General features: G+C 42.5%; 1 long non-coding RNA gene across 1 annotated transcript; it reads right to left on the reverse strand.

Annotated features, from left to right (window-relative positions):
• Positions 1-12566: 12566 nt before the first annotated feature.
• On the reverse strand, positions 12567-35388 carry LOC140693973 (uncharacterized). Its single transcript, XR_012069696.1, has 4 exons — positions 35255-35388; positions 16090-16149; positions 14116-14188; positions 12567-12739 (listed from the first exon to the last, which is right to left on the reverse strand). It is a non-coding gene; the product is annotated as an uncharacterized lncRNA (long non-coding RNA).
• Between the last annotated feature and the right edge of the window lie 36701 nt (positions 35389-72089).

Consider the following 72089-nt stretch of genomic DNA (forward strand, 5'->3'; position numbering starts at 1 on the left):
GGGGGCACATTTATTCCATGGTTGTGGGTTTTAGTTTAAAATCCCACATCCCATGGATAGGCTCTCGCTAATACTTGGTTTAGAGCCCAACCCCCACTTTCCCCCACTCTCCAGCCTAGGCATGCCATCAGGGAAGACAAGCTAAGGGATACTTTTAGAACCCAGGCGCTGCTGTCATTTGGAGGAGCCTCCCCACAATCAGGATACCTGAGCACGTCTCCGTGTGTGTGCTGGAGGTGGGGAAACAGATTCCACGCATCTTTATGGGGCACAGGTGTTCCAAGGTTGGGGAAGTAGTTTAAAACCCTCCACTACCCACAGAGATGCACTCGCTAATACTTGGCTTTAGAGCCCATCCCCCACCATCGCTTACTGCTAGGCCTAGGAAAACACTTAGGGAAGCCAAGCTCAGGGATTCTATTAAAACCCAGGTGCTGCTGTCTGTTGGAGGAACCTCCCCACACTCAGAACCCCAGAACATTTCTTCCTCTGTGTGCTGGACGTGGGGAAAGAACACACGCATTTCTCAGGGGTCACAGTAATTCCCAAGTTGTGGGTTGTAGTTTAAACATGTCCACTACCCATGGAGAGGCACAAGCTAATACTTAGTTTTAGATCCCAAATCCCACTTTCAACCACACACTGGCCTAGGCAAACCATCAGGGAAGACAAGCAAAGGGATTCTATTAAAACCAAGACGCTGATGTCAGTTGGAAGAATTACCCCACCCTCAGGATACTGGAACACAACCTTGTGTGGTGGGGAGATTTGAATCCCAAAACCACGCAGATGAATGGGTGCTCAGGTGTTTCCCTTTATGGAGAATTCATCTAAATACTTCCTCAGTCCATCGGGGACACTCGCTACTATTTGGCCTCAAAGCCAAACCCCCAAGTTTCTCTCAGAGTCAGTCCTATGGAAACACTCAGGGATTACAAGCTAAGGGATTCTATTAGAACCCAGCCGCTTCTGTCACCTGAAATTGCCAGCCCACACTCAGGATAGCAGAAAACTTCTTCATGTGTGTTCTGGTGGTGGGGATACAGAGTCCATGCTTTTTTCAAGGAGCACAGGTATTCCCATGTTGTGGGGTTTTGGTTAATAACCTCCAAATCCCATGGAGAAGCACTCGCTAATACTTGGATTTAGAGCCCAACCCACCCTTTCTCCAGCACTCCGTATCAGGCAACCAAACAGTGTAGACAAGTTAAGCGATTTTATATGAACCAAGGCCCTGCTCTCAGTTGGAGGAGGCTGCCCACTCACAGCATAACTGTGCAAGTGTTCGTGTGTGTGCTGGAGGTGTGGAAACAGACTCCACGGATCTTTATGGGGGCACAGGTGTTCCCAGGTTAGGGATGTAGTTTAAACACCTCCAGAAACCATAGAGATGTCATCGCAAATACTTGGTTTCGGAGCCCAAACCACACTGTCCCCCGCACTCCCGCCTAGGCTTTCCATCAGGGAAGACAAGCAAAGGGATTCAATTAGAACCCAGGCGCTGCTGTCAGTTGGAGGAACTTCCCTGCACTCAGAATTCCAGAACACATTCTTAGGTGTGGGAGAGATGTGCAGCCCCACTCCACCCAGATGAATGGAGGAAAAGGTGTTCCGTTTAGGGAGAAGTCCTCTAAGTACTTCCTCAGTGGATCAGGGGACACTCACTGCTACTTGGCCTCCAAGCCCAACCCCCAGCTTTCCCTCATGGCCTGGCCTAAAGGAACACTCAGGGAACAGAAGCTAAGGGATACTAATAGAATCCAGGTGCTGCTGTCTGTTTGAGGAACCTCCCCACACTCAGAATACCAGAACACTTCTTCGCGTGTGTGCTGGATGTAGGGATACAGTCAAAGCATCTTTCAGGGGGCACATTTATTCCATGGTTGTGGGTTGTAGGTTAAAAACCCACATCCCATGGATAGGCTCTCGCTAATACTTGGTTTAGAGCCCAACCCCCACTTTCCCCCACTCTCCAGCCTAGGCATGCCATCAGGGATGTCAAGCTAAGGGATTCTTTAAGATCCCAGTCGCTGCTGTCACTTGAAGGAGCCTCCCCACAATCAGGATACCTGAGCACGTCTCCGTGTGTGTGCTGGAGGTGGGGAAACAGATTCCACGCATCTTTATGGGGCACAGGTGTTCCAAGGTTGGGGAAGTAGTTTAAAACCCTCCACTACCCACAGAGATGCACTCGCTAATACTTGGCTTTAGAGCCCATCCCCCACCATCGCTTTCTACTAGGCCTAGGAAAACACTTAGGGAAGTCAAGCTAAGGGATTCTATTAAAACCCAGGTTCTGCTGTCTGTTGGAGGAACCTCCCCACACTCAGAACCCCAGAACACTTCTTCCTGTGTGTGCTGGACGTGGGGAAACATAGCACACGCATTTCTCAGGGGTCACAGTAATTCCCAAGTTGTGGGTTGTAGTTTAAACATGTCCACTACCCATGGAGAGGCACACGCTAATACTTAGTTTTAGAACCCAAATCCCACTTTCAACCACACACTGGCCTAGGCAAACCATCAGGGAAGGCAAGCAAAGGGATTCTATTAAAACCAAGACGCTGATGTCAGTTGGAAAAATTACCCCACCCTCAGGATACTGGAACACATCCTTGTGTGGTGGGGAGATTTGAAGCCCCACACCACGCAGATGAATGGGTGCTCAGGTGTTTCCCTTTATGGAGAATTCATCTAAATACTTCCTCAGTCCATCGGGGACACTCGCTACTATTTGGCCTCAAAGCCCAACCCCCAGGTTTCTCTCAGATTCAGTCCTAGGGAAACACTCAGGGATTACAAGCTAAGGGATTCTATTAGAACCCAGCCGCTTCTGTCACCTGAAATTGCCAGCCCACACTCAGGATAGCAGAAAACTTCTTCATGTGTGTTCTGGTGGTGGGGATACTGAGTCCATGCTTTTTTCAAGGAGCACAGGTATTCCCATGCTGTGGGGTTTTAGTTAATAACCTCCAAATCCCATGGAGAAGCACTCGCTAATACTTGGATTTAGAGCCCAACCCACCCTTTCTCCAGCACTCCGTATCAGGCAACCAAACAGTGTAGACAAGTTAATCGATTTTATAAGAACCAAAGCCCTGCTCTCAGTTGGAGGAAGCTGCCCACTCACAGGATAACTGTGCAAGTGTTCGTGTGTGTGCTGGAGGTGGGGAAACATAGCACACGCATTTTTCAGGGGGCACAGTTATTCCATGGTTGTGGGTTTATGTCAGACACCCACATCCCATGGATAGGCTCTCGCTAATACTTGGTTTAGAGCCAATTCCCAACTTTCCTCTGCACACCGGCCTTTTCAATCCATCATGGAAGACAAGTTAAGGTATTGTATTAGAACCCAGGCGCTGCTGTTAGTGGGAAGAACCTCCCCACACTCAAGACATCTGAACCAAATTCCGTGTGTGTGCTGGAGGAGGGAAACAGAGTCCACGCATCTTTCTGGGGGCACAAGTGGTCCCAGGTTGGGGATGTAGTTAAACACTTCCACTGCTCATAGAGAGGCACTCGCTAATACTTTGGTTTAGTGTCCAACCACACCTTCGCTCACAGCCCGGCCTATGGAAACACTCAAGGAAGTCAAGCCAAGTGATTCTATGAGATCCCAGGGGCTGCTGGCAGTTGGAGGAGCCTCCCCACACTCAGGATACCAGAGAAGTTCTTCATGTGTGTCCTGGAGGTGGGGAAACAAAGTCCACGTTTATTTATTGGATCACAGTTGTTCCCAGGTTGGGGATGTAGGTAAACACTTCCACTGCTCATAGAGAGGCACTCGCTATTACTTTGGTTTAGTGCCCAACCCCACCTTAACTCACATCGTGGCCAAAGGAAACAATCAGGGATGTCAATCCAAGAGATTCTATTAGATCCCAGGTGATGCCGTTAGTTTGAGGAGCCTCCCCACACTTAGGATAGCCGAAGAGTTCTTCGTGTGTGTGCTGGAGGTGGGGAAACAGAACTACACATCTTGCAAGGGGCACAGGTATTCACAGGTTGTGGATTGCAGTTTAAAGACCTCCACATCCCGTGGAGAGGCACTCGATTGTACTTGTTTGTCGAGGCTGAACCCCACATTCTCCCGCACTCTGGCATAGACAAGTCATCAGGGAAGGCAAACTTAGGGATTGTATTAGAACCCAGTCGCTGTTGTCAGTTGGAGAATCTTCCCCACACTCAGGATCCGGAATCCAGCCTTTAGTTTGGGGGATGTGTGGAGACCCACCCCACGCAGAAGAATGGGGGCACAGGTGTTCCACGTTAGGGAGAATTCCTCAAAATATTTCCTCAGTCCATTGGAGGCACTCGATGCTACTTGGCCTCCAATCCCAACCCCCAGCTTTCCCTCGCAGTCCGGCGTAGGGAAACACACAGGAAATACAAGCTAAGGGGTTTTATTGGAACCCAGGCACTGCTGTCATTTGGAAGATCTTCCCCACTCTCAGGATACCTGAACACATTTTCGTGTGTGTGCTGGAGGTGGTGAAAGAGTGTCCACGCATCTTCATGAGGGCACAGGTGTTCCCAGGTTTGGATGTAGTTTAAACACCTCCACTGAATATAGAGACGCACACGCTAATACTTGGCTTTAGAGCCCAACCCCCACCTAGGCTCAGAGCCCGGCCTAGGGAAACACTGAATGATGCCAAACGTAGGGATTATATTAGATCCCAGGTGCTTCTGTCAGTTGGAGGAGTCTCCCCACACTCAGGATACCAGAACACCACATCGTGTGTGTGCTGAAGGTGGGGAATATGTGTGCTTGCAACTTTCAGGGGGCACAGGTATTCCCAAATATTTGGTTGTAGGTTAAACCACTTCAAATCCCTTTGAGAGGCACTCAATAATACTTGGTTTTACAGCCCAACCCTCACATTCCCCCGCACTCCCGCCTAGGCTAGCCATCAGTGAAGACAAGTTAATGGATTGTATTAGAACCCAGGCCCTGCTGTCAGTTGTAGGTGCCTCCCCACACTCAGGAAACCTCAACCCGTCTTCGTGTGTGTGCTGGAGGTGGGGAAAGAGAGTCGACGCATTTTTGGGGGGGCACAGTTGTTCCAAGTTTGGGGATGTATTTTAAACACCTCCACTGCCCAGAGAGAGTCACTCGCTATTTCTAGTCATTAGTGCCCAGCACCCAACTTTGCTCACAGCCTGGCCAATGGATACACTCAGGGAAAGCAAGCCAAATGATATTATAAGTTCCCAGTTGCTGCTGTCATTTGGAGGTGCCTACCCACACTCAGTATACCACAACTATTCTTCGTGGGTGTGCTGGAGGTGGGGAAAGAGAGACCACGCATTTATATGGGGGGCAGTTGTTTAAAGGTTAGGGATGTAGTTTTAAAAACCTCCATGCCCATAGAGAGGCACTCGCTAAAACCTAGCTATAGAGACCAAACCCCACATTACATCAAAGCCTGGCCTATGTAAACACTCAGGGAGCACAAGCTAAGGGATTCTAATAGAACCCAGGTGCTGCTGTCATTTGGAGTAGCCTCCCCATTCTCAGGATTCCAGAAAACTTCTTCGTGTGTGTGCTGTTGGTGGAGAAACAGTGTCCATGCATATTCCAGGGGGCAAAGGTATTCCCTTGTTGGGGGTTGTTGGTTAAACACCTCAACTTCCCATGGAGAGGCACTCACTAATACTTGGATTTAGAGCCCAAATCCCACTTTGAACCGCACTCCAGCTTATGCAATCCATCAGGGAAGAGAAGCTTAAGGATTCTACTAGAACACTGGCACTGCTCTCAGTTGGAGGAACTTTCCCACTCTCAGAATTCCGGAAGCCAACCTTGTGTGGTGGGGAGATGTGGAGCCACAATCCAAGTAGATGAATGGGGTCACACTTGTTTCCCATTATGAAGAAGTCCTCTAAATAATTCCATATTCCATCGGGGGGCAGTTGCTGCTACTTGGCCTCCAAGCCAAACTCCCAGATTTCCCTCTCAGCCCGGCATAGGGAAACACTCAAGGAATTCAAGCTAAGGGAATCTATTAGAACCCAGGCGCTGCTGTCAGTTGGAAGATACTCCCCACACTCAGGATACCTGAACAAGTCTTTGTGTGTGTGCTGGAATTTGGGAAACATTGTCAACGCATATTTCAAGGAGCACAGGTATTCCCAGGTTGTGGGATTTTGGTTAATAATTTCCTCTTCCAATGGAGAAGCACTCGCTAATACTTGGATTTACAGCCCAATCCCCAAATTCCCCCGCACTCCACCCTTGGCAAGCCATCATTGAAGACAAGTAAATGCATTGTATTAGAACCCAGGCGCTGCTCTCAGTTGGAAAATCTTCCCCACCCTCAGGATATCGGAACCCCGTCTTGTGAGGGGGAATGTGTGGAGCCCCACTCATCGGATATGAATGGGGGCACAGGTATTCCCACTTAGGGTGAGGTCCTCTAAGTACTTCCTCATTGCATCGGGGAGCACTCGATGCTACTTGGCCACCAAGCCGAAACCCCAGCTTTCCCTCAAAGCCCGGCCTCGGAAACACTCAGGGAATACAAGCTAAGGGATTCTATTAGAACCCAGGCTCTGCTGTCTGTTGGAGGAGCCTCCCCACTCTCTGCATAACTGAACAAGACATATTTTCTGTGCTGGAGGTGTGGAAAATTGTCCAAGCATCTTTATGAGGGCACAGGTGTTCCCAGTTTGGGTATGTAGTTTAAATAGCTCCACTGCCCATAGAGAGGCACTCGCTAACACTTGGACTTAGAGCACAACCCCAACATTCGCTAACCCTGCGGCCTAGGAAAACACACAGGGAAATCAACCTAAGAGATACAGTTAGATCCCTGGTCTTGGTGTCATTTGGAGGAGCCTCAACAAAATCAGGACACCAGAACACTTCTTCGTGTGTTTACAGAAGACAGGGAAACAAATCCCACAAATCTTTAGCGGGATACAGGTATTCCCAGGATGAGGGTTGTAGGTTAAACACCTCCACTTCGCATGGAGAGGCTCTCGCTAGTACTTGGATTTAGAGCCCACAGTCCACTTTTCCTCGCACTTCGGTCTAGGCAAACCATCAGGGAAGAAAAGCTAAGGGATTCTATTAAAACCCAGGGCCTGCTCTCAGTTGGAGGGGCCTCCAAAAATTATGATACTTGAACACGTCTTCGTGTGTGTGCTGGAGGTGGGGAAACAGAGTCCACGCATCTTTATGTGGGCACAGGTGTTCCCAGCTTGGGGAAATACTTTAAACACCTCCACTGCCAAAAGATAGGAACTCACTAATACTTGGTTTTAGAGCACAACCGCCAACTTCGCTCACAACCCGGCCAAGGAAAATACTCAGGGAAGTCAATCTAATGGATCCAATTAGATCCCAGGTGCTACTGTCGGTTACAGGAGCCTCCCCACACTCAGGATACCAGAAAACTTCGTGTGTGTGCTGGAGGTGGGGAAACAAAGCACACGCATTTTTCAGGGGGCACAGTAATTCCCAGGTTGTGGGTTGTAGTTTAAACATCTCCACTTCCCATGGAGAGGCACACGCTGATACTTGGATTTAGAGCCAAAATCCCACTTTCAACCATACTCTGGCCTAGGCAAACCATCAGGGAAGACAAGCAAAGAGATTCTATTAAAACCAAGAAGCTGATGTCACTTGGAGTTACTACCCCACCCTCAGGATTCTGGAACCCAACCTTGTGTGGTGGGGAGTTGTGGAGCCCCACTCCACGCAGATGAATGGGTGCTCAGGTGTTTCCCTTTAGGGAGAATTCCTCTAAGAACTTCCTCAGGACATCGGGGGGTACACGCTGCTACTTGGCCTCCAAGCCCAAACCCCAGCTTTCCCTCATGGCCCGGCCTAAGGAAACACTCAGGGAACACAAGCTCAGGGATTCTAATAGAACCCAGGTGCTGCTGTCATTGGAGTAGCCTCCCCATGCTCAGGATTCCAGAAAACTTCTTCGTGTGTGTGCTGTTGGTGGAGAAACAGAGTCCACGCATATTTCAGGGGGCACAGGTAGTCCCTTGTTGGGGGTTGTTGGTTAAACGCCTCCAATTCCCATGGAGAGGCACTCACTAATACTTGGATTTAGAGCCCAAATCCCACTTTGAACCGCACTCCAGCTTATGCAATCCATCAGGGAAGAGAAGCTTAAGGATTCTACTAGAACACTGGCACTGTTGTCAGTTGGAGGAACTTTCCCACACTCAGGATTCCGGAAGCCAGGCTTGTGGGAGGAGGGGTTTTGTGTATACCCACCCCACGTAGTTTGATGTGGGCACAGGTGTTCCCCTTTAGGGAGAATTCATCTAAATACTTCCTCAGTCCATCGAGGGGCACTCGCTACTATTTGGCCTCAAAGCCCAATCCCCATCTTTCCCTCAGAGCCAGGCCTCGGGAAACACTCAGGGACTACAAGCTAAGGGATTCTATTAGAACCCAGGCGCTGCTGTCACATGAAAGTGCCGGCCCACACTCAGGATACCTGAGCACGTCTTCGTGTGTGTGTTGGAAGTGGGGAAACAGAGTCCATGCATCTTTATGGGGGCACAGTTTTTCCCAGGTAGATGATGTAGTTTAAACACCTTCACTGCCCATAGAGAGGCACTGGCTATTACTTGGATTTAGAGACCAACCCCCACCTTTGCTCAAAGCCCGGCCTAGGAGAACACTCAAGGAAGTCAAGCTAAGGAATTCTATTAAATCCCTGGTGCTGCTGTTAGTTGGAGGAGCCTCCCCACACTCAGGAAAGCAGAACACTTCTTCGCACGTGTGCTGGAGGTGTGGAAACAGAGTCCACGCATTTTCCTTGGGGCACAGATATTCCTAGGTTAGAGGATGTAGGTTAAACACCTCCACATCCCATGGATAGGCACTCGCTAATTCTTCGCTTTAGAGCCCAGCCTCCAATTTCCCCCGCACTCCTGGCAGGGCAAGCCATCAGGGAAGACAAACTAAGGGATTCTATTGAACCCAGGTGCTGCTGTCACTTGGAGGAACTTCCCAACACTCAGGACTCCGGAGACAGTCTTGTGTGTGGGGGAGGTGTGCAGCTCCAATCCACGCAGATGAATGGTGACACAGGTGTTCCCCGGTAGGGGTGTTCTCTAAATACTATCTCAGTCAAACTGTTGGCACAAGCTGCTACTTGGCCTCCAAGCCCAAACCCCAGATTTCGCTCGCAGCCCGGCCTAGGGAAACACTCAGGGAATACAAGCTGAGTTATTCTATTAGAACGAAGGCGCTGCTGTCAGTTGGAGGAACATCCACACACTCAGGATTGCGGAGTCCAGCCTTGTGTGTGGGGGAGTTGTGGAGACCCAGTCCACGCAGATGAATGGGGGCACAAGTGTTCCACTTTAGGAGTAAATCCTCTAAGATCTTCCTCAGTAAATCGGGGGCACTCGTTGCTACTTGGACTTCAAGCCCAACCCCCACTTTCCCCCACTCTCCAGCCTAGGCATGCTATCACGGAAGACAAGCTAAGGGATTCTATTAGAACCCAGGCGCTGCTGTCAGTTGGAGAAGTCTCCCCACACTCAGGATACCTGAACAATTCTTTGTGTGTGTGATGGTGTTGGGGATACACAGTCCATGCAAGTTTATGGGGGCACAGGTGTTCCCAAGGAGGGAATGTACTTTACAAACCTCCACTGCCCATAGAGAGTCACTGGCTATTACTTGGCTTTAGAGCCCAACCCCCACCTTCGCTCCCAGCCTGTCCTTGGAAAACACTCAGGGAAGTCAACCTAAGGGATCCTATTAGATCCCAGATGCTGCTGTCAGTGGGAGGTGCCTCCCCACACTCAGGATACCAGAACACTTCTTCATGTGTGTGCTGGAAGTGGGGAAACAGAGTCCACACATCTTTAAAGGAGCACAGGTATTCCCAGGTTGTGGGTTTTTGGTTAATAACCTCCACTTCCCATGGAGAAGCACTCGCTAATACTTGGTTTTAGAGCCCAACCCCAACCTCCTCCCGCACACCGTATCAGTCAACCAAACAGGGAAGACAAGGTAAGCGATTTTATTAGAACCCAGGCCCTGCTGTCAGTTGGAGGAGGCTGCCCACTGTCAGGATAACTGTGCAACTGTTCGTGTGTGTGCTGGAGGTCTGGAAACAGACTCCACGGATCTTTATGGGGACACAGGTGTTCCCAGGTTAGGGATGTAGTTTAAACACCTCCACTAAACATAGGGAGGTACTCGCAAATACTTGGTTTTGGAGCCCAAATCACACTTTCCCCCGCACTCCCGCCTAGGCATACCATCAGGGAGGACAAGCAAAGGGATTCAGTTAGAACCCAGGCGCTGCTGTCAGTTGGAGGAACTTCCCTGCACTCAGGATTCCGGAACCCATTCTTGTGTGTGGGGGGGAGTTGTGCACCCCACTCCACCCAGATGAATGGGAACAAAGTTGTTCCCTTTAGGGAGAAGTCCTCTAAGTACTTCCTCAATCAATCAGGGGGGATTCACTGCTACTTGACCTCAAAGCCCAACCTCCAGCTTTCCCTCACATCCCGGATCAGGGAAACACTCATATTACAAGCTAAAGTATTCTATTATAACCCAGGCGCTGCTGTCAGTTGGAGGAGGCTGCCAACTCTCAGGATAACTGTGCAAGTGTTAATGTGTGTGCTGGAGGTATTGAAACAGACTCCACGGATCTTTATGGGGGCACAGGTGTTCCCAGGTTAGGGATGTATTTAAAACACCTCCACTAACCACAGAGAGGTACTCACAAATACTTGGTTTTGAAGCCCAAACCACATGTTCCCCTGCACTCCCGCCTAGGAATACCATCAGGGAAGACAAGCAAAGGGATTCAATTAGATCCCAGGCTCTGATGTCAGTTGCAGGATCTTCCCTGCACTCAGGATTCCAGAACACATTCTTCTGTGTGTGGGAGTTGTACAGCCCCACTCCACCCAGATGAATGGCGGCAAATGTGTTCCCTTATGGGAGAACTCCTCTAAGTACTTCCTCAATTGATCAGGTGGCACCCACTGCTACTTGGACTCGAAGCACAACCCCACGAATTCCGTCACATCCCGGACCACGGAAACACTCTTATTACAAACTAAGGGATTCTATTAGAACCCAGGCACTGCTGTCATTTGGAGGAGCCTCCCCACAATTATGATGCCTGAACACGTCTCCGTGTGTGTGCTTGAGGTGGGGAAACATATTCCACAAATCTTTATGGTGGCACAGGTGCACCAAGATTGGAGAAGCAGTTTGAAACACTCCACTGCCCACAGAGATGCACGCGCTAATGCTTGTCAAACCCTAACCCGAACCCGAACCCTACCTGAACACTAACCCTAACCCTAAACCTAACCGAAAACCGAACCCGAACCCTGACCGTAACCCTAACCCGAAGCCTAAACCGTAACCTAAACACTAACCCTAACCCTATCCCGAACCTGAACACTAACCATAACCCTAACCCTAAAACTAAACCATAACCCTAACACTTAAACTAACCCAAAAACTATCACAAACTCCTAAACCTAACCGTAAACCTAACACTTATTCTAACACTAAACCCTAACCCAAACCCTAATCCTAACCCTAAAGTTAAACACTAAGCCTAACCCCAACCCTAACCTTAACCCTAACTCAAATTCCGATTTGGAGTCAATGGATTCCTAGTCTGTGATATAGACTTGCAAGTTTTCCAACAGGATGAATGAATGCCATATTCTACCCTACGTCAAAGAGAAATGGCATAAGACTATAACAAAATGTAGCTCTGTAAAAGTGTACTAAGAGCAAAAGAGACAGAATGTAAAGTGCACATTGGGGTTGGTTTCATTTCTAGGAATTTCAGCCCCCATGAAACCAATGGATCCATGTCCTGAGAGTGCGGGTGTTTCAGCAGAAATCAGGCGACGCATATGTATTCCGGGTGTACGGATATTATAGGAACATAAGTCTCCTTTAGTGGGTCTCTGTGTACTGTGAACTGTTAGAAAGTTGAAAGACGTGTGAAACCATCAACTGAAAATGGACACACTTCCCTCCGTTGGTACTGTGCATACAGATCTGAAGAAAAGGAAAGAGGGAAGAACAAAGGCACATGGGACACTAGTGTGTAGAATCACATTTAGCTCAGGAACCTCTCGTCGGATGCAGCCCCTCCCCCAACACTGACAAGATGCGGCAGCCATTGAGGATGGCAGTTACCGGTTGGATTCCAGGTGGAATGTTGGTGTGTAACGCGAGGCTTGTTGTGGCCGGTGGATCCTAGGTAACCGGGCAGAGTTCAGTGGGTGGATCAGTGTGATGGAGGGGCTGCCGCCCTCTGTGGAGCTTGGCTTAGGTGTTTGGTCCGGGAAGCTGTGTAAGTTCGAGATACTGCTGCTGCCCAAAGACCTGAGTTCACGGGTCAGTTTCCAGAAGCTGAAAGGGCAGACAGTGAAAGATCTGCCTGTCATCAGCTTACTGGTGAGACTCCGAGGTAATTTCAGACTTGCCCAGTCCTGTTGAATTCGACTTTATGGGAGACACGAAGAGAAGCTGGCCGAAAAGCTGGCTGCATGGATTGAGGAGAGATGCGAACACATTGATGAGAGATGTTCTGCTACAAAGGAGAATACTGGCCTGGAGACAGCTGTAGAGTATACCAGGCTCAAAAGACATTCATGAGACATATTGAACCTCGCTGATACTGGCAGAAACATACGGAGTGCCAACGTGGACTTGAGGAAGTTCCTCAATTCCCTGCTCCAAGAATGGGTCCAAGATCCCTGACGTCTAAAAGAGAAGAGATGGCAGAGGTGATCAAAATGCTCATGTTCTTGGAAGAGTTCTTGAGAATCCACACGTCCCAAGGGGCATATCCAAGCCATTCAGACCAAAGTGCACCAAGCCCAGGTAAGCCTTTTCCCTGGTATGCGCCAAGCTATCAAGTAAGGCTCTTCCCTCACCTCCACTCAGGCATCCATTTTGAAGGATCAGTACCTGAGCTGCAATGAAGCCAGTACGAGAAGGGCATGCCCCTCCTCGAATCAGAGTTCCCCCAGCTTCACACTCTGTGAACAACAGTGAACTCTTTAAAGTTCAAATAGTCTCGACTGAAATAGATAGGAATTGAATACTTAGCTCACACAAAGAAACGATGGACTTCCGCTAGATTCAGCAAATGCTGGGTTTGTGTCTTCTCTGGGGTGAAGGGAGTGTGGTAAGTGAGGGGAATCTTTGACTGAACTTGAATATGTATCAGGCCTCAGTCTTTCAAGACAGTATAGGTAAATACTATAAGTCAGATAGTGAACTGAACTGTAAAAGTCGCCAATGACATTAAAGACACAGCTTATGTGGACCGTCTTTCACTTGAGTCAAGCCCCCGGGGGCACTATATCATGGGGGTGCAGACTCGGCTGCGTTAAATTGCTTTACCCAACATGATCGGATGATTAAGCGTTCTCATCACTGATAGAAGAACACCTGGTTCTCAATAGCCTAGCATAGTTGCAGCAGGGTTCTCAAAGCTATAATGCCTCTAGGTGCTTTTGGATTCAAGCCTAAATGTATATATTTGGTTTGTTTTCTCTTGTATTTTCCTAGAGAGGGATGTTACCCCTTGAAATGCCAACATTGGCCAGTAGGTGTCATTGGGAGTAAAGGGCACCACATGCACAAGTGAATCCAAGGTTGGGGGTTATTTCATGTTTCCAATAGATATTTCATGATTCCTGTTGGTTTCGGAGGCTTCAACAGGAAAGAGTTGACATGACCCCTTTTACAGTTTGGACTGCTACTTTGCATTCTATCTGTCTATGTTTTCCTTAGAGCTGACAAAATGTTACCGAAATTGACAAGTCTGGCTTCTAGGTCGATTTAGTATGTTTCAAAAACTAACTTCATTTTCGTATAGCTCCCAAAACATGGAAATCAATTCTATTAAACTTTTTAAAGACTGCAAATGAGATATCAACACAATGTCAAAACTGGAGTCTTTGGACAATCCCTCCCACCACGGCTGTATAGAAACCAAGAGGTAAACAAAAATCACATATCTGGGAAGTGTATCTGGAAAGTGTTGATTCATCGATGCCCAGTTGGCAGAGAAGCAGTGCAAACTGCGCTCACTCGCTCCCATGTACACAGCAATGGAAACATCCACTCACCCAGCCCTTGGCATAGGACACTTGCCGAAGAGAGGTCTGTTACTTCCAAAGACAGGATGAGGCCTCAGAACACCTGGAAGCAGGAGAAGGCAAAGCAGGGAATGGAAACCAGTGCAGGGTCTGGCCCCTGGTGATGGAGCAGCAAAGTTGAAACTCTGTTGAACTTGGACGCACACTCTCAAGCAGACAGGAGACATGGGATTGAAGGTGATGCGCTGAGTGTTAGAAGAGTGCACAGCAGATGCTTGGCTGACAGAACTCAAAGAAACCAGCGCAAAATATCCCCACACTTGATTCTGAGACCAAGATCTGAGCTTCCAAATTTGAGGTAGCAGAGTCAGCGGTCAGGGAGGGATAGGGCTACGGATGATGGCACACGCTGTGTCTCAGGGACCTGGAGTGCGTTGTGGGATGTGGTGGGTCCTATCAAGAGAGCAAACCGACCTGTGACCCCAATGAGAAAGCAACCACACTGGCGCGCGAGGTTGAGATTATCGATATGTCCCATGGCCACACCCAGTGCATCTGCAAGACCAGGGAACAATTTGGCATTTTGCCAATAGAGCACGTGTGGGGCTGAATCAGAGATATCGTGCATTTGGTCTGAAGGATCCAGGGGGCCTTGGTTTTGATATCAGAATGAAAAGCCTTAGGATCTGCTACATTCATAACCTGGGCTGGGATTATGGTTTGGTTTGAGGCACAGGATGCACAACAGCTCTGTGGTTGTCTTCGTGCACCTGTGCCACAAGAATGAGAGGACAAGGAAGAGTGGTCCAAGTCCACAGCATGAGAAGTTGAAGCATTTCCTTCAGCATTATCTCCAGAATGAAGCTGCTACATTTTGGATGGCACGGTACGGCACCGAGGATACCAAGGTCGGTCTGCGGGATCATTCCAGCAGGCCCTGATGTGTGACATCCATGGATGTGCTTCCACTGGTGTTTCAGTAGACAGAGAAGTTCTGGGAAGCACTGGTTTCATTGGGACATTCCCGTGGCACTGCAAAGCACAAGCGCACTCTCAGTTTGCTGTTTAGGAAACACTCCAAAGTGACATAGAGAAGAATGCAGAGCTGAGAACTTTTTGAAGCTTCATTTCCACAAGAGAAAGTGTCCTGCGCACATTCAGAATTGTGAGATAAGCGTAATCAAAATGAGGTTATGCTAATCGAAATAGTACGGGTTGTTCATCACAGCAAAGGCAACACCAGCAATTGGAGATATACCAGACAACACACACAGGAACAGGACATGGCATCAGTGTCTAGGAGAAATTGTCCTCACAGTAATCCCATGGAATTGCATAGAGCCAAGGGTCTAAACTTTTCACTTAACAAAGCCCTTGAAGTCTACATTAGATGCCTGATATTACTTGACCAGTTGAAATGTAGAAGTACAGTAAAAGAAACAGGAAGTACCATTTTCAGTTCCATAGGGATTGAAGGCCCAAAAGATAAGCTTTCAAACAACTAGACTGCAAAATGCTACCAGGGCTAGTATTGAAAACGGAGATGAGGGAAACACTGAAGCACAACCGTGTCTCAGAATCACAAAATCAGAATACCAGAAATGTGGAAGATAAAGTCTAAAGACGAGCCAAATTATATCAGAAATCTCAATGGATGGGATAATATCAGGGTTAAATTCAGTCCTAAGTTGACTAGATAATGCAGAGGGACACGTGAATGAATGTGAATACAGGGGAACAGAAATCCCTAAGTCAGAAGCAGACATAGATAAGCAAGTTGAATACAATGAAAACATTGCTGTTGAGTCCTGGGTTAAGTAAAGCATGTAAGACTAGGATTCATAAGAGTCCCAGATGGAAAAGCAAGAGGTAAAAAAAAAAATTCAGAAAAAATATATCTGTAGATAAATTTGACTGAACCTTCCTGAAAACCAAGATAGAATCATGTATATGAATTCAGGAAGTACACAGCATCCAACGGAATTGAAATCCCAATAGACTTACCAGCAGCCAGATGATTCTAATCAACAAAGTTCATGAGCATCCATGTGATTTAAAATGCACCTGGAGGAAAAAAAATGAAAAAAATGCACTTTGAGGAAAGCAACATAATCACAAGGGAACCTCCAGAGCGCTTTCAGCTTGTATCTCAGCAGTAATATTTCAGGAAAGGGAGAAGTGCCAGGATTTAGACCATATCCTGAATGGGAAAATGCTGCCATCTAGGGTAGCCTATGCCACATGACCGCCATTTTTAATAACGGCAAAGCTAGAGAATTCCACAGACCGGCACATCTTAAAAGAATTCAGCAGTTCAAAACTTATCCTAAAAGAATGATTGAGAATTCTTCGCTGATTAGAAAAGCAGCAAGATGAAATGGAAAGAAGAAGACTATTATTGGAAATGCAAGAGGAGCATGAGTTGCAGAGAATAAACAAGAAGAAAGCAAGAGGACATCAAAACCCTATATATGGGAGAGTGAAGCAGGAAATCATAGATGATTGTAAGCACTATCTTAAGTGAATCTGCTTATATGACTCTCTTAAGTGAACGGAGTGATGCATGGCCTAATGTGTTTGCAAAACAAACAAGAAGCAAACAAACAAACAATCAAACAAACAAACAAGCACCAAAAGGGCACGGTTGGCTGACATAAAACAATGGAACCATGAATATTCTCAAGAAAGTACTCAAGGTGATGTCAAGAATCATTCAGCACTCATCGACCCAATATCACAGCTTGCATGTACTCAACACACTTGTATTCAGAAAACAGATGCGTGCATTAATATTCATAAATATTGATTCATAAGAGCATATCGTGACCTAATTCAAATGCCTATTTGGAATAAAATGGATTTATAGTCCGTGATATAAATTTGCAAGTCTCCCAACAGATTGAATGTATGCCATATTATACCCTACGTAGAGAAGAAATGGCATAAGCCTATAACAAAGACAAGTAGCTCTGCAAAAGTGTTCTAAGGGCAAAAGAGACAGACAGTAAATTGCACATTGGGATTGGTTTCATTTGTAGGAATTTCAGCCCCCATGAAATAAATGGATCCATGTCCTGAGAGTGCGGGTGTTTCAGCAGAAATCAGGCGACGCATATGTATTCCGGGTGTACGGATATTATAGGAACATAAGTCTCCTTTAGTGGGTCTCTGTGTACTGTGAACTGTTAGAAAGTTTATAGACGTGTGAAATCATCAACTATAATTGGACACACTTCCCTCCGTTTGTACTGTGCGTACAGATCTGAATAAAAGGAAAGAGGGAAGAGAAAAGCCCATGGGACGCTAGTGGATAGAATCACATTTACCTTTAGAACCTCTTGTCTCATACAGCCCCTCCCCCAACACTGACAAGTTGCAGCCACCTTTGGGGATGGCAGTTGCCGGTTTAATTCCAGGTGGAGTGTTCGTTTGTTCCATGAGGTTTGTTGTGGCCTGTGGATCCATGGAAACTGGGCAGAGCCCTGTGGGTGGATCAGTGTGATGGATGGGCTGTCACCCTCTTTGGAGCTTGGCTTAGGTCTCTTTTTTGGGAAGCTGTGTAAGTTCGAGATCCTGCTGCTGCCCAATGGCCTGTGTTCACGGGTCAGTTTCCAGAACCTTAAAGAGCAGACAGTGGAAGAAATGCGTGTCATCAGCTCACTGGTTAGTCTCGGAGGTACTTTCAGATTTGCCCAATCATTTAGAATTTGACTTTATAGGAGACACGAAGAGAATCTGTCAGAAAAGCTGGCTGCATGGATTGAGGAGAGATGCGAACACATTGATGAGAGTTGTTCTGCTACAATGAAGAATACTGGCATGGAGACAGCTGTAGAGAATACCAAGCTTGGAAGACATTCATCGACATATTGAGCCTCGTTGATACTGTCAATTACATGTGGAATCTGAACGTGCACTTGAGGAAGTTACTGAATTCTCTGCTCCAAGTACGGGTCCAAGATTTCTTCCGTCCAAAACAGAAGAGAAGGTAGAAATGATAGAAGCTCTCATGTTCTTGGAAGATGTCTTGAAATTCCAAACTTCCCACGGGGCATTTATAAACCACTCAGACGACCAAGCACCAAGCCCTGGTAAGCCTTTTCCCAGGGTTGGGCCTTGCTCTGAAGCACTTGCTTTTCCCTCCCCTTCACTCAGTTATCCATTTCAGAGAATCAGCCCTTGAACTGCATTGAAGCCAGTAGGAGCACAGGAAGACCCTCCTAGATTCAGAGTTCCTCCACCTTCACATTCTGTGCACAACAGTGAACTCCTCCATGGTCAACTACTCTGGACTAAAATAGGTTGGTTTGAATTCTTAGTTCACACTGTGAAATGATGACCTTCCCCCAGATTCAGATCATGCTGGGGTTATATCTACTTTGGTGTGAAGGGTGTTTTGTAAGAGAGTGGATTCTTTGCCTGAATTTGAATATTTATTTATCCTCAGTTTTTCAAAACAGTATTTGTAACTATTATAATTCTGTTATTGAAATGAAGTGTAATTGTTGGCATAGATATGTAGTGACACATTTTTTGTGGACCATCTTTTCCCTTCAGTCAAGTACCGGCTGCAGGATATAATGTGGTTGCCATATTTGTCGGGTTTGTGTTTCTCAACATAATTGGATGATTAAACATTCTCATCTTTCATAGAAGAGCACATGATTCTCAATAGCCTAGCAAAACTGCAGCAGTGTTCTCATATCTATAACGTCTCTAAGTGCTATTGAAACCAAGCCTATATAAAAATACATTGTTTGGGTTTCTTTGTGCTTTCCTAAATATTAATGTTGCCCCTTGTATCGCCAACATTGACCAGTATGTGCCATTATTAGGAAAGGGCACCACATGAACAATGGAAACCCATGGTTGTGGTTGTTAATGATTCTAAGAATTATTTCATTGTTTTTCTTAGTGTTGGAAGCACCAAGAAAAGTGTTTACCTGCCTCCTTCATGACTTTTGGCTGCTAATTTATATTTTCTGTGTATTTTTCTTATTTGGGTATTTCAAGCTGATACCTAAATATGGCAACTCTGTCTTGTACTTAGATTTAGTATATTTCTAAAACTATCTTTATTTTGATACATTTCCCATAGTATGTAATTCAATTCTGTTAACTATTTGAAAGTCTGCAATGGAGGTATGTACACATTGTCAGACTTGGAATCTTCGAAAACATCCTTCCACAATTGATATAGAGAAAAATATCTAAACAAGGATCAAGTGTCTGTGAGTTATGTCTAAATTGTGTTAATTTATCTATGCCAAACTGGCAGAGTACCAGTGCAAACTTCGCTCACTCTCTCCCATATATACAGCAAGATAAACATCCACTCTCCCGGCCCTTGGCTCAGGATCCCTGCTGAATAATGGCCAAACATCTCTTACTTCAAAAGTCAGAAAGAATTCTCACATAACCTGGAAAGAGTAGAAGGCAAAGTAGAGAATGAAAATCAGTGCAGGACCTGACCTTTGGTGAAGGAGCAGTAAAGGGGAAACTGTTTTACTGGGATGCACACTCTAAAGTGGACAGGTCATTTAAGATGGAAGACGATGCGCTGAGGGTTAAAAGAGTGCATAGTGGACGTTTGATTGATATAACTGAAAGCAATAATCACAAAATTTCTCTGCAATTGATTCCCAGACCAAGACTGCATCTGCCAATTTTGAGCTAGGAGTGCCTGTGGAATCTGTGTGTTAGGGGTGTGGCTGATGGCACAAATTTATTCCCAGGGGTTTCGAGATTGTTTTGGGCTGTGGTTGGTACTATCTAGAGAACAGATCTGCCTGGGTCCTCTCTTAATATTAAATCTGCTGGCATATGTGTTGTGGATTAGCTTAGTAACCCAGGGCCTTAGTCACAGCCTTTTCACATCCACAGTATAATTGCTCATTTTCTCCATAAAGGAGAAATGGTCTCAATCAGAGCCATCTTTATCTGGTTTCTAGAATCCAGGGCAATTTCGTGTTGAAATAAGATTCTATAGCCAAAAGATCTGCAACTATCATAGGCAGGATTGAAATTTCTTATTGTCCAAAGCAGAGGTTTTTGAAATGCTCCATGCTTGCCTTTGAGTTCCCATGCCTTATTGACAAGAGTTCTTGGAGCAGAGATCTGCTGAAAAATAGGAGAATTTGAAGCTTTTCCATCAACCTTGCCTACCACATGCTAATGCAACTAAAGTTGTGGTGCTGACCCAGTACTACACTTAGGACCCAATTGTGGCACTGCAGGATTGTTTCAGCAGTTTCTAATGTGTGACATCATTAGATTTGTTTCCACTTTTGTCTTTGTTTGCAGAGAACCTGAGGGAGCCCATTATAAAATTTTGACTTTTCCGTGGCAACAGTAAGGATGAATGCACTTTCATGAGTGTATATTGGAACAACTCCCTTTCCACATATCCAGCCTGCAGCCCAGAAATCATTTGGAAACCTCTATTCCAGCAAAAATTAGTAGTCCCAGCACTGTCAGAGCTATGATAAATATTTAACCAAAATGACACTCTGCTAACTTTACTAGAATAGGTTATATTCACCACAACAAAAACCACGGTAGCAATCATAGATATAACAGGCAACGGACACAGAAGGAATGCATGGCATCATTACATACCAAAAACAATCCTCACAGCATTAAAACTAAATGTGCACAGAAATGATTTCACTTACAAAAGCCGTTCAAGTCTATAATAGATAACTGATAATCCTTAACCCATAGCGATAGAGAGATATAATAAAGTTAAAAGAACTATTCCAAATTTTCAAAAGACAGGAGTCTCCTGAAAGAACATCCAATGTATTAGACCCCCAAAATTTACTAGAACATGACTTGAAAAGGGAGGACATAAAAACACTGAAGGAAATCTTGAGTCTATGAATACAAATGCAGGCTAGTATAAATGGAAAGAGAAACACTTTAGATGAGCCAAATATAATCAGAAAACTCAATGGTGAGAATAGCTAAGCTAAAGACAGTCCAAATCGGACTAGATAATGCACAGGAACAAATAAATGACTTAGAAAACAGGATAACCGCAATCACTCAGTCAGAACACGACATAGAAAAGCAAGTGAAAACCAATGCAAGCAATGCAACTGAAACCTGGGATAAGAGAAAACATACCAGTGTATGACTCATAGGGATCCCACATGGAAAAGAATAAAGACAAATGGTTTGAAAAGGTATTTGAAGAAATCAGACTGAAATTTTCTTAAACCAAAGATAGAACCGGCTATCTCAACACAGCAAGCACAGAGCATCCAAGCATAATGAACCCCAGTAGGCCTACGACAATATATATTCTAATTTAAATGGCAAAAATTGATAATAAGGAAATGATTCTAAATGCACCAAAATAGAAACAAGTGCATTGCAAGAGAACTTTTTAATGTCTTCAGCTGATTTCTCAACAGATAGATTGGTAATTTTTTCTTCCCTCTTTCCTTTTGTGTTGATCTCTATTCCAAGAACTGATGAAAGGCAGAGTCCTTCAGTCTAAACAAGATGAGTTGGCAGAGATTCTAAAAGTGTTCAAGTTCTTGGAAGAGGTCATCAGAATCAACACATCTCAAGGGGCTTTTTCAGACAATACAAGAGACAATGCACTACGCCCTGTTTATCCTTTTCCCAGGAGTGGGCCAATGTATTAAGACTTGCTGTTCCTTCACACTCAACCAGCCATGCAGGTATACCCTCAGTCTGCTACTGCAGGAGAATTAGAGCCAGGTCCAATTTTACCAATACTGTAGGGAGAACCTGAACCTGCTACTGCAGGAGACACAGCACTGTGTCCCATTTCACCAATCTTTCAAGGAGACCCTAAGCCTACTCCTGCAGGAGACTCAGAGCCGAATCACATTCCACCAGCTTTGTAGGAAGACCATCATGCCTTCACTTGCAATGGATCCAGGAATGTGTCCAATTACACTAGCCTTGTAGGGAGACCTTGAGCCTGTTCCTTCAGGAGAAACAGATCTCTGTCATATTCCACCATCCCTCCAGGAAGATGCAGGGCCTCCTCCTGCAGGAGACTCAGGAATTGGTCCAATTTCACCAGTCCTGCAGGAAGACTCTGAGCCAATTCCTGCAGAAGACCCAGGAATGGGTCCCATTCCATCAATCATGCACTAAGACCTTGAATTGGGTCCAATTCCACTAGCCTTGCTGGGTGACCCACAAGCCTGATCCTGCAGGAAAATTAGAGATACGTCATATTCCAGAAGCCCTGCAGGAAGACTGAAAGCCTGCTTCTGCAGGAGACCCAGGAATAGGTCCAAATACGCCAGCCTTGCCGGGAGAGCACAAACCTGATCCTGCAGGTGATACACAGTGAGGTACAATTCCAACAGCCCTGCAGGGATATCCTGAGGCCACTTTGGCAGGAAACACATGACTGGGTCACATTCCAATACCCCAGAAGGGAGACCGTGAGCCTGCTACTCCAGGAAACCCAGAACTTCGTCCCATTCCACCAAACCTGCAGTCCAACACTAAGACTGCATCTGCAGAAAGCACAGTGCGGGTCACATAACACCAGCCCTGTAGTGAGACTACAAACCTACTCCTGGGGGAGACCAAGCCATTCACAGAGAATATGAGCCAGCTCCTGCAGAAGAACAAGAGTTGTGTGACATTCTACCAGCTCTGCAGGTAATCCATAGGCTTGCTCCTGCAGGAGACAGACATCCCAGTCCAATTCCATCAGCCTCTCCAGGGAGAACCCCAGCCTCCTCCTGCAGGAGAGCCAGAACTAGATCCCATTCCACCAACCCTGCATGGAAACACTGAGCTTGCTCCTGCAGCATACCCACAGCCAAGTCATATTCAACAAACCCTCCAGGGAGACACTGGGCCTGCAATTGTAAGAGACCCAGGACCGGGACCAATTCCAACAGCTCTCCAGGGAATCCCTCACCTGCTCCCATAGGAGACTAAGAGCCATCAGTTCTGGTGGGGTCCCTGAGCCTGCATCTGCAAAAGAACCACAGGGTGGAGTCACATTCCACCAGCCCTGCAAAGAGAACAGAACCTGCTACTGCAGGAGACACAGGACTATGTCCCATCCCACCAACATTGCAGGGATACCCTGAGCCTTGGACCAAGGAATGGGACAAATTCTGCTAACCTTCTAGGGAGACCATGAGCTTCTCCTGCAAGAGAACCAGAGATGGGTCATATTACAGTATTCTTCCAGGAAGAACCAAGGCCTGCTCCTGCAGGAGATGCAAGAACAGGCCCAATTCCACCAGCCTGAAGGCAGAGTCCAAATCTGTTCTGGCAGGTGACCTAGAGAAGGGGCCCATTCCACCAGCCCTGCAGGGAGACTCTGAGCCTACTACTACAGGAGACCCAGGAATGGGTCCCACTAAACCAACCCTGAAGGGAGACACAGAATCTACACTTGCAGGAACCACAGAGCCAGGACAAATTTCATCAGCCCTGTAGTGACCCCTGAGCTGGGTCCAATTACACTATCCTTGCAAGGAGACTCTGTGCCTACTCCTGAAGCAGAACCAGTGATGGGTCATGTTCCAACAGCCCTGTAGGAAGACCTGGAGCTACTTCTGCAGAAGACTCAGGACAGGGTCTGATTCCACCATCCCAGCAGTGAGAAAACTAGCCTGCTCCTGCAAGTGACCAAGGTCTGAGTCATATTCAACTAGCCATGCAGGAAGAACATAAGCCTGCTGTTGCAGGAAACTCAGAACCATGTGCCATTCCAGCAACACTGCAAGGAGACTCTGAGCCTGCCCCTGCAGGAAACAGAAACCCAGTCACATTCCACAAGCCCTGCAGGGATACCAGAGCCTGCACATGCAGGAGACCCAGGCCTGGGCCAATTCTACCAACCCTGTGGAAAGACCCTGAATCAGCTCTAGCATTAGACAAAGAGCCATGTCACATTCCACCAGCCCTACAGGTAATTTATCAGCCTGCAACCTACACCTTCAAAAGACCCAAGAATTGGACCAATTCCAATGGCACTGCAGGGAGACCATGAGCCATGTCCAATTCCACTAGCCCTGCAGGAAGGCCCCGAGCCTACTCCTGCAGGAGAACCTGAGATTGGTCATGTTGCAAGATGAGCCTGCTCCTGCAGGAGACCCAGCACTATGTCCCATCCACCAGCCCTGCAGGGAAACCCTGAGACTGTCCCTTCAGGAGAACCACAACAGAGTCACATTTCACTAGCAATGCAGGGAGACTTAGAGCCTACACCTTCAAGACACCCAAGAATTGGAACAACTCCAGCAGCACTGCAGGGACACCATTAGCCAGGTCCAATTCCTCTAGCCCTGCATGTAGACCCTGAGCATGCTCCTGTAGGAGACCCAGCACTGGGTCTCATTCCACAAGGCTTGCAGGGAGAAACTCTGCCTGTTTCTGCAAGAGACAAACAGCTGAGTCACATTTCACCAGCCCTGAAGGGAGACCCCAGTCCTGCACCTGCAAAGGACCTAAGACTGGAACAAAATCGACTAGCCCTGTAGGGGGACCCTGAGCCTGCTTCTGAAAGAGAATCAGAGATGGGTCATATTCCAACAACCCAGCAGGGACAGTCCAAGCCTGCTCCTGCAGGAGATATAGAGCAGGGTGAAATTGAAAAACCTTGCAGGGACACCCTGAATCTGCTGCTGCAGGAGAAAAATGATGGGGTCTCATTCCACAAGCCTTACAAGGATACCCTGAGCCTGGTCTTGCATGAGATCCTGATCTGGCTCCTGCAGGAGACCCAGGACTGGGTCCCATTCCAACAACCCTGCTGGGGAACCCGAGCCTGCACCTGCAAAACACACAGAACCGTGTCACACCCCACCAGCTCTGCAGACTGTAAGACTAGCCCTACAGGAGACCTAGAGCCAAGTTACATTACCAGTCCTGCAGGGAGACGCTGAGCCTGATCTTGTAGCTCCCCCTGAACCTACACACATACTTCTATGAGACCCAGAGCCATTTCAGGCATCACCACCCTTACGGGCTGAGATGTCTCTGCAACCACCAACACAGTCATCTAATTCTAAGAATCAACCCACTCCCAGACCCGAACTTTACTTCCCTTCTCCTGGCATCATTTTTGTTTGTTTTTTCTGTCATTTCCTTGTTTTCTTTCATGTCATTTAGAGTACCATCTATTTTTATGTTTTAAGTTTACCATAATAAAATTTAGATGTTTTTCCATTTTAAATTGTGCAATTCAGGAGCATTAAGTGCATTCACAATGCTGTGTAACCATCGTCACTGTCTAGTTTCAGACTGTTTCTTTCCTCAAAATAAAACCCCGTATCCAAAGCACACATTCTCTTTTATCCCTCCCCCGACCCCTGACAAGCCCTAATCCTCTTTCTCTCTGTGTGTCTTTCCCTACACTGGATGTTCCCTATCAATGAAATCATACAAAAGGTGGCTGTTTGTGTCTGCTCTCATATTTTAACAAGGGATTGGTGTTTTTTTTTTTTACTTGAAGTAGCATTATGGTTATTTCAAAGGGAAATCCAGGTGGATTAAATATGAGATATACAAAATGAATATTTTTAGTAACTATGTGCATAATCTCGAGATAGGCACTGCTATTCTATGTGTGAAACCAGAGCCAGGAGGGAGATGCTTAGCTCTTCCTGTGGCAAAACATAACCTAACAAAATAAAAAAATAATAATAATCAAAATCCATGAAAGACAAACCATAACATGGAAAAATCATTTTTCATAACCTAAAGTCAGAGAAAGGTTTCACATCCCTGTGGTCCAAAAATATCTTGAAACACTGTGTTCTAAACAGAAACAGAACAAACACATGCAATTCCAACAAGTGGCAATGCAGGTGGCCAGTGTATATTAGAGATGCTCGACCTCTCAAGTGAGGATGCACGAAGATGTCCACACTTCGGAGACAGCATTGGTCAACATCACACTGGCAGGCCTTTAGCCTGGAGACAACCAGCTCTAGTGACAACATGAGGAGGCAGAGGCCACAGTAGATCCCCTGGAGGGAAGAGTGAGCAGACTCTCCTCTCTGGGAGAACAGTATGCAGAATGCATCACAGCTCCACAAGTGCACCACTTTCCGAGCAGTACTGATGCTTAGTGTTGATCATACTAAAATTCTTGCACAATTTTTCAAAGATGTCTTTTCAAGGATGTTCATCACAATCCTGGTTAAACTACTAGGGAAATGGAAGCAACACTAATGTTCATGGAGAGGGGGTGGGATTCATCAGTTCTGATTCACATGGAGGAATGATTGTTGTGCAGCTGGAAAAATGAGTGCTTGGTCTTTACCTGATGTCAAGGAAGCCCTCAGTTTGGATGCCTGTTAATCCATCATCTACATTCCAGATGCCATCTCTATAACCACATATGTGTCAAATCATCATAGATGTAAATGAATCTTGTGGTGTGTGAGACACAGAGGCAGAGAGAATGAGAGAGATAGAGACTGAGAGATGTTCACCAAACCATTAATGACGGTCACTTCTGGGAGTGGGATTTGCAAATCTCTGCACTTTTCCTTTAGGCAACATTTCAAGCATTTATAATGTATCTATATTGCTTTACTAATTCTAAGGTATTAAAAGCAGATGTTACTTGAGATTCATTCATATTTCATCTATAGAATAAAGTTTATTATTTTTATTTTAAAATATATGTTACAAGTACTATCAGCATTTATGAGAGTAAAATGATAAATTCTAAAGAATTAAGAATCAGATAAAGAACAAAACCTTTTGGTGATTCAGACACAGGCCAGCTAGTTGGCAGTAAATGGCAGGGTGGGACAGGTTTCTCTAGAAGGTTGTGTATGTTCTGAATCAGCATCCAATAGAGGCAAGGAAAAATTACAAGACATGTATGCTGAAAACTACAACAGCTTGTTGAGAGTAATTAAGAAAGAACTAGCCCTATTTTAAAATTTGAAGGAGCCAAAATGGCAGAGTAGACAGACTCACAGCTTGACCTCTCCCACAAATACTCAAAGAATTACATCTACAAAAACATTGATTTGCACAGAAACCTCCTGAACTCTGGTAGAGTGTCTCTTATTTTGAAATACAGGAAGATTCTCACAAAATATGGTAAGGAATAAAAAGAGAAAAGAAAAATTAAGTGCAGGACTGATCCTGCAGGGAAAGAGTAGCATAGGAATAAAGGCACCCTCACACTGGGACACAACCTCTCTATCTGGGTGATCAGCTAGGAAAGAAGCAGAGCTTCCAAGGTTTGGAGGAGACAGTGGCAACTGCATGGCAGGCAGAACTGGGGAAAACTGACACAGAGGGTCCCTGTGATGACCAGCCCTATACATGAGCTAGAAGGGATGAGCCAGAACAGGCTACTGGAGTCAGTGAAGAGCCCAGGCAGAGGGCTGGGTCACACTGCAGAGAGGCAGCCTCAGGAAACTAGAGGGCAGTGTGAGCTCTGGCTGTGTGTGTGTGTGTGGAACAGAAAAGACTGAAACTCTCATAAAAAAGCACAAATTTTGATATAATGGGGGAGGAATGAAACACAGTTGTGCCAAAGTCACTTACTCCACTTGGCTCCATTGCTGGTGTGTTCTCGTGAGAAGAGAAATGGGGCTTGGTGAGAGCCAACACTGCTGAACAAAGGCAGAGCTGAATGTTGACTCCATACCCTGTGCCATTGCAACTTCACAGGCGGGACTGAGATTTGTTTACAGCCCCAGGCAGAGAGGGTGGATTTGCTGTATCTGGTCACTTTGTGGATCCACACCTCTGAGACTTACAGGTAGTGAGTGGAGTTCTTACTCAAGAAGGGTGGCCAGTGAGGGTATTTACAACAGGGTGGTGTATGGTTCCATATGTGAGTGTGGGATTGGGGTTTGAGCTGAACCTGTAGTGGACCACAAATTCATATGTGTGACTGCACACTTGCTAAGGCAGGTCCAAGGGACTGACACTGCTGGATCTGCACTGATGTTTCCTGGGGCTCAGAACCTGAGTGGCACCAGAGTAGGTGGCTGACATTCCCATAGCTAAGGCAGGGATAAAGCCAAAATCAACAAATAGGACTTTGTAAGTCTGCATAACAAGTGACAGGCAACACCACAGAGAGAACTCCCCAGTGAACATCTTCTGCCTATTTTTCTTCACAACTGAAGTGCTCCAACCCTGCCTACTACATGTAAAAGCTCAGAAACGGGTCTAGAAGAAATACATAGAGCCAGAGAAATATAAGTAAAATAAAGAAGCCGAGGAACCACTTTCAATTAAAAGAACAAGACAAATCCCCTGAAAGAACAAGCAGTAAAATAGACTTTGATAGTCTACTAGACTTGAAAAAGGGAATGATCAACTCACTGAAAGAACTAAAAGAGACTATCAATAGAGACAGAAAACTTTAAAATAAAATTTAAACTATAAAGAAGAGCTAGTTAAAAATAGAAAATTCAAATACAGGCAATCAAAAGAAGACTAGATAATGCAGAGGAATGAATAAATGACTTAGGAGACAAGATAAAAGAAATAACCCAAAAAGAACAGCAGACAGAAAAGTCAATAAAAACCAATTAAAGCAAGATAATATAATGTGTGCCAGCCTATGCATAATGGTGAGTCCCAGAAGGAGAAGAAAGAGAAAGGGGGATTGAAAAGTTAGTTAAAGAAATCATGACTGAAAACTTTCCAAACCTTAAGAAGGAAAGAACTATCCAAGTACAGGAGGCACAGAGGGTCCCAAACAAGGAGAAACCAAACAGACCTACACCAAGACATATTATAGTTAAAATGGTTAAAGTTAAATAAAATATTCTAAAGGCAGTGAGAGAAAAACAAAGTGTTTGTTACAAGGGAGTCCCATAAGCATTCAGCAGATTTCACTACCTAAAAACTTCTGGCCAGAAGGGAGTGGCAAGATATATTCAAAGTCCTGAATAAGAAAAGGCTGCAAACTAGGATATTCTATCTAGAAAGACTATCCTTTAGAACAGAAAGAGAGAAAGAATTTCACAGACAAGCAAAAACTAAATGAATTCAGCAGTACTAAATCTATGCTAAAAAAAATTTGAAAGTTTTAATCTAAATAAAAAATAAACAGGAAGCTATAGAAATTAAGAAACCATAATTGGAAATGCGATAAATACAGTGAGTTGCAAGGGAAAACATGAGGATATAAATAAGTCAGTAAGTCAATAAAGAAAACAAGAAAGCAAACAAGAAAGAGAGAATAGCAAAATCATAAAAGGTGGAAGAGGAGAGCAAGAGAATATATATTTTTTCTCTTTTTTTTTCTTTTTTCTCTTTGTCTTCTTTCTTTTTAGGATGCACTTGAGCCCACATGACTATCAACTAAAACCAAACAGATGAAGTAAGGGGTTACCATACTTGAATGACAAGATAACCACAAATCAGAAGTATATAATAGAGTCATAAAACCCAAAAAGAAACCAAGCTAATAGAAAAGGAATTTATCAAACCACAAAAATAAAAATAATTAAAAGAAAGAAACAAATAAATACCAAAATCAACTGGAAAACAAATTTCAAAATGGCAATAAACCCACATCTATAAAATAACTACTATAAATGTCAATGGACTAAATGTTCCAATCAAAAGAAAAAGAGTGAAGGAGGAGGAAAGATGGTGGAGTAAAAAAGATGCTCAGAGCTCACCCTCTCCCACAAATTCACCAAGAGTGACATCCACAGATACACCCACCACCCAGAACACCTGCTGAACTTTGACAGAATATTGGCTTCTTCAAAAGATAAAATTTTCCACAAATCTGTTGGGAGAACAGAAGAAAAGAAGAAAAAGGAAAATAGTTCTGGACCATTCCAATGGGGAGGGAGCTGCAAAGGAGGAATAGCATTAATACACTGGGTCTCCCCAACTCCAATGGCGAGTTCAGCAGGATGGAGATGGAACATCAGAGGTTCAGATCTGTATAGAATAGACTTTGACTGACAGAACTAAGTTAATTGGGCACAAAGGGTCCCAACGATCCCCAGCCCTAGACACGAACCAGCAGGGGTGGGATGGGACAGGCTGCCTGAGTTGAGCAGAGGACTCGGGCTGACTCTACAAAGGAAACCTTGGGGGACTGCAATGTTCTGTGTGCCATGGCTGGGAGAGTATACAGAATAGCCTGGGTCCCCCATAAAATACAAAAAAAAAAGGCAGAAAACACTGCTGGTGTGCCCTGGGGGGAAGGGTAGCCATAGCCTTTGTGTCCGCAGACCCACAGTACCATTATTGGAGACTTCTTGGGAGAAGAGAGTCAAGGCTCAGCCATAGCCACTATATTTTCTGGTGCATGGTTCCCAGGTAGAGGAGGGGTCAAAACCCAAATCCCTACCTAGGGGCTCCACAACCTCATAGGTGGGAATGAGATTTGTTTACAGTCCCAAGAAGAAGGGACCATTACACACCGATGCCTCTCTGAGTTGGCTCTTCTAAGACAAATGCACAAGAAGCAGTGTTCTGGAACAGAGCAGGGGTGAGGGCTAGTGCAGCTGTTTCCTCTGAGTCCACCTACAAAGCATGGACCTAATGCGGCAGGGGAGCTACCTGCCAACTACCTTGCACAAGTGTGGTCCTGGGACCAGGCATCTGGTGGGGGGTGCAGACCACCCATTTACAGATGCTGGGACACAGACCAGGGGCACGACTAGATGGCCTCTGGAACCAGCAAGTGGAGTTTTCACAGCAGGATATGGGCAGGAGTGTGATAACCACAGGAAAAAAAGGAGCTCCTGCTCAATAGCCAGGGCAGATTCAGGCCACCAGAACACCAGCCACACCACCAACAAAGGGGATAACAGGCAAAAGGCGTGGAAGGAAGACTTGGCAACCACCCATAGTTAAAAATAACCTTATGACAAAATTATTAAGAGTGTATATTCTTGGAGAAGGGCCAAGATAGTGGAGTAGAAGGATGCTTGTATCTTATCCTCTCCAATAAATACACCAAGACTGACATTCACAGACACACCCATCCACTCAGGACATCTGCTGAACTTTGATAAAACATTGCCATCTTCAAAAGACAAAATGTGCCACCAATCTGCTAGGAGAAAAGGAAAAAAGAAGGAAGAAAATGCAAAATGGCTTGGGGTTGGTCCTTTGAAGAGGGAGCAGCAAAGGAGGGATAGTGCTGGTTGACTGGGTCTCCCTCTTTCCAACGGAGAGGTCAGCAGGATGGACAGGGAACCTCTGAGGCTCAGATGTGTACAGAACCACCCTTGACTGACAGAATTAAGTTAAATGGGCACAAAGTGTGTCAACAACCCCCAAACCTAGAAGTGAATCAGGGATGGGAAGGGACAGGCTGCTGGATCCAGGCAGACTCTGGTTGACTGTACATAGGTAACCCTGGGGGACTGCAGTGTGCTGTGGACAACTGCTTAGATTGTATACAGATCAGAACAGCCTGGGCCTCCCATAAAATAAGAAAAAAATAAAGCAAAGCAATATTGCTGGCTTGCCTGGGGGAAGGGGTGTTTTGTCCTTTGTTTCTGCTGACTCACGGCAACATAACTGGTGATTTTTCAGAATAAGAGAGATGAGGCTCAGCCACAGCCATCATACCCACCCAGGCAGACATGGGGTTGAAACCTGAATATGTACCTGGCAGTTCTGCAACCTCATAGGTGGGACTGAGACTTGTTTACATCCCCAGACATATAGGACGTTTCTGTCCTGGTGCCTCTATGAACTCACACCTCTAAGACAAATGAACAAGGAGCAAAGTTCTGGCAAAGAGCAGGGATTAGGGCTGGTGTGGCCATTTGCCTCAAGCCCACCCACAGAGTGTGGAACAGATGTGGTGTGGGGAGTAGCACTGAATATGGGAGCAACCGACCCAACTACTGTGGAGGACTGCTGCACCTGGACACGGCATTGGGAAGGGACACAACCTGTCCACCTACCATGCAGGAGTGCAGCACCAAGATGCAGCACTGGGAGGAGAAGTGACATGTCTACCTACAGGCACTGGGAGCAGCACAGACCAAGGGTGTGACCAGAGGGTCTCTGGAAACAACGAGCTGAGTTCATGAAGCAAGGCAAGGGCAGGAGCTTTGACAACAACAAAACAAAGAGGAGTCCCCATTCAATAGCCAGGGTAGGCTCTGGTTAACAGGTTAATGGCCACATCATTAACCAAAGGGATAACAGACAAAAGGCACAGAAGTAAGACTTGGTAACCACACATGTTTAAGAAGGACCTCTTGATAAAATTACTAAGGGCACACAATCTCCAAGGGAACATACTCTTTTCTTTTTCTGTTCCATTTTCTTTTACTTTTTAAATGTTACTTCTTAAATAATTTTTATATTTCTATTTTTAATCCCTTTTAAAATTTTCTTTTAAAATACTTTTATTATTATCTTACAATTTGTCCAATTTCAGTTTTATCCTTGTTTTGTTCTTCTGTTGTGATTATACTCTGTTCTCAAATATTTTTTCTTCCTTTAATATTTTAAAAATTCATCCCAACTCAATTGTTATCTTGTTTCAATATGTTCTTCTGTTATTGATTATACTGCTTTTAAAACTAATTTCTTTGTGCTTAGTTTTATTTCTGCATCCACTTTATATAAATAAATAAACTCTTAAAAGACCACAGTAGATAATTGATACTCCATAAGCCATAGTGCCAGAGAGATATAAGCAAGATAAAAAAGCAGAGCAACCTGTCTCAATTAAAAGAACAAGATAAACCCCCTGAAAGAACAATCAATGAAATAGACATTGATAGTCTACTAGATGATTTCAAAAAAGGAGTGATCAAAGTACTGAAGAAACTAAAAGAGATTGTGTATAGAGACAGAGAATATGTCAAATAACGAAACTGAAACTCTAAAGAGGAGCCAGTGAAAATTGGAAAACTCATTTGCTGAGAGGAGAGTTGAGGTAAAGGTTATAAAATGTAGGCTGGATAATTGAGAGGAATGAATATGTGACTTAGAAGACAGGACAACAAAACAGCTGAAAGACAACAAATAAAAACCAATGAAAGCAATATACGGGACCTTTGGAATAACATAAAGCATGCCAACCTACTCATAATGGGGGTCCCAGAAGGAGAAGAAAGAACAAAGGAGATTGAAGAGATATTTGAAGAAATCATGACTGAAAACTTCCCAAACCTAAAGAAGGAATCAGATATCCAAGTACAGGAAACACAGAGCGTCCCAAACAAGGAGGACCCAAACAGACCCACACCAAGACATATTACAATCAGGATGACCAGGGTTGAGAATGGGAAATGATTCTAAAGGGAGAAAGAGAAAAACAAAGAATGAGATACAAGGGAACCCCCATAAGATTTTCAGCTGATTTCTCTACAAAAACAGTACAGGCCAGAAGGGAGAAGCAAGGTGTATTCAAAGTCCTGAATGAAAAAATGATGCAGCCTAGGATACTTTATCCAGCAAGGGTATCCTTTAGAATAGAAGGAGAGATAAAGAACTTCACAGAGAAGCAAAAACTAAAAGAAGTTAGCAACACTAAACCTATGCTAAAATAAATATTGAAAGACTTACTCTAAATAGAAAAGAAGCAGGATGCTACAAAAAGGAGAAAACCATAATTGGAAAGGTGATTGCTACAATGAATTACAACAGAATAAACATGAAATCATAAAAGAGGGCATCTAAATCATTAAGCGTGGGAGAGGCGAGCAAGAAAATATGCAGGTTTCTCTCTCTCTTTCTCTCTGTCTCTCTCTCTTTTTTGTTCTTGGTAGGATGGGTTTGAGCTTATATTATTATCTGTTTAAAACAAACAGATATAGTAATGGGATAATATATGTACAAAGTAGGGTAGCCACAAGCCAAAAAGTTACAATAGAGTCACAAAACTAAAAAGACACCAAGATAATAAAAAGGAAAATTATCAAACCACAAAAAGAAAAAGTAAGGAACAAAGAGGAAATACAAAATGAACTGCAAAACAAAGTTCAAATTGTGATAAACACATTTCTATTAATAATTACTATAAATGTCAATGGACTAAATGCTTTAATCAAAGGACATAGAGTGCAGAGTGGATAATAAAGCAAGTATCTACAATACGCTGTATACAAGTGACCCACGTTAGGGAGAAGGAAACACATAGATTGAAAGTGAGAGGATTGAAAAAGATATTCCACACAAATGGAAATCACAAGAAAGCAGGAATATCAACAGTGATTTCAAATAAAATAGACTTTAAAACAAAGATTATAAAGAAAGATTAAGAAGGCCATTTTATAATGATTAAAGGAGTCATAGATGAAGATATTACACTCATTAACATATATGAACACAACATAGGAGCACCTAAATATATAACAGACAAAAAGAGAATAATAACAGATAAAAAGGGAAAATTTGATTGGAATACAATCATGGTAGAAGACTTAAACAATCCATTAACATCACTGGACAGATCTTCCATACATAAAATTAATAAGACAACATAGAAATTAAATGATACAATAGAACAATTTGTTTTGGGTAATATTTTCAGAACTTTATATTTCCCTAAAATAGAACATACATTCTTCTCAAGTGCACATACCACATTTTCTAGGATAGGTCATATACTTTGGCACAAAAGAAGCATTAACAATTTGAAGAAGATAGAAAATATTTGAAGCAACTTTTTCTGACCACAATACCATGAAACTAGAAATTAACTACAGAAAAATAAAGGAGAAATAAATGACAGTATGGAGGTTAAACAACATACTACTTTAAAAAAAATGGGTGGATGATGAAATCAAAGAAGCAATAAAAAACACATTGGGACAAATGATGATGAAAACACAATCACACAGAACCTATGGGATCCAGAAAAGGCAGTGCTTAGAGGGAAGTTTATAGCGAGAGAATCAGGTCTATCTCAAAAACGAGGAACAACTGCAATAAACAATCAAACTTACCACCTAAAAGAATTAGAAAAAGAAGAGCAAAAATAACAAAAGTAAGCAGAAGGAAGGAAATAATAAAGATCAGGGAGGAAAAAAATAAAATAGAGATATAAGGAACATTTGAAAAAAATCAAGCCAAGAGATGGTTTCTTGAAAGAGTAAACACAATTGACAAAATTATGTTCTATGCTGGAAATTGACACAACAATGCAAACTGACTATAACTCAATAAAATAAAAATTAAAAAATAAATATATTAACAAAAGAAAAAAGAAAAGGTAGTTTCTACTCACCAGACTGGAGGAGGGGACTGCAACCTATGCGGGGTCACACCACATGGGAAAGCCTGGGGTCAGGATCGGAGGAGCAGGGTGCTGTGGACATGATCTGTCACAGGGTTTCTGCAGGAGGGGAGTGTGAGGCATGTGAGCAGGCTGAGGACTGGCCATTTGAGTAAGTTCATGGGCTCTGGAGTGGAGGGGCTCCCCCAAGTGTCTGGACTTGACTCTGGGTGAGTTGGGCAGGTGGACAGTGGCTCAGTGTGAGTCCAAGTCCAGTGGAGGAGGTAGTGAGTTAGATCTAGAAGGACTCCTTCTGGGGTGGGAGGGCCCAAAAGGCAGGCAGGAGGCCAAGTCCAGGTGACTGAGAACAGGGTGTGTCCTGCATAGGGCTGCAGGGCAGATGAAAGCATCCAGTCTACAGAAGGTGGAAACACGGTCCATACAAGGGCTCAGCTCAGATGTCACCTCCTCAGAGGAGCCTTCTCTGCCTGCACAGTCTACAGGGACAGCCTCCTCCACGCACATCTCCCCAGCAGACACCTGTTCCATTTCCTGCATAGCACTCAGGAACTGGGCCCCTGCTCCGTACCCAGCCATGGTTCCGCTGCCCTGAGGAAAAGCTCTCACAGGAGCCATAAAGCCCTGCACGACCTGGGCCCCACCTCTCTGTCTCCTCTGGCACCACTGTCTCCACCTGGCCCTCTTCTCCTCCACTCCTGCACTCCTGACTTCCCCCAGCCCTGTGTGGTCTCCAGAGCACATGTCCCTCCTAACATGCTGTGTGTGCTCACTGTGTCTAATCCACTGCATGCCTCCCACCCAGGTCAGTATCCAGCACACAGTAGGGCTCAGTAAGTAGAGAATGAATGACTCTTACCATGACTGCTGGGAAGAGTTTTGTCTGTGGCCTACAGTGATCACACACCCGTCACACAATTTCTGAGGTCCTACTGTGTGTTGGGTGGGTTCCAGATACCGGGCACAGCAGGTAGTGAAGCAGTCAGTTCTCCATCCTCATGCAGCAGACAGCCTGGTGTGGGACACAGAGAAAATTAAGTAAAATATACACAATGTCCGGAGGTGATATGTTCCATGGAGAAAAATAAGGTCAGGGAGGACATTTGAGCAGATTCCTGGAGGTGTTTAAGAAGCAGGCGGAGAGAGATCCTGGCTGGAAGAGCAGCCATCGCAAAGGCCCTAAGGGCAAAGTGGGATGTATGTGGAGGGTCTTAGTTATCCGTGTGAGTTCTTAGTCCTGCCTTGAGTATGTATGTTGCTTTTATTTGTAAACCTTGATTTCAGCTTTATAGCAAATTAACCTGCATCATCAATCTGCATAATTTAGCCAACTCTGTTTCAGGTGTTGTGGGCACAATGGCAGGCTAATTACTTGGGTTGGTAAAGAAATACCAGCGTCTGAGAAGGGTTTAGGAAAGTTCAATAGGGACACTGCTATAGACAACATCAGGCCACACAGGTAAGAGGTGCCTACACGAGCGCAAAGGTTGAGTGTGTGGGGTCTGTTATTGGGGGGGTGCTGTGCACACAAGGAGGAGGGGGCTGCATGATCAATTCATGCACAGGTACCTGGTTGGTTATGAGATCTGACAGGGGCTTCTCTGAACAAAAGGCTTTACCACTTTAATAAGGGAAGGATGTGAGGCCTCTCTTCCTGGGGCAATGAGGTTTCATAGGGTAAACACACAGCAAGAGAAGATGTTTTATAGCTTGTGGAAATGCAGGTGTGCAAAGGGTCCTGCAGTGGGGAGTGGGAGGTAAGGGGCCACTGGGCTCTAGGCACACAGAGAGCCCAGGGGTGAGGGTGTATGACTCTGAAGAGTGCCTGCTGGCTTCACACCAGGGACTTTATGTGGAAAGAGGAGAATCTAGGTTATCGGCACGTGTCTACTCAGTGACCTCCCTAAGCCTAACTCTGTCAGGCACCAGGTGGCTGTGAAATGAACATGAAGGTCCCCACCCTGAGGACCCCAATGAATGAACATCTTGATATCCTCAAGCCCCTTCCCCTGCACCACCGCCCCACCTCATCTGGGTCTCAGGATTTGACCCTGACATCAGTGGCATCTTCGTTCCCTACATCCAGCTCCTCTGGACGTCTCTGTGATGAGCTGTTCCATGTCAGCAAGCCCCAAACTGAGCTCTGCCTTTTCCCCATGATTGCTTCCTCCCTGTGAAGCCCCTCGTGAAGGAGCCACCACTAGCAGGATCCTACAGCTCTGAGGCTCTGCCTTCCCCACCCCTCCGATGACTCCCAGCCCATGATCCCCTCTGGAGGTCCCTATTATCCTCTCCCTCCCAATTCAGTCTTGGGCTGCACACCAAATCCCTCTTCAAAATCTCCCACAAGACAGGTCCAGGTCCACTTGGGGACACTGAGGTGACACAGGCGGGTGTTCCTCGGAATGAAGAGCAGGATACTGAAGCAGAGGAGAGAAAAGGGCTCCCAATCCACCAGAACACACGCTAAAGTGGTGGCAAGACACCCATAAAGGGTGAGGCAGGCATCACACTGCAGCCACGCCCTCTGCTCCCCCAGGGCGCCCTGTGTTTCCTGCTTTGGCCTAGGGGACTCCCCCCTCACTCTCTGTCAGAGGGGTGCCCATTCATTCATTCACACCCTCATTAACCATGTACATGGGTCCTGCTCAGTGTCAGGCCTCAGCTAGATGACAGCTCATCCTTGGGGACACAGCTCAGATCTCACCTCCTCTATGAAGCAGTTCTGGATTCCCACCGCCCCCGAAGCTCCTCTGGCCTCAATTGGGACCACTAGGGCTGTGACCACACTCTGATTACATCCCAAGTCTGTGATCTCTGTGAAAGCCCTGGGCCCAATGTAGAAAGAGACTCAGAAAAATGGGGCCAAAACGGGTTAAGAGAAATGTTACTATTCTCTATTACAGAGAATGGCACTGAGCAGAGGGAGGGCAGTGTCCAACCAAAGCCACAGAGGAGGGTCTCAGTGAGCCCTCCCATGGCCCTGTTACTAGTTCTCTGATACAGATGAGGACACTGAGCCACAGAGAGGGAGCAGAGCCCTGTTATAGCCTTGGCCCCACGGCCTGTGTCCTTTATGACTAGCTCCATGCTGCCAGCGGGGATGTAGGCCTGGAATGGACGTTGAAAGCAGCCTGACCCCCAGGCCCCCTTCATACACAAAGTCAGTCTCAGGAAACACCCCTCAAGACCTACCTTATACCCCTGGGATTGGGACCTGATTGCTGTTCCTGGAAGCTGGCTGGGCTTCCCTGTGAATTGCCCCAGGAGATGCTTGGGACAGCCACAGGGCCCCTGAGGCTTCCTGTCCCCAGCTGAGCATCTCTGGTCCCCGTGACTGTCCCTGGCCCAGGCCTGATTACACGGGGTTTTGGCCGGGTAGCCAGCTGTGGAGATGAGGAAATGGGGGCAACATGCAGGTACATGCAGAGGTTCAGGTATTCACTCAACAATCACTGATTCAGGCTTTGCAGTGTGGCTGGCCTGGGCCCAGGCCTGGGTGTCCAGTAGTGAATACAGTCAACCCCTTGAGCCTTCTGGGAAAGCAGTCCTCAGAGAAACGGGCCCTCAGTGCACCCATCCTGCTCCCCATGAACAATCACACTGAGATGAGGCTGCGGCCATGGGTCCCAGTGGTGGATGAAGGGAGGAGGAAAACCCAGAGTGGGCACTGACCATGAGCCTGGACACTGGAACCAGATGACCTGGGCTCTGTAATCTGGGGTGGTCACCTCAGCTGTTCTCTCTGTGCCTCAGTTACTTCTGCAGAAATGGGTGATAATGCCTGTCCCTGCCCCACAGATTTTCGTGAGGAGTCAGTGAGCTTCTCTAAGGCGTGTAGGACAGTTCCTGGCTATGGGTCAGGATCCTGCTCACCTCACAAGAGTCTGTCCCACTTTAAAGATGATAAAACCAAAGCTAAGGGGGTTATGAGACCAGCCTGGGCTAGCCCCCTTCTCGTGGTCTGCTGTCCAGGTCTCCTGCTTTTACATCATACCTCTGCCCCCACATCCACCCAGCAAAGTAGGTGCTGAGAATCTGAGCAAATCAGAGTATGAATGGAGGCACACCCTCTCCCCATCTTGGGCACTTGGGGTGGTGGGCAGGTTGGGGATATCGGGCTCCTCCAGACTGTCCAGGAGGCCCAGCATGTCGGTCACCTCATTTCCACTCAACACGGAGTAGGTGTGTGGCCAAGGGCCAGAGGGCGCTGGAGTAACCCAGGGTGGGTGGATGCTAGGTAGGTGTGGGAGGCACAGAGTGGCCCCTGGAAGACAGTGTCTAGGCAGCCAAGGTGCGATGAATGAGGGTCCCCAAAAGGGGCAGAGGACAGAGTCCAGCCTGGACACCACCCCCTGCTGGACCCTGATCTGGGGTGAGAATTGGGACAAGCCAGGGCCCCGCTGGGACTCTACATCCAGCAAAGAGGTGAGGAAAAGTTAAGGAGACCGTGCTCCCTGTGTGAGAGTGCTGCTTCCAGGATCCTGGAGGTTCCTTAGACCCTTGTGAAGTGGCTGCTGTTTCCAGCCCCATGTGGGCAGAAGAACTGAGGCAGTGAGGACAGAGTGACTCAGGACAGAGCTAGGATTCATCCAAGAGTGTGTGCTGAGCCTCTTGCTAAGAGCAGCCTCTGGGCATCATGGACTCAGGAAGTGCCTTGTTGTCCCTCTTAAGGCTCCTTGCATGTTAGGCAGGAAAGGTCCCAGTGCCCATACCTGGGCCTCTCTGGGTGATTCTGACATGTGGGATCATGATGGTCCTGGGAAAGGAGAGAGAATGTGGGCTGGGCGTCAGGTCTGCATCAGACCCTAATGATGCGCCTAATGTTGTGTGACCTGGAAACTCCCTGACCTCTCTGTGCCTGGCTTTCCAGCCCTGACTCAGAGGACTGCTGTGCTTGGCACACAGTAGGACCTCAATCAAAGGAAAAAGCCAGCCCTTCCCCAGTAACCTCTCCTCTTACATTCCCAAAGCTAAGCCCATGTTCCACAAATCACCAGAGCTGAAACTTGACACACAGGGCAAGTGAAATCCAGCAACTCCTCCCTCCTGCCTGAGGCCCTTCGCTCCTCAGTGACAGTGGCTCAGAGCAGGTCTCTGCACCCCAGAAGTCTGAACTGAGCCTTGTGACCTGGAGGATTCCCTGTTCCACACAACTTTGTTTCCAGGTCCTTCCAACAAGACACAAGAGCACCTGGTCTGTGTCTTAGCTGCAAGGTCCTCCCTTTGCAAATTGCCCCATCACATCCGGGCTAGTTGGTGTGAGTTCCAGAGCACATGACCATCCAAATGATGACTTCTGGGAAACATCCCTGCCCACACGGCACTCTTCAGAGCCCACCTTCTAAAATAAGGGGTAGTGACCCACGGTTGTGCACACTTTTATCAGAACACAGCCCTCACCCAACCAACATTGGAAACACGTGAGAAGCAGAGATTCCTAAGTGCCTGGACCCCTGTCATCCAGAAAGCAGAGGGTAGGGTAACAGACAGAAGGGGAGAAAGTACTTTCAGTCTATATATCTGATAAGGGGTTAACACTCAAAACATATAAAGAACTCTTACAATTCAACAGCAAAAAAAAAAAGCAATGTGATTTAAAAAGTGGGCAGAGGAACTGAATAGACATTTTTCCAAAGAAGGCACACAGATGTCTAACAGGTACATGAAAAGGTGCTCAACATCACTCACCATCAGGGAAATGCAAATCAAAACCACAATGAGATACCCCCTCTCACCTGTCAGGGTGGGTGTCATCAAAATATAAGAGACAACAAGTGATGGTGGTGGTGTGAAGAAAAGGGAAACTTGTGCAATGTTGGTGGGAATGTAAATTGGTGCCATCACTCGGGAAAAGAGTATGAAGGCTCCCCCAAAATTTAAAATTAGAACTTCCATATGATCCAGCAAGTCCACTGCAGGGAATATATCCAAAGGAAATGAAATCACTATGTCAATGAGACAACTGCACCCTCATGTTCACTGTATCATTATTTACAATAACCAAGATATGTAAACAACCTAAGTGTCCATCAGCAGATGAATGGGTACAGAAAACGTGATGCATATATATGTATATAAAATGGAATCTTATTCAGACATTAAAAAAGTGAAATCCTGCCATTTGTGACAACTTGGGAGGACCTTCAGGGTATTATGCTAAGTGAAATAAATAAGACAGAAAGACAAATACCTATGATCTCATTTATATGTGGAATCTACAAAATAAACCGAAACACATAGAAACAGAGATCAGGTTGGTGGTTGCCAGAGGTGAGTCAGGGGGTGATTGAAATTCGGGAAGATAATCAAAATGTACAAACTTCCAGTTAGAAGATAAACAAGTCCTGGGGACATAATGTACTGCAAGGTGACTGTAGTTAACAGCACTGCGTTGTGCATTTGTTAGTTAAGAGAGTACCTCTTAAAATTTCTCATCACAAGGAAAATAGTGTGTCACTATGGGTGATGACAGACGTCAAGTAAAGTTAATGAACTGATCATTTCACAATATGCACATGTAACAAGTCATTATGCTGCACACCTAAAGCCAACAAAGTTATGTGAAAATTGTATCTCAGGAATACTTATGTCAGGAAGCGGGGGTGCGAGCCTGGACTACCTACTGCAGGAGCTGCCTTTGCCCTCCAACAGCAGAGGGTGGTAGTTGTGACAGGGACTGTAGGTCCCTCAAAGCCTAGAATGTTTACTTTCTGGACCTTCACAGGGAGAGAGTGCAGACCCTGCCCTGGAAGACAGTGGTCATGGCAGCAACAACGGCCTGCCTGTATGCAGGCTCAGCCCAGACAGCTCCTGTGCTCTGCTGTCACCGCATTTACTTCCCTCCACACCCTCAGAGGGAGAGGCTTCAAAGTTCTCATTTTACACATGAGAAAACTGAGGCTCATTTGCTTTGAATTATTGACTAAGTGGTGGGGGAAGCTTTGAACTCCAGTGTTCTGACTTCAGAGCCACATCTCAGTCCTGATTTTTAGAAGGTGGAGGTCCAGGCACTGGGGACCCTCCACCTTCCTCACTTGTAGTCGTACTCCAGGGCTGCCACCCCCAAGGCGTCTGGGTGAACACAGTTAATCCACTTATTCTGCACCAGCTGAGCCCTTGGCTGCCAGTCTGTTGTCACTGCCTGAAACCAGCTGAGGTTTTGCAAGTGAACCATCACCCCCTACCAGCCCACCTGCCCTGCCATGTGGGGCAGACCCCTCCTAGCCTGGACATTCTAAACCCTTAGCTCACACATTTGCACAACTGCATCAAAAGGGCCCTACTCCCTGAGTGGAGATATCAACAAGGGGAAGGGAGGGGAGTTTGGGGTGGCCGCTTACTGTGAAGGTGACACATGAAAGGGACATGTTCATGTCCATAATGACACTCAATTTGAAGTTAAGAACATGGTCACAGCGAGGGGTAAAAGCTGAGTGGCTACAAGACTGCCTAGAAAGGGGCTTGACTATTGAATTGTAAATGTGTAATTTAATTTAAAAATTAGCCCCCTGGGTGATAAGAATTTGCCCCTAAGGCCAGAATTGGCCACCTGACCCCTGGGAACCCCTCAATTCCAGGATGTAATCATCTGAGCAAGGAGGGGCTTAAATTGGAGTGTTGTCCTCTCAGTCATGGTGCACCTGCCCACGTGTGCACCCATGATCTGCAGTGCTCACACATCAAGGAGGTCCAGGTCATAAGGAAGGGATGACAGACTGTGAGGTCACACGTGTGCCCCTGCAGGGGTGAATGTTGTATAGAGAAGAGCCCCCCACTCTCACCTCCAGGAGGGGTGCTGGAGGAAGCAGGACTCCTGAGCCCCTAGGCTTAGCAAGCATCCTGGCTGAGGGTGGGGAGGCTGTCCACTCTGAAGTCATAGGTCAGAAGGTAGATTGGGGTCCCACCCCCACATCTCACCAGTGAGACCGTCTAGTCTGTTTTCTCTGTAAACTGGAACCCAGTCACCCTCACCCTCAGAACTGGGGGCAGCCTGTGTAAATTACTACACAAAGCCCTGGGCTGTTTCAGGTGCCCGGGGGTGTCCAGCCCCCCTAGGCCCGGCAGGTGGGAGAGGAGAGGTGTGGGTTAGCAGGTGTGACAGCAGAGCTGAGACTTGGCTGAGTGCATGCACTCTAATATCCAGGAACTGGGAGCTACCAGTAGCAAATCTGTTCACTGAGGCCATGTGTACTCTCCCTTGTCATTTACAATCCCCTGTTTGAACAGACGCCTCTCGACTCTATTAGCCACATTGTTGCCTGTCACCTCACTGTTGCAGTTCCAGGGTCTCCATTTAGCCAGCTTGAAGGAATAGTCAAACTTTTTCTTAAAACCAGTGACAGAAAACCAAAGTGGCTTAATGAAGCAAACAGGGCAGGAGAGAATGACTAACTGAGACGTCCACAGGGAGATAGCTTCAGGCAGGTCTGTACCTGGTGCTCAGTGACATCAACAGAAGTCATCCTTCCCCACCTCTGGGCTCTGCCACTGGTGTCATCTTCACATGGCTCTGCCTTTATGTAAGCAAGATGGTCACCAACTGCCACAGGCTGACATCACCACCCCTCAACTCCCAACTGAAATAGAACTTCTCTGCTCCCAGGATTCCAGCAACTAGGCCTGACCTCCGTGGAGCCTGATTGGGCTGGTGCCCAGCCCTGAGCCAATCACAGTGGCCAGGGAGGATGGAAAATGCTGATCGGCCAGATCAAGGCCATGTGACCATCCTCTCCAGGAAACCTGTGAGCTGTTCACCTGTTTCCAGCTTGGGAGAGTGTGATGTCTCCCAGAGGATCCTGCTTCTAGCACAACCTGCTGGTGGCACAATGAGCTGGAATGAGCCTGTCTGCTTGGTGACAAGTGACACGTCACTTAGTGGTTCCTTGCTCCAGGGAGGGAGGCATGTCCACACAGTATTGGGGCTTCAGAGCCAGAATGTAGTAGAAAAGCCTCCTGGTCTCCCAAAAGGTGGGAAAGTGAGCAGTGACACTGGAAAGGCACTCCTCTCTGTGGCCCTTGGCTTTCTCCTTGTTACAGTGGAGAGTGCAGTGCTGCCCCTGACAGCCCACTTCCCTGCTTGGAGGCCTTTGCAACAGGTGGAGAGTGCTTGGAAAAGCCCATTTATTCTGAGGAACTGTTATTGCTCCTGGTGGGATTATTATTTTCATGTCACTTGTGAAGTGGGCCCTGAGGGGTCCCTGATCTGGGGGCACAGACACCCACAGAAACTTGGCCCAGTATTGCTGTTCATTCAACAATGTCTTACCAAGCACCTACTGTGTGCCAGATTCCCAGGGTAGAGCAGTGATGTTGACAGCACAGGTCCCTGCCTCACCTCATCTCTGCATCCCAGGTGGGGTCACCAGAGTGGGAGTTCAGGAAGCAGAGGATGTGGCCGAAGCCTTGTGGGAACCCCTGGGTTTTTCTCTGTGCTGAGGACCCAAGCAGCACACCGATTGTGGGACTCAGTACCCGCAGGACCCAGCATTGATGGGTAAAGGAGAGGGGCATTTCTACAAGCCCATCCTCACTAACCCCAGGCTCTGGAGGGCAGCTCCAGTCTGCTCAAACCCAGGGGGCATCTTCCTCCATCCTGATCACCCTCTGGTATTACTCCCCGCTCAGATGCAATTTTCCCTGTGGTAGCTACACTCAGAATATGTGTTTGTTTCTCTCCCATGTGGTTAAGTGGACTTCAGATGCATGATAGCGATGGAGTGGCTAAGCCTCTGGGCAGATTGCTGGGTGACCCGTGGAACTTGCTGCACATGGTGAGCTCCCTTCTGTCAACCAATGGGCCAGGCCCCACCACTGTTCTGTCTGTTCTACCTCACTTAATCTGCACAGACACTCTGTGCGGGACATCCTGTTATCCCCCATCTCTGCTAACCGTGGGTGGACAAAGCTTGGGTTTGAGAAAGTTGCCCAGGTCACATGGTTGACAAGTGCGGAGCTGGGGATTTGCACCCTGGTCCCAGGAGTCTGGATCATGGAAAGGGCTGGGTGGGGCAGCTTATTGCAAAGGGAAGTCCTGCCCAAGCCCCTCCCATGAGAGCCCACCCAACAGCACATCTCGGAGAGTCAGCATTTCCTGGACCAGATGGACAGAACCTCAAAACTTCTTTGCAGATAGTTTCCATGTTCTTTTGCAAGCACAGAAAGGCCGCAGACCAGGGAAGGATAAGGCCAAGAGTGTTTTCACTGGGGAGAGTGAAGGACAAGTGTGAAGACACACAGCACTCCCAGCAGCCCTCTCGGCAGAGAATGCCACTGGGTGAGCAGCTACCGTGACTACCTACCATAACCCTGTGAGGTTCATGCCTGTACAACTCTGCCTGTGAGAAGAGCAAAGTGAAGCTCAGAGAGGTGTGGGGACATTCCAAAAACAAACAGATAAGGTGGGATCATCACCACCATGCCATGCTGGGACAGACAGTCACCTGTCACACTGCTCAGGCATGGCCTGCTGGGAGTAGTGAAGGCCTGATAGGAGCAAAGGAACACTGTGGTGAAGGTGACGTTTCTACCTGGGACAGCTGGTACCGGGGACTCTAGCTGGTTCTTCATTGTGCCTGCTTTGAGTGTCAGCATGTTGCAGCCTCATGTAGGGGAAGGGCTGTCTCCTTTCCACACCGGTGCAAAAGGAAGAGCATGTACACAATGGCATCACCATAGACCACCGGCAGGATCAGGATCTGGAGCTCAGAGCAGAAACTGCCAACACCTCAGGAACTGGTGCAAGAGGAGGACCTGAGTGCCCCCTGAAACATTTCTAGATTTAAAAACATATTTCATTAGGGGGAAGTGATAAACTGTTGATCCCTTCAAAATATTCTGTTATCCAAGGAACAATAGCACATCAGCATTGTAAAAGGATTAACTCAGTCGTCAATAACCATCACTATAGGTATGAGAAAACAGAGTGTTAGGAGTTACAAAAGGGTCTCAAGATCATGCAGGTCAGAACTGAGAACCATTCAAAGCATGTGCTGCATGATAGCCTCTCTAAGCTACCTGAGGCTTGGTCTGCTCCTGACACAGGGCAGATGGTTCTGAGAAAACCACACTCCTCAGGGGACCCCAGGGAGTTGACAGAGTTGAGTTTGGGTTCCTGGTCATCTTCTAAGTCTGGAATTTTGAGATTCTTCTGCACCTGTCCTTCCTCCAGAACAGAATCTGATTCAGGCAGGATTCCAAGGACTGAGGCATGTGCCAGGCAAGAGAGCAGGCATAGCTGGATGAGAGCATCACTAGTGCCATTAAAAAAGAGGCCAGGGCACTGAGATTTCCAGTGATTTAGCATCATGGCTGGGAGGGGTCATGTGTTCTACAATGAGTTCCGAGTATCCTGCACCGTCCTCGAGGACCTGCAGGGGGTGCACGAAGCCAGCGTGTCTTAGGTGGCGGTGCGCATGCGCAGTCCGCGTCAGCAGCCAGCGTCTTCCCTGGGGGCGGAGCTTGCTTTCCTCAGGGCTGAGAGGGCGGCGCCAAGGAGGCTCCGGGACAGCGCTGCCTGCGTGTCTGCGGGAGGATGCTCCCCGCTCTCTGTCTGAAGTTACGCTGGTTTCCCACGGCCTAAGCCCGCTTCCCGCCGGGGTGTGTGTGGACCTGACCGAGCTGGGGCCCCGGCCAGCAGGGCAGGAGGAGACGGGTGCGCTGGCGGGCCCGCTTCGACTATTCTCCTCGCCCGCCGGGAGCAGGTGAGTGTCCGTGTCCATCGGGGCCGCTGGGGTGTCCGCGCCCCTGGTCCTCACAGCCCGGGTCCCCCCTTCCTCCGTGTGAAGGGAGGTGTGTACACCAAGGGTCAGGAGCGGGGACGCGGGTGTAATGGGAAAGGGGCTGAGAAATTACTGAGAGTTAAAGAGAAGTGTGTAAAATTACATTATGTTAATTTTTATATTTTAAGTGTGTCAAAGTCAGAGTTTATCATGCTTTTACTTTCTTGTCTTTAAAGGAGTGCTATCATTTAGTTTATACTTAAAATATGCTTCTCAGCTTATCTCATTTTCAAGTCAAAATACTGCCACGGTTGACATTTTCTCATAATACAGTGACAATCTTAAACATTTGTGAATATAAACTCATTGAAAAAATCTTGCAGTATTCCATGATGAGTTGTCTTGTTAAAAATAATATCCAGGCCATTACTAAATTATTACAAAAATATAAATTTTTTGAAGCACTTTTAGAAGTTCCACACACAGTGGTATTTTTAAAACACCAACCACTGCATAGTGCTTAAGATCATTTAAGATGAAATATATTCAAACCTAAAACTTTAGAATACTCAAAAGGCAGGGTAATGGCTGCTTTTTCATTGCAAATACATTTTTTTCTTCATAAGTGCAAAATACGAAGGTATTCAGCTAAATTTTGTATATCTTTATTCAAAAGGTGAAATTAGAATATAATCTCCTTATTTTTGATTTTAAGGCTATTTCCCATAAAAATTAGTATTTGTATCTGTAGGACCTTAATTGTCTATTCATTTGTTTTTTTCTTTTCATTTATTTTCTTTAACAGAGAGTGCATTCTTGTGTCTTGTTAGAGTTTTTAATTCTCCTAACTTATTCCAAGACTTTCTGACACTGATAGTAAATAATGGGAGAGGCCTTATAGTAACTGTGCATCTTTTCATGTAGTCAGGATTTTTTTTTTTTTTGGATAACTATTTTTTTTTACAATTTCCACTTGGTTCACAATATTATCCCATTATGACAACTCAATAAAAAATTGTAATCTGTTTACACCAAGACACTTATGTCAGCAAAGTGCTTTTGCTGATATGATTTTACGTTAGATTATAATATTTGATTTGATTTACATATAGACTAATACCTATTTTATATATTTAAACACATATATGAATATCTGCTAAATGCCATTAATTTGCATGGGGTGGTAGCTGATAACATGTGATCTGTCTGACCATTGGCTATTCTTATGTGTGTCTAACGTACTTCTTAAAGCAGATACTAGAACATCACACCTCTCATTATACAGTATTTTAAAGGTTATATTTTATTTTACTTATTTTTAAACATTTTTTATTGAGTAATAGTCATTTTACAATGTTATGACAAATTCCAGTGTAGAGCACAATTTTTCAGTTATACATGAACGTACATATATTCATTGTCACTTTTTTTTTTTTGCTGTGAGTTACCACAAGATCTTGCATATATTTAAGATTCCACACATGAGTGATCTCACATGTGTGGTGTGATCTCTTTCTGTTCTGCTCCATGTGTGGAGTGATCTCTTTCTGTTCTGCTCCACCTAGAATAACATTCTTCAGGAGCATCCATATCTCTGCAAATGGCGTTATGTAGTCAGTTTTTGTGGCTGAATAGTATCCCATCATATAAATATCCCACATCTTTATCCAGTCATCTGTTGATGGACATTTTAGGCTGTTTCCATGTCTTAGCTGTTGTAAATAGTGTAGAAAAATCAGCTGAAAACCTTATGGGGGTTCCCTTGTAACTCACTCTTTGTTTTTCTCTTGCTACCTTTAGGATCATTTCTTTATCCTTGAATCTGGCTATCTTGATTAGGATATGCCTTGGTGTGGGTCTGTTTCGGTTCTTCCTGCTTGGGACCCTCTGAGCCTCCTGTGCTTGGATATGATTCCTTCTTTAGGTTTGGGAAGTTTTCAGTCATGAGTCCTTCCCATACCTTTTCAACCCGCTTTGTTCTTTTTCCCCTTCTGGAACTCCTATTATGCATACATTGGCACAGTTTATATTACCCCATAGGTCCCATATATTGTTTTGTTTTTCATTTGTTTTTCTCTCAGCTGTTCTGATTGGGTGCTTTCTGTTGTCCTGTCTTCTAGGTCACTTATTTATTCTTCTGTATTTTCTTGTCTGCTTTGCACAGCCTTTAGGTCAGCTCTCATCTCAGCCAATGAGTTTACTAATTCTACCTAGTTCTTCTTTATAGTTTCTATTTCATTTTTGATACATTTTATATACCTAAACACTATTTCTTTTAGTTCCTTCAGTACTTTGATCACTCTTTTTTAAAATCTTGATCTAATAGACCATCAATGTCTATTTCTTTGTTCATGCTTTCAGGGGATTTCTCTTGAATTTTTCATTGGGAGTGGTTTCTCTTCTTCACATTGCTCATATCTCTCTGGCACCGTGGCTTAAGGAGTAGCAGTTACCTACTTATCCTGGAGATGGTGTGCCCTTAATTATTTTATCGAGAGGTCTTTGTGTCTTTGCCCTGCTTCACGAACTCAGCTTGCTGTTTCATAGGCCTTCTGTTGGCACCCTCATCTGTGCTGCTCTCAGTGGCTGTTGGCCAGCAGATTGTGTCCCCTCCTAACACTAGGTCAGGAACTGAGCTCTTATCCAGTGGGTGGGCAGGTCACTCCCCCTCCTGATGCCACAGTCAGATGCTGTGCTTGGGGGAAAGCAGGTGGGCAGATCACACCCCGCCCCAGCACCGTGGTCAGGTGCTGTGTTCCTGCCAGGAAGGTGGGTGGCTGCCCACCTGCCCTCTCCTGGTGCTGGTCGCTCTGCTGCTCTGTGCAGCAGCCTGCTCTGCCTCGGGTAGGCGGTCTGTAGGTGGGCTCAGGGAAGACCACGGAACAGCCCCGCCTACGCTCTGTGCCAAATCTGAGCTCCTTGTTTCCCTTGGCAGCACAAGTTCTCTGAGGTGTCAGGGTAGAAAAATCCTCTCTGCCTCAGGCTATAAACAAGTCTCAGTCCTGCCTAAAAGGTTGTGGAGCCCCCATGTGCAGATTCAGGTCTCAGCCCTGCCCCCACCCGGGCACTATGCACAGGAGGAGATGGTAGCTGTGGCTGAGCCCTGCCTCTCTTCTTGCGAGATGTGCCAGTAATGGCACAGGTCTGAGGAGACAAAGGCTTCAGCACCCCTCCCCCCAGGGCACATGCCTGTTTATAGTTTTGTTTACCTTCTGAGTTAAAATTTACCTGACAATGAAATGTATAAATTAGGCTTTTGAGGTTCATCCTTGTATCAGTAGTTGATTCTTTTTTATTGTTGAATTGTATTCCATTGTTTGAATATACTATCATTTGTTTTATCCATTCTCCTACTGATAAATACTTAGGCTTTGGATATCTTTTTTTGCAAGCATACATTTTTTTTAAATGCAAATATAATATACATGCTTACATGTGAACATATCTTAAGTATACAGCTCAGTGATTTTTCACAAAGTAAACACATCTATGTAACCTTCATCCAGTCAAGAAACAGAACATTGCTGTTCCACTTTGGGTTTCTTCCCAGATACTATGGCACCCCTTTGATGGATTCACCATCCTAAATTCAGCCACCATGGATTTTTTTTTTGCTTTTGAAAGTTTTAGTCCCTTACATTCCACTCAACATTATGTAAGATTCATCCACTAGTGTTTTCTGTAAACTGGTATATTTATTTATATTGCTTTAAAGTATACAATTTGTATGCATGTGCCACCACTTATGGTTATGTATTTATTGTTGACAGGTGTTTGGGTCATTTTCTATTTGGGGCTATAACAAATAGTGATTATGAGAATTTTCTGGATGTCCTTTTGTGCTCTGATGTAGAAGCTTCTGAAGGGTACACAGGGAGTGTGTGTGTGTGTATGTATGTATGTGTGTGTGTGTGTACATATATACACACACACATATACATATATAACTTTCATTCAAAAAGCCTACTTTCAAAGTATTTGAAAGAATTTATATTCCCACTGGCCATGTGTAAGAGTCCCCATTGCATGTTACCCTCACCAATGCTTCATATCACTTAACAACTAACTATTCTAGTGGATGTCTAATGGTGTTCCAAGTGTGGTTTTAGTACGTATTTTTATTATTACTAAAGAGGTCAGCCACTTTTCATAGCTTATTTGGATTTTTCTTTTTGTGTGTGAAGCACTTGTTCAATTTTTTTGCACATTTTAATATTGAGGTTTTGCCTTTTTCTCCACTGGTTTTTGTTCTCTATATGCCCTAGATACAAGTCTTTTGTTGGATATAGGTATAGCAAATATATTTTCCCACTGTGTGGCTTTTCACTTTCTTAATGGTATCTCTTGATAAAAATAATTCTTAATTTTACTGAAGTCTAACTTAAAACTCTTCTTTTATGTTTAGTGCTGTCTCCTGTTTAAGAACTCTTTGCCACTTCAAAGTCATTAAAATATCTCCTACACTATTTCCTAGATGCTTTATTTTGGTGGGGGATTAGGTTATTTATTTTAATGGAGGTACTGGGAGTTGAACCCAAGACCTTATGCATGCTAAGCACACATTCCACCTGAGCTTTACTCTCCCCCAGATGCTTTGCTTTTTGTTTCAAATTTATTAGATTTATAATCTATCTAAAATTACTGTTCATGTATGGTACAGGGTTTAATTCAATACTGTTCCATTGGTCTATATGTCTAACTTTAGGTAGTTATCACATAGAGTTAATATTGTTTTATAATAAGTTCTTTAACATTGTTCTTTAATATCATCTTGGCTATTGTTGGCTCTTCAAGCTTCTCTATGTATTTAGAATCAGCTTGTCAATTTCTACAAATAAACAGTAACAACAATTAAGTTTTGGGGATTTTGATGTGCACATATAAATCTTTGAATCAGTTGAAGGGGAACTGACATCTTTAAAATGTTGAGCCCTCCAATCCATAAATTTGGATTACCTCCCCTATATTTATTTTTATCACTGCTGTAACAAATTATCACAAATTTTGCAGCTTAAAGCAACACAAACTTATTATTTTATGGTTCTGTAGGTCAAGTGAGGAACAGGTATCACTTGGCTAAAAATCAAGATGTCAGTAGAGCTGTATGCCCTTCTGTAAGTCAAAGGAAGAATATATTTCCTTGTCTTTTCCGGCTTCTAGTGTTCACCCACATTTCTTTACCCATGGCCCTTCCTCTATCTTCAAAGCTAACAGCTTTACAGCTTTCTAATCCTTCTTCCAAAGTCATATCTTTCTGACCACATCTGGGAAAGATTTTCAATTTTTAAGGACTCCTGTTGTTAGACTAGGCCCATGTAGATAATCCAGGCTAATCTCCCTGTCTCAGAGTTCTTAACCTGATACATCTGCAAAATCCCCTTTGCCATGTAAAATAACATATTCACAGATTTCAGGATTAGAACATGGATATAGGTAGGGGTCAGTGTGGTGAACTATTCTGTTTATCAAACTGTTTAACATTTCACGCTTTCTGACAAACGTACAAGACAGAAGATCCTGATCATGTTTAGAATACTTCCTCTGCAAAATATTGGGCACTGAGTTTATTTGAAAGGACTGAAAATAATATTACCACAGGAATGGTTTCCTAATTCTACTGACATTTACTTACTTTATACTTAAATACCCAAAATGGTCAGCCAGGAGTGGGATCTTGGCAAATAAAATAAAAGAATAATTCAAGCTTTTATCACTGAATTTATTAGCTAATTCTATTTTAGAAACAGACAGAAAATAAAACAATTTAGAGTAAGTCTGCTTACTTATATATTAAGTGAACATAAAGTTTTAAAAGCATGTCTGAATATGGGATAAAGTGAGCATCATAAAATGTAATGTTAATATTTAGTACCTCCAAATCTCAAACTCCCAAGTCATAAACAAGTTCATACTGTATAGCACAGGGAACTATATCCAATACTGTTTTGTAGTAACTTATGGTGAAAAAGAGTATGAAAATGAATATATGTATGTTCATGTATGACTGAAGCATTGTGCTGCACACCAGAAATTGACACAACATTGTAAACTGACTACATATATATATATATATATTTGAAAGGACTGAAAGGAGTATATATACAAAGAAACAAATGAGATTGGTAACCAACAAGAAATCTGTCAGTAATATAATGCTAGAAACCCTGAGACACAAAAGAAAATTTCAGGCATACATCTGTTTATAGAGTCATAGAAAAAATAGTGCCTATGCAAGTCCCTGATAAGCATGAGAAAATAGGAAAGGCAATATAAAAGTTCAAAATGCTTTGCTATGTAAGAGCTGCCAGATGACTCAGACACAAACTTAAGTGGTCAAAATATCTATATAATTAATGATAACAAAGTAATTGAGGGCATCGTTTTAAATGAGATAAAAATGGCTGCTCAATTTTCATATTACTAAGCAAGTCATTCCTGTTTATAGTAGGTTTATATTAGTTTTACATGTATTTATATTCTATAAAGACATCAACTTAGATCCTGGCAGATAACTGACAGTGGAGCAACTGATTGATTTAAATGGGCATCACAGGCTTATCAGATTTCATATGCTTTAAATATACATTAGTTATTAGCTGTCAGGAAGAGTTCAATTTTCATTTATTCTAACATAGCTGTGCCACAGGCAGGTTACTCTGTATTCACAATGGAGGATCATGATAGATATGAAGATATCAAGCCTTATTGATCTTCATAGGGGTGCTTTTATAAGAAAAGGAGAATAAAATAAGAAAAATGTAAAATACTACTTTTTTTATAGTGTTCTAACAGTCTTATCTTTTATTTTTTAACTGAGTTATAGTCCATTTACAATGTTGTGTCAATTTCTGGTGTACAGCACAATTTTTCAGTCCTTTATGAATATACGTATATTTGTTTTCATATTTTTTCACCATGAGCTACTACAAATTCTTGAATATATTTCCCTGTGCTATGCAGTATAAGCTTGTTTATCTATTCTATATATACCTGTCAGTATTTACAAATCTTGAACTTCCAGTCTGTCCCTACTCACAGCCCTCCCCCCTGTAAAATACTATTAAATCAACATATATTTTTGAAGAATTATGAAAAATGGGAAACTATAAGTTGTTTCTTTAAATTGGAGCAAAGAGAACTACTTTAACTGGGAAAATACTTAAAATCTGGCAAGTTTTATGATTTCATGTTCACCCCTGACAGCTTTTCTTTCCTCCTTTCTCCTTCAATCTTTATTGGACCTTCTAAAGAATTAAATTACAAAAAAGAAAGAAAGAAAGAAAGAAAGAAAATTAAGAAACAGCTCTGCATCTAAAATAACCTCCTAACTGGAAAGATGGTATACTTTGTGAAAAATTTACAGCTGCCAACTTATGATCTATGTCTCTGTCCACACTGCCTTACTTGTTAGGGAGGGTCTTAAAAAAAAGTAAAGAAAAATAGCAAATTATAATGGCTTTTTAATTTTAAATTCTTTTTTATGTGTCTACAATCTGCTCTATCAAGAGTAATTAAGATAGACATTATCAGCTATACTCTACTTTCCTATCATGCACATTGTGACTCTGAGAAGCAGGCACGCTCTAACTTACCATCTGCAGGTGGTGTACAGGTTAATGCAGTTCTTTTGACAATATATGGTTTTGTAGTCTAGTTGTCTAACTACTACATAATGGAAAAGATGTAGAACTACTGGTACCACTGCCCTCGGTCTCTGTTATTTACCTTAAACATACCTGGAAAAGTAGATTCAAAAACTCATTGGCAAGAACATTTTTCACAGTCCAGATCTGATATTCTTCTAGAGTTAAGATGGCCATTCTGAAAGAGAAACAATATTTAAGAATATCTTAAATCTTCATTTTCTTATATTATTTGAATTAAATTTGTTTTATTAAACTTGCAATGGTCATTTGTCTGAAAGAAAACTAATGATTTAATGTAGATGCTATGTATTCATCTGAAAGTAGGCCAGCAAGAGTAAGTTCAAAAGTAACCAAACTCTGAAGTAGTCAGTCATAACGTGGGCAATTTATCACCAAAAATCTTCCTCAAGTAAGACCTGGGAAATAACTCTCAGTATCTTCTGGCTCAAGGTGAAGTTTACTAACAGAACCCACAAAAGGTTCTGGGTAGAGAAAAAGGACTATTTACTAACTTTGAAAGCATTTTTCCAAACTCTTTGGATTATGCCCTTTGACCCTAACAATTTTCTAAGATCTTTAAAACATCTGGCAATATTATTAGACTTCTTAAGAGATTTAAAGAAACTAAATATATATAATAAATGAGTATCTATATTAACATTTCCTCAAAATAAAATTTAACATTACATTCACAAGTTGAGTAAAGCAGTATTTTTTTTTTTGGTGTCAAAGTGTACCAAAAATTACATTTATATACAGCAGACAATATTTCTTGGAAGGCAAAAATATAACCAAATGCTTCTTACTACATGTTTTGAACAATCACCTTAACAATCCTAGATGAATAATAATGTTCTTAGCTTTTATTACTTAATTATATTTTTATTATCTAATGATTTATTATTTAATGATATATAATAATATTTATTATTAATGATATTCATGTATTCATTCAATATATATTACCATTTATTATAAGGAAAGATTTTAAAGCACTGTGATGGTAATTATTGGCTTTCATGATGCAACTTCCATTGAAGTATATTAACACCAACGTAATGGTACAAAATAATGGGTAATATTGTCACCGTCTAGTCACCAGTGAATATGGGTAATAGGTTTGGTTGAAAGGTCCAAATTCTATTCTAAATTTTTACCATTTCATTATTATGGTTACATGGAGATGGAGTAGCTAAATGATCTTTTTTTTAATGTTCAAAAGTACAGCCATAAGAAGAAACTCGGTCTTATATAAAAATAGACAGCAATGATAACCTTCATACTTATCAAACACCCAGAAGAAAGGCGATGGAAATTGTATCTCTACATAAGGTATTTCCTAGTAGAAACTTTCCTGTGTTTCTGTTTTCATATATACCAAATAGAAATGGCTACCTTAGTTTTGGGCAGAAAAGTAAATGAAGACGGTTATCTCAATTGCCAAACAAAGATCAAGCCCTGAAAAATTCATTTCTATTATTTATTTCTATTGAGTGTCAGTTAATAAGACTATGATGATTTCTTCTGGATTTGTGATTGAAAAAAATGTTACTTATTTTTCTAAGCCTGTGTAAGGCCACTATGGTCTACGTCCTACCATCTGCAACTTGGTACATGTCAACATTTGAATAGAAAGGGTCAAATTAACTCATATGTGTCTCACATATATGGATTATCTTCAGTTTCACAGGGATACATAGACATTAAGGCAAACCTATTATAATATCTTTAATAAATGTTGTGAAACTAAAAAAATTCAAGGCTTTATTCTTTGTAAATTACATGCTTGTTTCTGCTATTATACACTTATTCTGGCTGCTATTAAAGAACTTAGGACAGACCCTCACCAATATTATTGAAAAAAAATTTTAAAAACTATATACACCACCCAGATTGAGATAAAAAATAATTTCCATCATCCCAGATATCCTATGGTCCTTCTCAGTTAAGTCACCCATCTCCAAAATCACTATTGTAACACTTATTAACATTAGTTCTGTCTCTGTTCTAGAACTTCATATAAATTAAATTGTACAATGTGTTCTTTTATTCTGTGGCTTCTTTTGCTCAATATAAGTTTTGTCTTACCATAATGTATTAAACTGGGAGAAGTAAAGATTATAAACTACAGATGGCAAGGGTTGTCTCTACTTAATTTTTACAAAATGCCTAGCTTATAAAATATAATGTTTTTATGTAAATAACACTTAATGGAGTTGTTTAAAGGTCGAATGGGCTTTCCTTAGGGACAACTTAGAGTTATTGTAACCACAGGTCCAAATAAGCATTTAGCAGGGATGATGCAGAAGAGATTCAAGTATGTATATGTAAGGTATGTATACCAATTCAGAATATAATGTATTTTTAGAAAAGAATAAATTAGTGTCTGCTAGACTCACCTTTGTGGTGTCATGTGCATTCTATGTGTCTTCTACAATGTTGGATAGATCCACAAGTAATTCCTTTAAAACCAGAAACCCAAATCAGTAGTTAGGAAAGAGAAGGTATCATTTTTATTAGCCAGTAGCTGAAGTATAAAATATTTTTTCGGTCAAGTTTTTTTTTTTTTAATTCCAGAAATAGATTGCTCGTTTACCTTAAAAATTTATGACAATTTTCCAGTGGTTTCATTTTTTTTTTACATAATACATTCAGTTTATTAAATTTTCTAAGGCAAATTCTCTTCCCAATTTTGCATCTTTGGCTATGAATATTTTGAGTAGCATAGTATAGAACCTAGAAGTAGTAAGAAATCTTTTTCTCAACCTCTTTTAAAAAATTCTTCACTCTATGTTCCTGTTGGAAGTTTACATGCAAGAAGATGTATACAATCAGACTTTACCAGGGTATCATCGGTGCAGTTGTCCTTCCAGACCTCTGTGCAACCACGTGTCTCTCAGTTCAACCCTAGAAAGAACTCCATCACCGTCAACATCAAATACCTTGAAGCAAACTAAAGAAAAGAAACTCTTATGGAGGAAAATTACTTTTATATTCTGAAGTATAATACATTTTATTACAAGCTGCCCTAGTGAAATTACTTAGTTCCTCAAACAACTACATTCTGGATTAAGTTCTTATTTGGGGGAGATTGTGTCATTACATTCCTTTGAACTTGTAGGAATTCCTGTACACTTCACAAGTCTCTCTCCTTATATCATTAGCCAGCTGTGAGAACTCTATCCTTCACCTAAACCTAAAGTTAAATTTCTTGCAAACTGAAAAAGAAGGGCCAAGTTACTATAGAATATCTCACAGATTTTGAGAAGGTAATTCAAGCTTTTAAATTAATTTCTAATATTTATAACTGATCACTTCAGAGTTGATTCTTACAATGCTGAAAATATTCCATCTACATTAAGAATCAACAAAAAGCTGCTACAATCAGCTCCCCGTATCCATTGGTTCTGCATTCACATGTATAAACAATAGATCAAAATATATATATATATATAAATTTTCCCAGAAAGTTCTCAAAAGCAAAACTTGAATTTGCTATGCACTGACAACTATTCACATATCATTTACATTGTACTTACAAATAATTACATTGTATTAGGTATTACAAGTAACCTAGAGATGATTTAAAGTATACAAGAGGATGTGCATAGATTATATGCAAATACTATGCCATTTTACATAAGGACATGAGCATCCATGGATTTGGTATCTGAGGGGGTCTCAGAACCAATCCTCAGCAGATAATGAGAGATGACTGTATAACGATTTTGCCTCTCCAATGTAATTAATGTGCACCCAATATTTTTGCCTAAGAACAATTTCAAATCTTCAATGAAGTTTATATACAACAAGCTAAAAATCCAAAATATCAGCACTTTGCTAATTAACATCAATATCAGCAAAATTGCTAGTTAGTCTAGTTGGTTAACTTCCACTAGTCCACTGGCAAAAAAATAAATTTAAAAAAATTTAAGACAACAATTAACCTCAATTGAGAAACAAAGACTTCAGCCTCTTTAATACCAGAACTTTAATGTGAACAAATAATCTATCACAAAGCCAGGTTAGAGTAATGTTATACTATCAGGGAAGATAAAAGAAATCTAAATTTTTAAGATTAAATAATTATCTACTTCACACACCCATGTAATATTTATGATATTAAATTAACTAAGTGCATCACAGTACAACATTACTAAAGAATATTGAACTATTAAGTATCATACCCAAAATATGCAGTATTTGTAAAGCTGTATTTTAGAAAGATGCAGAGATAATTACCCTAGTGAATATGTAAGAATTATGTTCCAATTAAATGTAAACTGCTGCATTTTCCTAAACAAATATGGTTAAGATTTAGGTATGTAATATGCTTATAAATTATGCCATAATATTTTAGATAGGTTTAAAAGATAAATTTAGTATTTAATAAAATTGTTTTATCATAAATTTAATTTTGCTAATAAAATATCAATATACACAGTGATAGAAAATAAGTTGGAATTCAAGTTAAGCAAGACAAATTTTCTATATAGACTACCAGAAAATATTTTCTATATGCTTAACATTTTTAAACACATCATGATTGATGTAGTTCATTTATCATGAATTGTACATTTATCTGGAAAATCAACCATTATTAATAACAAAGATCTTAAATTACTCCACAGTAAAAAAGAATAGATGATTGAACCTTTACACTGACCTCAGTAAAACCTCAGCAAGAGATTGCTATTTGCCAAAGGGATGAAAATTCAAGCCTTAATCAGATGATTTTTTACATGAATGGATGCTATGTTTTTCTCTGTATAGCTTCCAAATTTTGTGATGTTTAACACACTTACATTTCTGTCTTTCAGCCAGAGGTCCTCTGCAACAAGCTGATAGCCCACAGGATATCTCCTTAAAATCTATGTGGCTGTCATGATTTCCACCAAAAGCATTAAATAAACCTGTAAAATAGGAACACAGACAGAATAAATCACAGCCAACAAACTTCCTGTTAATAATGACATGCTTATGAAAGGAGGCATGACTCGCATAAACTGATTTAGTTTTTAAAAGTTATCAGTAGTTTCCACTGTCTTAGGAAGTTTATTTTTTTTCCCCTGGCATAATTATAACCAAAATTTAACTTCCTAGAAGAAAATACTATCATTTAGTGTTTGGTTTTGTCTGCATACCTATCTCTATCTTATATTAATTCCAAAAGTCAAAAGTGATTGTAGAATGTAAAAAATAAAAATGTATTTTAAAAATTTAACTGGAAAAAAGTCAGAGACCACAATTATCCTAATTTGGAAAGACTAAGAAGAAAAAGGAAAAAGGAAGAAGAAAAGTTGAACTCTATCAAAGATATACTGTGTTGTTATTAATGAGCTTCATACGGCTCCTTCATGAAGCAAAGAAAACTAACACACTATATTATAAGAGACAGAAATTCTGTACTGCAGTCTTCATTGTACCACTTAATCTGTACAACTAAATATATTAAATTTCAGAAATAAACGACAATTTATAATCTAATCCTGTAGTTTTTAAACTTTTCATAAAAAATAAAAGGAATCATTTTATTTTCAAATGAAATGATTTCTCAATCTCTAATTATAAAAAGGTAAAAACATAACTGCACTGAAGTGGAAACCCTGTCTGTTCTAGCTCCCCTAACAAATAAATATTTCTAAAACACACTAGAAACCTGAAGAATACAGACTGTCTATTTCAAGAATCTAATTCTGTGCCCTCAAAGAGCAGAAAATTGGAGCTAAGAAGTAGTTAAATGACTTGCTAAAAGTAAGAAATTTTTTTAAAAAGGTCTGAATCAGAAGAAAAACCCAAGCTTTCAGATTTCAAATACAGTTTTTGGGATTATCACCCACAACTGCTCCTTGTAAACCTCATTTAAAATAAATAAATAAATAAATAAATAAATAAATAAATAAATAAATAAATAAATAAATAAATAAATATATATATATATATAGTAGTGAAAAGTTTAGAGCTAAGTGGGGACCTTAAAGATGGTCTAGTGGTTTCTTAATTTTTTAAGGGTGGGGGAAGGATACAGCAGTGGAACCTTCTTCTATATAAAAGAAATACAATAGACACTCCTCAGTTGAGGAAGAGGTGGGGTCATGTGTGGAAGCTAGAGCTTTGCCTATTCAGTGTCCACCACCCTGACCCTGCACCAGATGCTGAGGCACCGCACTGAAGCACACTTTCATAATGATTGTCTTGGTCAAACTGATTTTATATATGAGAATATTCAAGTGCAGAAAGGTAAACCGACTTACACAAGGCTCCAAAGGTGGAACAAGGCTCACGTGTTTAGCAAAGAACATTTGTAGAAAATAGAAGGATTCCCACCTTCACCCAGAGATGGACGAATTGGTGGTGAAGCCAATGGGCCAAATGTCTCTAAATCAAATCATCCAGTTTGGGATTGAGCCCTCAGCAACCAATAGCATTTCTCCAGATGAATGATGTCTGATTCTTCCACTGACAATCAAATCAAACAAGATTATAAAATCTCACTCTTCTCTTCTGGACAATTAATTAGTTCATCCTGATAATGTAACTTCTAAATATACATTTTAATTTCCCAGTTAAATTGTTAAAATCTACCTAAAACAAAAACTCTGAAAGACAAATATATTGTATCTAAAGTGGCATGAAAATTAAATTCAAATTAACATAAAAGAGGCTTTAAAATGGGAAAAAAATTTGCAATTTCCCATTAAGCAGGCTGTTTAATTCCAACATGTAAAATAATAAACTAAGATACTTATTTTTTTGCTTCCCAAACTTTTATCTGTATTCGCGTTGGTGATTTTAATCTCTTATCTTGGGTTTGAAAATTCTTGATCATAGTCTCTCCTGGCTACACAGGTAACACACTAATAGAAACTATGTTTGATTTATCCTGTCACTATGGTAACCACTTACACACTTAATACTTATTAAATAAATGTACAAAGGGGATAGACCTAAGCTTCTCCTTCTTGGCCCTAAAATTCTTACTACCCCTCCTATAAAGGCAGGAGCCTCCTCTGTAGGACAGAGAGTAAATGTATCTCCTGAGAAGGATTCCCCAACAAGGGCTGTCTTTTCAGCGTGCTTTTAGATGTTTTTATGGGACATTTCAATAAAAGGATCAAGGACCTAAGCTTCCCAGTATGGTGGGAGTTGTGATGGGCATGGGAGGATGCTCACTTGGGAGGATGAGATGTTAAAGACACTAACAGTGAAAAGGACAGGGCAAGATGAAGGGCGATTTGGAAACAGGACCACAGAGATGTGACATCTACTTCCCACTGTCATCTAAGTGATACCTACTTGAAAGAAACATTTCTACAGTTAAATTCTATAATGGGGGGTTATTTAAATGAAGCACACATATACTCAATGAGTAGATCACATAATTTTTAGAGATTCAGAGTGCAGTAGCATTTTCAGAGTACTTTTTACATCAATAACTAGTATTTATAAATTCCTGTGTGCTAAATAAGTATGTGGAATTATTTCCATTTTGCTTTTAGACTTACTACAGCTTAACCTATTCACTGCACTGATACAGAGTAATTTTTCTAATGAATAAAAATGATAATGTACAACCTTGTTAAAGATTCTTTAATTTCACCATCACCAGATTTATGAACATTTAGGCCTATGTGTCAGGCCCCATTTCTTACCAGCTTTTTCACCAACACCTTACATTTAGGTTATATTGCATTACCCAGAGGTCAGGAAATGTTTTTCACACATCCACATCTTTATTAGGTCCTGTGTCCTCTGAGGAGAAACATTCTCCCCACTTTCACATCCTTCCATTTTACAGCCTAACCACTAATCCTTCTCTAAACACCTTCTAATGCTTTCCAACCTCACCAGCTACCCCAGGATTTTAACTTCTCTCTTCTGCAACTGTCCTCCACTGTATATAGCATCCAATATTCAAGTGAAGTATGAGTCCTCATTTACAGGTCTGTGGCCTCTCTAGATTACAAAGTATTTGGATTCAGTAACCTTGTCCTTTTATCACTGTTGCTGCTAGAGTTCCTTTCATAGGACCTGATACATAGTAACCACACAATAAATACTTCCTGAATGAATGAATAAATGAATGAATAGCCAAGGCAATCTTCACAGCCAAGGCTTCCCCAACCCAGCTCAGTATTCTTTCTGTTATATCAAAGAGACTCTGCCGCATGAAACAATAGACCCTGCACATTTTAACAAATGTATACAATTATTAGGAACTATTATTAGAACAGAGACTAGCACTACTGTTCTCATAGTTATGTCACATAAGTAGTGTATTAAAACTCGTTCTGATTTCTTGTTTATACAAATCAGCTGTCTGTCACCAGTTTAAATATTAGTAATTTAGAAAACAAAAGATATTGATTTATCTACTCATCAGAAATCATTACGAAAGATCTACTTACATACCTCTTTTGTCAGTTTATATACCAACTGGAAAAGAAGGGGTGTACAGTCAACTCTGAGAGTATAATTCCTGCAAAATAAATAAAAGAGAATCTTAATACCTCCAAATGGACTACAAACCTGTATTTAATTCTAACTTTATTTTCTAATTATAAACAATATATAACAGATTTCAAATTGAAGGCATCATTCCTGGAGAATTAAAAATAGGGTGGACCCTACAGATTATCATATTCAGTGAAGTATGTCAGACAGAGAAAGGCAAATATCACATTCCTTCACTTATATGTGGAATGTAAACAAACAAAAAAATGATACAAATGAACTTATTTACAAACCAGAAATAGACTCATGACATAGAAAAGAAACTATGGTTACCCAAGGGGAAAGGGGGAAGGGAAGAGATATGTTAGGAGTTCAGGATTAACAGATATACACTATTATATATGAAACAGATAACCAACAAGGACCTACTGTATAGCACAGGGAATTATATTCAGTATCTTATAATAACCTATAATGGAAAAGAATCTAAAAACATGTATATGTATATGTATATGTATATGTATATGTATATGTATATGTATATAACTGAGTAACTTTGCTGTACACCTGAAACTAATATTACAAATCAGATGTACTTCAGTAAAAAGAAATAAATAAAATTTTAGAATAGATAGATAGGTAGGGAGATAAATAGACAGACAGGCAGACAGTCTGGCTAAAACTAAAACACAAGGTGGAAATAACTCTTCAGGAGCCAGAGAGGCTGCAGCACACACTCAGGATAGGAGACTGCAGAGGCAGACTCTGCTGCTAAGGCTGCAGCTCCTGCAGTAACAGTAAGGGTCATTGCTCATTACGGCAGCAGTACCTAGGGGTCTTTGGCAAAGGAAGTGGTAAGGCCATAATGTTCATGTTTTTATTCATTCATTCAATTCAATATCAAGACTTTAGACTAGAGCATGTCAGTAACTAACATGTGTCCTGTGACACTTACCTAGAAATAACCATAATACGATGAAAGCCTACAGATGCACATGCCACATGTCAGGGTCAAAAGGAAGTCTGTAGTGGGTGCTTATTTGAGTTGTTCCAATACATACAGGAACTATTTCTGTATGAAATATTTTAGCCCAACTTTTAAAAATAGCTCCACAGGAAGAATGTCAAAAGTACTAAAGTTTTAAGTAGTAATCCAAGATAGGCAAATGGTAAATAGACTAAAGAAATTAGGATCAATAGCTTAGTTATGAATCATATTGATTCATTTGAATCATAATAATGTTCTCTCTGGTAAAATGGAGAAATGGAGGTATTATGAGGCATCTCATAGAAAGAGGATAATCCTAGTTTATGAGTTGGAGTTGATAGACTTAAATACTGGTATACTATTTAATGACAATCTGAAATAAAATTTACCTTCTGTGTATGAGTCTGCATTGATATATGCAACCTCTCTCTCCTGGAGTGTTTTCACATTCTCCTGTAGTTGAAGCAAAGCAGTCATTTAACTCACAGCGTTTACAATTTTGGAAATACAAGCAAAACAAATTAATTCAGTAAAAGAGTGGTTTGCAGATACCATTATAAATCAAACACCTATGCTTTTGACCATAATTTTAAGAAAATGCTATTAACTGGTTGATAATATTAATCCAATTAAAACAAGAAAGGAAAATATTAGTGATGCTGTAACCACTGTTCATAGCAAAAGCAGGGATACCCAGAGGAAAACTGCCCCTGATCCCCTGCACCATAATATGAAGGGGGAAGGCTCGGAGATGCTCAGCCTCACCCTGGATCTACTGGAAGAGGACTGCTCAAAGTAAGGCCTGGAAATCTGTATTTTTGAAAGGTGTCCCTGGCAATCCTTACGGACATTAAAGTATGAGATCACTTGATGTTGGGGATCCAAGTAACTTTACCATATTAAAAGTGAGGAAGTTGGAAATTTGATTTATCAAGAATTTTTTGAAAGAGAAGATATTGATGAAAAAGAAAAATATAGGAGGGGAGGATAGAGAAAAAACTAGAGGGAGAGAAGAGTGGCTATTAGGACAAAGACAAGACATTTCTCACACATACATGCACACACGCACACACATTCTAGAAAAATACAGCAGAAGAAGACTAATGCCATCACACACATGGGAATATGCAGAGAGAACTCTTTTCTTCTCTCTGTTTCTCTCTCTCTCTCTAGCTTGCTACCTTATAAAAGCAGTTACAGTAAAAACATTTAAAGCTGTGAGTGGTCATCCAACAAATGAGAATTCTCACCTCTGCACTTGACCACATGGGATAGATAACAGCTGATTCTGCTGCAGAGTTTCCATTATGACAGAGCTACAGTAGAAATAAAAAAGATTCCTTAACTATATGTAAATGTAAATGTGCTGCCGAATATGATCAAGAAGCTAGTAGAAAATGGGAAACAATATTCAAATTGTCTTTTAACTCACATGAATTTAAATTAATGCAAGGCATATTATCTTGTATCTTGGATTTATTTTATCTGTATTTTAAGCTGCTTAAATTATAAAAAGACACATGTATTTCTATATACATGTATTCACAAGAAACTACATATTTCTAAAAGTAAATGGCCTTAATGAATAAGCTCTGATTCATCTAAATAAGTGTATTATGAAATGCATGTTCATAACACCAACATAATAATAAGACTTTGCCATATAAATGGAATCAAATGTGATACAAGTAACTGTGATTTTATTCCCATACTTATTTGATTCATATTATTACTTTAAAGTATGCAGAAATGAGTCAGAAGGAAAGCATTTTAAAAACCATTCACAATAATAAGAAAGATATGACATTCTTTAAATCAATTCTATAAAATTTGGACTCATAAATGATGAACAAAACAGAGGATAGTCACAGGAAAGTGCTTTTTGGTGCACCTGCCTTTAAAAAAATACACAAGCCTACCTTGAACATGTAAGAACTTAGAGTTACTGGACAGAGAGCCTAAGGGAAGAAGATGAAAGAAGGGGGTCTATGAGAGACACTTTAAAATAAAGCATTAAGAGTCAGTGACAAATGAAAATTAATCATAATTGAATTAAAAATAAATCCTTGAAATTTTAGAGTAATTCAATTTACAAAATCATTGTACTATACTTCCCAACCAGACACTTTTGTAAATGGTAAAATATACCTATGGTTACAATTTAGTATGGAATCCATAAATGAGAGACTATAATCAGAGTATAGTCATCTAAAAAGAGCATGTTGTTTTCCTGGATAGAAGAAATCCGAGGAAACTGTAAAAACTTGAAAATTAATGCCAAAGATCTAAATCAGATTTTCAATAGGCTAATTCACTTGTCAGAAGCAGCTTCCTAGGTTTGACTATTTTCTGAGCTTACAGATTTTACTTACTTATCACAAAACAAATATAAATAGAAACTAAAATATTTTAAAAATAATGAAAAAGTTGGTTTGTGCTTAGTAATTAAGAGGTTGTTCTGTTTTGCCAAACTGATGTAAAAGCAAAACCAAACTCTATTTCTTAAATTTTCTTGTTTTTATCCAAATTAAAACAGTATCAGGTAATGGAACATATCTGTGATTACCCTGAGATACATGTTGACCAAGAAGATATGTTTACTGTCTTAGTTACCTCAGCCCATTTGTGGAACCCAGAAGTCCAAATTTTTCTGCATCCCAGCTGGCAAAAATGGCAGTTCTTCTCAGTCTCCAGCTTGTAATCATTGTTAACATACATGGTTAGGTACATCTGCCTAAAAACAAAGGAAAATTCACTGAAGTCACTTTCTGTCATCACTTGCCAAGGAAACATTATTTACCTCTACTAATCAGTTTTCCAAAATTCTGGACAACTTCTTATAAATCAGCAGTTCCACTGGTTAGGTCAATACCTCCAAATACCCAGAGGTCCTGATGATCACCCAGAATAACACATCTGTCTGGAAAGGAAGGCATTCAAAAGAATGACAACTTAGAATGTATTATAAAGAGCAGTAATTTATGTTTTTAAATTAAACTTCCTCCTGCTTGAGTTTCCTCCATAGAAAACCATCAAGGTAGTATCTCCTTTTAAAATTTATCTTTTTTTCCCCACATTTAATTATATCACATCAACCAGGAAAAAAATATTAAGAGTTGATTAAGATTTATCTTCTCTTACTCCTGTAATCTTTGTAAAAACAAAATGTTTTAAGACATTTTAAAAAATTCACCAACTCACCAAGTTTCACAGATCCTCAGGTAGTTCTGATTACATCGTAAATGCTTGTGATTTTCTTGATGTTATGAACATGCATTTTAACCTTCCTAGAATTTCACAAAGGGAACAAATTACTTCACATAGAGCATTATGTCTAACAGGTTCCTTCCAATGTTTTATTATAAGTCTCAGAAGTACAGAAAACTGTTTAATAGGATGATAAATTCCCATATGCCCACCACCTAAATTCAATCATTGTTAATACTGTTGAACTATTTGCAAGCGAGTTGCGCAAATCATGACAGTTCTCTCCTATGTATTTAAGAATGCACCTTACGGTGAAATAAAAAAAAAATCAGTACTTTATATTTTTCCTCCCGCATAGCTCTATTGTTGGTATTTATTTAAACTCCAAAATTATTATTCAACATGAAAAAGAATCTTGTTCTTAGCAATTTTTTTTTTTAAAATGTGTATTTGTCCATTTAGAGCTCAAATCAATTAAGAGATATAAGCCCCAGGTGCTTTTTTTGATATTTTGACCAGGGAAAATTTCTGTTTCTGACTTTTCTCTTAAACTGTTACTGAAGCTACATGCTCTGTTTTCCTTGTGTCTGTATGTATCTGTTTATAAATCACATTTTTCATTGTGTACCTCTAGAGGGTATTAATACATGAGATAATAAAGTCTCCTATGTTAAAGGAACTCTGTTCTAATTGAGTTAAATAAACACTTTTTAAAAATTCTTATAAAATAAAACTGAACTTCTAATACCTTAAGAGTTCTGAAATTTTAAAACAAGCTTCTTACAGAACTTGTAAAATACTTGCAGAATCCAAATTCAAATTGCTAAGGCAAATCATTAATCAACAAGGCTCATTCAACCATTTTAGTTTAATAAAAAACAGCTATCTCCTCTCTGATTCATCAGTGTGAAGTTTCCCTTTCCCTCTACATTTCAAGCCAGTCAAACTAAAGTTCTGATCATGCCATGCTATTTCCCAGCCCTGCACAAGCTGTCCTCTGCAGCTGGCGTTTACTGCCTGTCTTGATTCCGTGGAAATCTTACTGTTTGTGTAAAATTAAGCTCAATGAGCACATGTTCTGTGGTCATGCCTCCTTAATACCAGAACTGTCTGGGGTTAGTAACAGTAACGACTATGATGGTAAGCGCACGGGGCCATGTAGCAGTTACGCGTTCACCACTGTGACCACCTAACCCACCCCCACAGAAGTGACCGGTGAACTTCGCTCCTTTCCCCCTTCTCTCCTACTCCTTCCCTTAAGTTAACCTAGTATTTTGCATATACAGTGTTTTGACAGTTATCTGAAACACTGTTTTAAACCGTCAGTTGAAAAGGGAAGACAAAATGTTACACCTGGCCCAGAGGAGGAGAGGGGTGGGGAGTGGCTCAGAGGAAGCCAAACAGGACGCGCGGCCTCGGATCACAACACAGCCCCGTTCCTTCCCGAGTTTCGCAGCCGGGAAAGCAGAGGCGTGGGGCCCGGACCGCTTCGGGGCCTTCGTGGGAGGCCGAGGGAGGGACGGAGACCCGCGCAGCGCTGGGGAGGGGCCCGCAGGAATTCACCGTCTGTGCAGCGGCTCCTGACCCATAGCTGGGAGGGCGGCGGTGGCGGTAGAGGGTGCGGTGCCGGCTGAAGGGGCTGAGGCGGCATCGGCGGCGGTACCGGCTGAGGCGGCTGTTCCGGCTGAGGGGGGCGAAGCGGCGGCGGCTGCGGTGCCGGCTGAGGGGGCTGAGGCGGCGGCGGCTGCTGGAAGGACTTGAGGCACTCGAAGGCCTTCGCCAGCTTTTCCAGGTTCACCATGGCGGCCTCCCGCCATGCGGGGACAGCCCCCGGAGTCGCCGGGCCGACCGGCGGCTCCGGTCAGCAGCGGTGGCAGTGAACGGGGCTCGGGGACGCCAGCAGGTGCGGACCCCAAGCGCGCGGCCATCTTGGAGCCGTCCCGACAGTCCCCGCGGCTCTGCGTCCTGCCACACTCGGCCGGTGGGGCGGGGCCGGGCCGCGGGATTGACAGCCAGCGTCAGCGGCCTCCGCCAATGGCTGCCTCGCTCGCCCCTTGGGCTCAAAGAGCCGCCACGGCTGCTGGAGTCACTGCCGTTCTTCCCGGCGAGGAGCGGGGGGTACTGCACGGGGATCGGGAGGGCGGTTCGGGGGCGGGGTTGCAAGGCACGGCGAGGAGGGTGGGGAGGGCGGGTGACTTGTGATTGAGGGTCTCTCTCGGCGAGGGGTGTCCCCGGATGACGCATAGCATGTGGCAGGGAGGCCGGGCAGTGGGCTGGGAGCCCGAGACCCCAGCGGGGCGCTTTCCCACCCCGCGGCGCGGGCGGAGGGCCGGCTCGCCGGACAGCCTGCTATAATATGTTGACTGTTACATATTTGGCCTTACCCTTGTTAGTAGCCTCAAATCACTCCTTGTTCACCTTCAGGATCATTACCATAGATATACTTCTGACAATCCTCGTACTTAACTATGTTCCCTCATGCTACAGGGGCATGCACATGCTATTCTCACTCTTAGAAATAATCTTTTACAGATCAATCCCCTACTCCCCTCAAGGGATTTGACTATCTAATTGCAATCACTCTCATTGCTCAGCTAATTTGTGAATTCATAAAGCCCATTACATTAACATAATTCCTTAACACCATGTAATTCTCCTTTATCACAATTATTAAAGTATACTTTATAATAACATAAAAACGCTTCCATGCATGAAGGTTGATATTCAACAATTAAGTTCACTGTATGAAGTTGTAAGTACATATACTGTATATTATGAAAAATGTTAAGGAATTACATACTATAGTTAAATTCATTCATATTTTTTCATAGAAATATGGAAATATTTATTCCAAGTTGGATCATCACTATATGTGTGTGTGTATATATGTATATATCTTTCATCCTTCATTCAAATTATAAGTTCTGATAAAATATTGCCAACAATTAACTTTTATACCAAGGAAGGAAGGAAGGAAAGAGGAAGGAAGGAAGGAAGGAAAGAAGGAAATGGAGGGGTTTTAGAACTCTTCAGATTGAGACATATTAGATAATAACTCAGATCTGTACATTTGTATATGATAATTATTTTCCTGAAATTATATAAAAACGCATAAAAAAACTGAAAGCTAAATATAAAATTATTTACAACCCAAATTTGAGGTTAATTTATATCTTCAATTGATATGCATTTTTTTAAATTTAATACTGCACTGTTCCATTGCTATAATCAAATTCATAAACAGAAAACTATATATGATATATAATCCTCTCACCATTTATAACATCTCCGAAAGCATTTTTGAAGCAGAATATTTTATATTTAAAGTTTTTATCATTAGAAAGGCTGTGAATAATTTAACACCATTAGATTTAATTTACTTCATCGTATTATTTTTTCAATACATGTGAAATAATATCTTATATGGTTTTGAGTCATTCTTTAAGTAGTTTGTTAATATTGTGTAATAAGTGAATTCATGGAATATTGTTATAGAGTTAGACATTTTTATTTGAAGATGTCATCTTTTGTAGTATAATAGTAAGGCCATTATTGTAGGAATGTGAAGGAGTTTGACATTGCTTTTAGTAAAATCATCACTCTAACGGGCATATTGGCAATAGCAGCATGTGGTTAAGATCATGTCAATTTTTTGTAAATCTTTAACAAATTCTGAAATCACTCTGGTTGCTTGCAAATTTATAAAACACAATTACTTAGTGGAAGAACAAGGCTGTAGTCAGTGCATGACAAAGGAATGCTGCTTAATAAATAAGTGAGAAGAATTAAGTTTAATTCAAGGAAAGCAGCATTCTTAAAATATTTTGAATTGATTCGAGAAACAGAGATTTTATGATTATTTAGCAGAGTTTATATAGACATTTATGTGTGTGTGTGTGTATCCTTCATCTCTGTATCAATTCAAATAAGATTTTGCCAAAAAAATAAATTTTAGAGCCAAAAATACCAATCAAAAAGAAAGAAAAGAAGAGGGAAGGAAAGCAGGAAGGCAACTTGACATCAAAAAATTTCATCATTATTTAAAGTAAAGATCTATATCAACTAAACATTTGTATTGTGACCTCCACATTACACTAAAACTTATGCCATTTACCTACAAATATAAGCTTTTATTTGCTTCTACAATAAATAATACATAAATTTAATGAAACTGCAGCTCAAAAGACGGAAATAGCATTAGAAATTCAGTCATCCAGTGCAGTAGCTAAAGCATGGGTATGACCTGACTCTAAGCAATCAGAGAACAACCAAGAAAATGTGCCAAACTGTTGGATATCCAGACTTGTTCCCAGGGCAGGGAAATAGGCCTATCAAGATAAGTAAAAGAATATACCATGTTTAAAGCTTAATTATAATGCAAAATAGATATATATCTATATCTATTTCAAAATGTTAAATTTAAAAGTGGACCAGAAAAAAATAAACAAAATTACTTCTATAGAGAAAATAAAGAATAGCCTTGTCTTCTTCTATTAAAGACTGACTAGCCACAAAATATTATGGAAATAGCTATAAAGCTTTGAGAGAAATTATTATAATTCTATAATTGTGTTACCACTAATGTTGTTATGTTTGTAGTTAAGCCAAAGTAATACCAAGACATTCAAAGAATCAGAAGGAATGGTAACTATATATTTATCCTAAAAAATAAATATAAATACTAAGAAAAGGATACATTTTTTAAAATTTAAGAAGTACGATATGATTATATAAATGCTATGTTAAAGGGTATTGAGTCTACAGGTAGACAAAATAAGGATCACGTCTATTTTGAAAATATTTCAAAATAAATG

The sequence above is a fragment of the Vicugna pacos genome, unplaced genomic scaffold, assembly GCF_048564905.1.
Source record: "Vicugna pacos unplaced genomic scaffold, VicPac4 scaffold_20, whole genome shotgun sequence".
NCBI lineage: Eukaryota > Metazoa > Chordata > Mammalia > Artiodactyla > Camelidae > Vicugna > Vicugna pacos.